The sequence below is a fragment of the Elaeis guineensis genome, chromosome 3 (genome assembly GCF_000442705.2).
Source record: "Elaeis guineensis isolate ETL-2024a chromosome 3, EG11, whole genome shotgun sequence".
Classification (NCBI taxonomy): Eukaryota; Viridiplantae; Streptophyta; class Magnoliopsida; order Arecales; family Arecaceae; genus Elaeis; species Elaeis guineensis.
The window spans coordinates 98,787,209-98,859,253 of record NC_025995.2 but is presented as its reverse complement, the minus strand read 5'-3'; the positions used below and the strand labels follow the sequence as shown (position 1 = coordinate 98,859,253).

General features: G+C 40.1%; 5 protein-coding genes across 5 annotated transcripts; 3 read left to right on the top strand and 2 right to left on the bottom strand.

Annotated features, from left to right (window-relative positions):
- The first annotated feature begins 1,621 nt into the window (after positions 1–1,621).
- LOC105041943 (putative pentatricopeptide repeat-containing protein At3g13770, mitochondrial) lies at positions 1,622–4,421 on the top strand. Its single transcript, XM_073253406.1, has 6 exons — positions 1,622–3,298; positions 3,447–3,569; positions 3,643–3,767; positions 3,959–4,045; positions 4,171–4,262; positions 4,315–4,421. The coding sequence occupies exons 1-6, from the start codon at positions 1,622–1,624 to the stop codon at positions 4,419–4,421; spliced, it is 2,211 nt and encodes a 736-aa protein (XP_073109507.1).
- A 16,687-nt stretch (positions 4,422–21,108) lies between these two features.
- On the top strand, positions 21,109–22,376 carry LOC105041938 (protein PHOSPHATE-INDUCED 1). Its single transcript, XM_010919015.4, has one exon. The coding sequence runs from the start codon at positions 21,126–21,128 to the stop codon at positions 22,203–22,205; it is 1,080 nt and encodes a 359-aa protein (XP_010917317.2). The 5' UTR covers positions 21,109–21,125; the 3' UTR covers positions 22,206–22,376.
- A 9,944-nt stretch (positions 22,377–32,320) lies between these two features.
- LOC105041939 (7-deoxyloganetin glucosyltransferase) lies at positions 32,321–34,111 on the bottom strand. The gene is made up of 2 exons (XM_019849431.2): positions 33,480–34,111; positions 32,321–33,379 (listed from the first exon to the last, which is right to left on the bottom strand). The coding sequence occupies exons 1-2, from the start codon at positions 33,985–33,987 to the stop codon at positions 32,457–32,459; spliced, it is 1,431 nt and encodes a 476-aa protein (XP_019704990.1). The 5' UTR covers positions 33,988–34,111; the 3' UTR covers positions 32,321–32,456.
- Positions 34,112–50,595: 16,484 nt separating this feature from the next.
- LOC140856295 (secreted RxLR effector protein 161-like) lies at positions 50,596–52,568 on the top strand. Its single transcript, XM_073253405.1, has 3 exons — positions 50,596–50,679; positions 50,748–51,114; positions 52,549–52,568. The coding sequence occupies exons 1-3, from the start codon at positions 50,596–50,598 to the stop codon at positions 52,566–52,568; spliced, it is 471 nt and encodes a 156-aa protein (XP_073109506.1).
- Positions 52,569–69,801: 17,233 nt separating this feature from the next.
- LOC105041940 (7-deoxyloganetin glucosyltransferase-like) lies at positions 69,802–71,597 on the bottom strand. Its single transcript, XM_073254131.1, is given in 3 exon segments — positions 69,802–70,373; positions 70,376–70,858; positions 70,962–71,597. Coding segments are annotated over 3 exon segments (1,428 nt in total). The 5' UTR covers positions 71,470–71,597; the 3' UTR covers positions 69,802–69,936.
- Positions 71,598–72,045: the final 448 nt, after the last annotated feature.

Genomic DNA, 72,045 nt, shown 5'->3' with positions numbered 1-72,045 from the left:
GGTGGCTGAACCCATGGGGCAGACTGACCGGGGGACCGTGGTCTGTGGTTGAGTCGCGGTCAGGCTGATGACCCATGACCTGGCCATAATAGCGGGTCAAATCCGGTCAGCATCTGCAGAACACTATTTCTTTCTCCCCTTCCCTGCTTTCCGATTCTTTCTTTTGGCCTAATTTGCCTTGCTCTCCCTTCTTTCCTCTCCTCCCTACTCTCGTGTTGTTATCACCCCCTGGTCTTCTCTGGTCCTGGTCTCCCATTCTCTCTTTGGCCCGAAATGGGTATTGGTCCTTGAAGAATCTCATAATGAGAAACTTTTTGTACACCATATGTAGTACATTAAAATTGACGTGGAGCACATCATCTAATTACATTGAAGCACATAACGCATTAAATGATGGAATAGATATCTAATGCCATTCAATATTTTTTTTATCAAATTTTTAATGATAAAAATATTATTCTTTTCGTAGAACAAAGAAAAAATAGTATTATTACTTTATGACGTCTTGTCTGATTTTTTGTGAATATATATGATATTCTGAATAATATATATAATTTTCTGTATCTTTATGATATCCTGAACAATATATATGATTTCTTAATGTCTTGTACAACTTCCTGTGAATATATATGTCATCTTGAACAATATATATGACTTATTATGAATATATATGACATCCTAAATAATATATATCACTTTCTAATACCTTATATATCTTCTTGTAAATATATTTGATATTTTGAATAAATAAATATAATTTTTCGTGAATATATATGATATCTTGAACAATATATACAGCTTTCTGATGTCTTATATGACTTTTTGTCAATATATATATGACATCTTGAATAATGTATATGGCTTCCTGATGTCTTATATGAGGCATCAGAAAGTCATATATATTGTTCAGAAAGTCATATGTATTCACAAAAACTCATATATATTGTTCAGAAAGTTATATATATTCACATAAAATTATATAAGATGTTAGAAAGTCATATATATTATTTAGGATATCACATATATTCATGGGAAGTTACATATATTGTTTAGGATGTCGTATATATCCACAGAAAGTTATACAAGACATTAAAAAGTCATATATATTGTTTAAGATGTCAAAAAGATATGCAAAATTATATATATTATTTAGAATGTTATATATATTCATAGAAAGTCATATAATGCATCAGAAAATAATAATATCATTTATTCTTTCTTCTATAAAAAAAATATATATATATATATATATTTTTATCACAAAAAAATTGATGAAAAAAAAGTTAAATGTCATTTAATATTTATTTTATTATTAATTATATTATATAATTTTATATGATTAGATAATATATTTTATATCAATTTTGCTGCACCGTATGCAGTGCACAAAAAATTACACAAGTGATAATAGAAAGTGGCCCGGTGCAAGCATGATTGAAACTAGCTCAAAAGCGGGCCTGCAGGCCCAACACATGTTACGTGACACGCTGAGTGGTTACAAAATACAAATGCATGAGCACGTGCATAGCACATGGCATCTTTATACAAAGGGATAACCCGGCTGGCATAAGCGACCGTTAAATGCCCGTTCGCCTTCCTTCCATTTCTTTGGGCGGAATCCATGGTAATGCTATTCCCTATATCCACCGCGATCACAACTCCATCCCCTTGGTCCTCCGCCGCCAATGCCGTTACGCTGTTCCCAGGGGACAGCCGTATTCACCACCTCCCCCGCTCCCACTCCAGCGCCGCTCCCCCGTCCCACCAAATGCCAGACCGAGATCCCCCTGGTTGGGCCGCCCTGATACGGCGGCGCGCCCGCGACGGCCGGCCTGCCGAGGCCCTCGCGCTTTTTCGGGAGATGGTCGTCGACCACCGTCACAAGCCGGACGACCTGTCCATCACCGTCGTCCTCGGCTGCTGCGCCTTGCTAGGCGCCGTCGGGTCCGGGAAGGAGGTGCATGGTTTCATGGTCCGAGACACCGGAGATAAAGCTCGCACCGCCGCCTCCGAGAGCTCGCTTGTTGGGTTCTACGCCAAGTGTGGGCTCCTCTCAAGAGCCCGAGAGGTGTTCGACCATATGCCCGAGAGGGACGTAGTTTCATGGACCATCATGCTGCTGGCCTATGTCGATCAAGAGGAGTGCCAAAGGGATATGTATGCTTTGTTTGTGGAGATGTTATATGGTGGTATCCTGCCGAATGGACATACTTTCACGGTGGTACTGAGTCGGGCTACGCTGGAGCAAGGAGAGCAGCTCCATGCCCACATTGTAAAGGGGAGTTGGGACTCGGATGCATTTGTTGGCAGTTCACTGGTTGATTTATATGCTAAAAATGGAAACTTGGGTGGTGCCCAGTTGGTTTTTCATAGAATCGAGCACAAGGACGTGGTGTGCTATAATAGCTTGATATCGGGTTATGGTAGAGTGGGGTTCGTAGGCGGCTTGATCTCTCTGTTTGAGGAAATACTTTTGGTGGGGTTAGTGCCGAACCAGTCTAGTTTTGTTGCGTTGCTTAGTGGGTGTGCTGATTCTGGATTTATGAGTTCATCTAAGCAATTCCATGCTCAAATTATAGTGAGGGGGTTGGAATCTAGTCAAATGATTCAAGGAATCATTGTTGATATGTATGCAAAGTGTGGAGATCTGGAATTAGCCCGTGTTGCCTTCGATAGAATTGGCATTACAAAGAATGTTGTTGTGTGGAATTCAATGATCAATGGATATGCGAAGCATGGCCACACAGAGGAGGCTCTTCAAGTCTTTAGTTTGATGGAGTTGGCTGGGGTTCACCCAGATTACATTACTTTCATATGCCTTCTATCTGCTTGCAGCCACTCTGGGTTGGTTGATGAGGGTTGGAGATTGTTTTGTTTGATGGGCAAGGTCTATGGAATATCAGCTCAAAACGAACATTATTGCTGCATGGTTGATCTCTTGGGGCGGGCAGGGATGGTACATGAGGCCTATGAGTTTATTTTAAGCAGTAAGTGTGAATTCCGATCTTCAGTATGGGGAGCTCTACTGAGTGCTTGTAGATTCTTGAAGGATGTTAAGATAGGAGAGATTGCTGCACGGAGACTGTTTGAGTTAGAGCCTACATGCTCAGGATCATATGTTGGATTAGCTAGTATCTATGCAGCAATGGGACAGTGGGGTGATGCTGCTGTGGTCAGAGAACTCATGGATGGTAGAGGAATAAAGAAAGATCCTGGCTATAGTTGGATTGAAGTTGATGGCGTGGTGCACAAATTCAGAGCAATGGAGGGGATGGGGGGCTATGACTTTATGAATGAGGTATATATATTATGTAATAGACTAAATTTGTGTATTCATGATTGTTATCACCTTGGTACGTTGTTTGATTGTGAAGACTACTTCTAGAGTACCGAAAAAAAGATCGAGAAGTAATAGTTTGGAGAGTTTGGTTGGATGATGGGATTAGTACCTAGATGGAAGTGTGAGTGCAATGCCTCATATTTTGGTTAACAGTGAGGCCTGCAACCAAGTGATTTGGGAATTAAAGGAGCTACACCAAAAAATGGTCAATGCTTACAAGAATGAACAGGTATTGATGATGGGTACTTTTATCTCAGCGAGTGGTTTGGTCAGATCACTACCTATGTATATGAATCTTGAAGGCAAGATCCCTTGCATATGAAAATAGTAGTTGCATTGGTACATTCTCCTGGGATGAAAGGATGATTTTGTCCAAAGATGAGAATCTTCACAGAAAGATGGGGGATCTTTTGTTCCAAGCTATGAGGTCGAGAACCTATAGAGAAAATCTTTTTTGAAGGACTGATTATTTGAGAAGGTCATCTACAATATTTTCCTTGGATAGCGAGAATTATTGCAAGTCACTCCACCAGGTGAACACAACAATTCAACCAAGTTTCACATGTTCCACTCAATATACCAGTTTAATTCCATTTGATCACAAATGTAAATTCAAAGCATTGGAAATAACACTACATACAGAAGTGAGGGGTCTTTCAGCATCATTCATGCCAGTTACAAAGCAAGAGGTGGCGTCTCTGGAAGGTAACTATGTTGTGTAGTAGTTTCCCGGACGAAAGCGGATTTGGAATATTTCACTGGTTGGAACCAAAATTGAATTCGCAGAGAACTATTCAGTGAAACGTTATAACCGATACGATGGGGTTTAGGAGGAATGAGTTGCTGACTATAGATAACCCTGAGGCACCAAGACAGGTTGGCACCCCTCTCCACATGCGAGAGGTCCAGGATTTGAATCCAGGTGGTTGTATTTTCTGATGAATTCTGTTCTGGAGTGTATTGGTGGTTTGCAGGGTACACCAAGATGGTTGTGATATCCTTCTATGATAATAAGCAGGACAATGAGCTATGTTCTTGTGATAGATACCACCAGTTTTGGTGGACTTCTAAAAAGAGTTGAGTGTGTAACGTGCACTGTTGAGTGTAACTTGAATTTGATGTGATCCACGATACAAATCCAATCCGTTTTGGATTTTAATTGGCCCATTTGGATATTTTAATCTTATTTCATTATTTAAAAATTTTATGGATATATATATATATATATATATATATATATATATATATATATATATATATATATATATATATATATATATATATATATGTATGTATGTATGTATGTATGTACGTACGTACGTACGTACATACGTATGTATACATACATATATGTATGTATATACGTATCTGCACATACATATATATATCTACATATATATATATATATATATACATACATATATACACATACATATATATACATATACACACACACACACACACACACACACACACACACATACATATATACATACATACATATACATACATACATACATACATACATATACATACATACATACACACACACATACATACATACACATACATACGTACGTACGTACATACATACATACATATATATATATATATATATATATATATATATATATACACACACATACATACGTACATACACACACACACATACATATACATACATACATACATACATACACACACACACGCACACACACATACATACATATATATATATATACACATACATATATACATATATATATATACACATACATACATATATATCTCTCTCTCTCTCTCTCTCTCTCTCTCTCTCTATATATATATATATATATATATATATATATATATATATATATACATATGTAGATACGTATATACATATGCATATGTATACATACGTATGTATATATGTATGCATATGTATACATACGTATGTATATATGTACATACGTATGTGCATATGTATATATGTATACATACGTATGTGCATATGTATATATGTATACATACATATGTGCATATGTATATATGTATACACATATGTATATACATATGTGTGTGTGTGTGTATATATATATACACACACACACACACATATGTACATATATATATATGTATATACATATGTACATATATATATATATGTATATACATATATACATGTACATATGTATATACATATGTGTACACATATGTATATACATATGTGTACATATGTGTACACATATGTATACATATGTATACACACACACATATATATATATATATATGTGTGATTGTTTATTATTATTGCAGATTTCATACTAATTAACAGGTAATCTTGCAATAAACTAGTATTAGAGCTTGAGGTTCAGATTGGTTCAAATTTGTTTGATAGTTCTACTTTGGATTTTGATTACCTATTGATTCTATTTTTTTATTCTTTATGATTTTTTCATGATGGTTATGAAATTTGAGATTAAAAAATTCAATGGACAGAATGATTTCAATCATTGATATGTGATGATGTGAGTCTTGTTGATTTAGCAGGGATCGCTAAAGATACTAAAGTGTAGAGATATTTTACCAACGATATTGTTAGAAGAGGATAAGGATGATCTTCTGGAGCGTACATACAATGCGATTTAGTTATCTCCAGTAGATAAGATTCTGCGAGAGATTGCGGATGAGTCATTTATTGCAGCATTGTGGCTAAAGCTAGAGAGCATTTATATGATCAAATCTCTAACAAATCAATTTTATCTGAAGTAACGATTCTACACTCTTCAGATGAAGAAAGATATACCTCTTAAAGATCATCTTGATGAATTCAATTAAATTATTTTAAATTTATTTTTAATATTGATGTGAAAATTAATGATAAGGATCAAATCCTTATTTTGTTTATTCATTAGCTCTTTCGTTTGAGCATGTTGTTGATATTATGCTATATGGTCGGGATACTCTGTTTATAGAAGATGTGAGGGCTTCATTGAACTCGAGAGAGTTAAAAAAAAAAAAGATATCTGAAGCTTAGGATGAAAATCAGATGGATGGTCTGATTGCTAATGGTAGATTAAAAGAAATGAATTTGGATTCAAGTTCAATAAATAATAGTGGCATATCAACATTTAAAGAAAAGAAAGACAAATACAATTACTATAAGAAGGAAAGGCATCGAGAATTTGATTATCCTAAACTCAAAGAAAAAAAGAGAAAGTTCAATAATATTTCTAATACTGTGATTCGGTCAGTATAGCATATGATAGTTCTGATGGTGTCGATGTCTTCTTAATATCTATCAATTTATTTGGAGATGCTTAGATTCTTGATTTAACATGTTCTTATCTTATGTATCCTCATTAGGATTGATTTTTCACTTATCATCCTATCGATGGTAGGATTGTGCTCATGGAGAATAATATATTCTGTAAAGTTATTAATATAGAAATAATTTGGATCAGGATGTATGATGGTATTGTTCTGATCTTGTCTAATGTGCGCTATGTACTAGATTTGAAGAAGAACCTGATTTCTTTGAGTACTCTTAATAAACATGGTTTTAAATATTCTGATGAAGGTGAAATTTTAAAAGTTTCAAAATTATGCTAAAGCTAAATTGTCTCATGGTTTTTACTTGCTTCAGGATAGCATAATTATTGGTATTACATCAGTTTCTTCATCAGATCTAGATTCGAATAATGCTCGTATGTGACATATATATGTTTGGATCATATGAGTGAGGTTGATATGTTTATTTTGACAAATGAGATTTATTGTGTGGTTAGAAAATAAAAAAAAACTTAATTTTTGTGAGCATTGTGCCATGGAAAGTAGTCTAGAGTCAAGTTCAACATAACCATACATAGGACAAGGACACATTGAATTATATCCATTCTGATTTTTGGTGTCCTACACTTGTTAAGTTTAAAGATGATTCTCAGTATTTGTTGACTTTTATTAATGATTTCTTGAGGAGAGTTTGGATACACTTTTTGAAGTATGTGAATGATTTTTTTCTTACTTTTAAGAAGTGCAAAGTACTTATTGAGAAATAGTCTAACAAGAAGATCAAGAGATTGAGAATTGATAACGGCATAGAGTCTTGTAAGTGTTAGTTTAATGAGTTCTGTGAGATAGAAGCCATTATAATACATCATATAGTTAGAAAGATATCACATCAAAATGGTATTGCAGAATGTATGGATATGACTTTTTTGGAGAGAATATTGTTTGTGCATTCTCAATAGGATTTATCTCAGAGTTTTTGGACTCAAGTTGTTAGGATGGCTTGTTATGTGGTAAATAAGTTTGTATCCACTGCTATTGAGTTAAAGAACCCTACTGTGGTATGATTTGGTACAATTATTGATTATTTTGTTTTGAATATATTTGGTTATCCTACTTATGCACATATCACTGATGATAAATTTTGAGAAAGGGATATAGAAATATATCTTCCTTAGTTATTAGTCTGGAATAAAATGTTACAGATTATGGTGTGTTGAGTCAGATTCTCAAAAATTTATAGTCAGTAGAAATGTTACTTTTGATGAAAAAGCTATATTTCATTCGAGAAAGGAGTCGTTGCTATAAATAAAAATCATGATGTTGATAAGCAGATAGAGCTTGAGATTAGACCTTCAGTTCATACATTATAGGATGATACTTCAATTTAGCTAGTTCAAGATGATGCGTCTGAGATATTGATGAGAGAGATGCAAAGTAGAAGTAGCAGTACGTCATAGCCAATAATAGATTGAGGAGGCAGATTAGATTCGATATGGATATGTACATTTGATCTCTTTGGCATTATCTATGACAGAGTCTATTGAGGTTTAAAATCCTATCAGTTATTATGAGGTCATCACTAGCAGTGAGTCTACATAGCGGTCTATTGCTATGAATGAGGAGATCAAGTCTCTTCACAAGAATAAGACATATAAGCTAGTGAAACCACCATAAGGTCAGAAGTTTGTTGGGTGCAAATAAATTTTCAAGCAAAAAGAAAGAATTCTAGAGGTTGAAGTAGCAAAGTTCAAAGCACGTTTGGTGGCAAAGGACTACAGTCAGAAGGAAGGTATAGATTTTAATGAAATTTTCTTATTTATTGTGAATCATAGCTTTATTAACATATTGCTTGCTATTGTTTCATTATTTGAATTAGAGCTTGAGTAGCTTAACGTCAAGATAGCTTTCTTGCATTGTGAGTTTGAGAAATAGATTTACATACAGTAGTCAGAGAGATTGTTGTTCAGGATAAGAAGGATCATATTTGTTTGTTGAGAAAATCATTGTATCATTTAAAATAATCTCTAAGACAGTGGTATAAGCGGTTTGATGCATTTATACTTGGGCATGATTACTCTAAGAGTGACTACGATAGTTGTGTTTATCACAAGAGGCTTTCATATAGTTCTTTTATTTATTTATTATTTTATTTGGAGACATACTCATTGCAGCAAAGAATATTTCTGAAATTAAGTTAAAGGCTTATCTTAGTAGTGAATTTGAGATGAAAGACTTGGGTACAGCAAAAAAAGGATTTTAGATATGGAGGTTCATGCACAGGCAGATTGTTCTTATCATAAAAAAATTATATTATAAAGGTATTTGAGTATTTTGGTATGTAAAATTACAAGTCAATATGTGCTACACTTGCAGCGTACTTTAGACTTTCAATTACTTTATCTCCATAGCCAGATAAGGAGGAATACATATCACGTATTCTATCGCTACAAGAAAACGAACCTTTAGCGACAGTCATGAGCGACGGTAATATTGCTGTCGCTAATAACCATTTTTACCGACCACCAATGACGACCAAAAGATAAGCATCGCAAAAAAAAATATTAACGATGGATTTTTTGATTTTTAGCGACTCTTATAAGTGCCGTTAATAACTAGTAATTTTATTTTTTTATTTGACTGACAAGCTTATTAGCGATGGTATTAGTGACAGCATAAAGCCGTCGCTAATAATAAATTTATTAATGACAGCTAATTTATTTTTTTAGCGATGCTCATAAGCGTCGTTAAAAATATTGAATTTTAATTTTTTTTAATAGAATACTATTAGTGACGGCTTTAGCTGTCGCTAATACCCCTAAACTTCCCATTGATCTCCCCCTGCCTCTCAATTTTTGGCTTCTCCATGGTTTTTAGTGTCCCTGCTCTCGTTTTCCCCCACCCCCCTCTTGCTTATCTGGCTTGGCTCCCCCACCAGCAACTGACCGACCCCCCCACCCTCTTGTTCTCCCCTTATTCCCCCTCCCACCCTCGGTTTTCATCTTCTTCATCAACAATCAACCGAACCCCCCTCCCAATTCCACAGCTTATGCGTGCCATCATCCCTGTCGGCATTCCTACTCCGCTTCTCCGTTGCCACCGTTTACCTACCGGATACCCTGCACCGCATCCCCTCCTAGTTCTTCAGCTCACACCCTCCCTATCCACGTGACGCCGCCTCTCCCTTCACTATCCCCATACTATCAGAGTCTCCACATTGTTGTTCCCTTGTTAGATCCACTCTCCCCATGCTGGTGACACCATTCCCTTGTCGGATCTGTCATCCCTCTTGTCGGATCCATTGCCCCCCTTGTCGGATCTGCCTCCCTCTACCGAATCTATCATCCCCGCATCAGATCGCTGTCTCCATCCCTACACTGTCGTTCCTATACCGTCGGCATCCTTATGCTCGTATACTTGTTCTTTTGATAAGTATTAGCGACGGCAGCGGCGATGGCGGCAGAGCTATCATTAAAAATCTTTTTATTTTAATATATTAATTAATTTTAATTAGATAATTAATTAATTAATTAGGTATTAATATAATTAATTAATTAAATATTTTATTTAACTATAATGAAGATTTTGGATGGCTGATTTTTAATTAATGATTCTTATTAGAATAGATATTGCATTTTTTGAGTCTCTTTTTGCTCTTACTTTGCTCTGCTTTTTATTTTTTTTCCTACTCAGTCATCTATTTTTAAAAATTTTATATTACATAAAATTATAGACCCATCTTTCAATTAATGTATATATTCTATGGCATCCATACATTTATATATTTTTATATAGATAAAAAAATTATGTACATTGGTCAATTGACTGTCCAGTTTGGATAGTTTGAGAATTTGAATTAATTCTATAGATAATTATAGTAATCAAATGATATGTTGAAGGTTCGAAAAAAATTTCAGACAGTATTTTTATTTAGTTCTCCTCATACATCTTCAGCTGTGTGAAAAAAACTAAGAAAAAATACTATCGAAATTTCTTTCGACCCCATTGCGTATCGTTTGATTACTGTAATTGATCAATAGAATTAATATAATTTCTAAATAGAATAAGATCTTCTATACTTATTAGTTGATAATAGAATATATTTATTATGTAAGTTATTTTAAATAATAAAATAATTGATAAGTATTTTACTTTATATTTGTATATGCAGAATTCTAAAATAGTATGTCATAGATCATAGTTGGATGGACCATCGAGTAGTCAATAGGGTAATTTCTGCTGAATATAAAGAGGGTGTCAATTGCTTCTATGATTATATTTTTGAAAATACGACACTCTTAGTTCAAGGATGGGTTTATTGTCCTTGTAAGAGATGTGTCAATAGAAAAATACTTGATAGGAACACAATAATAACCCATTTATATAGGAGTAGATTTATGTCAAATTATAAGTATTGGTACCTACATAGAGAGACGTGGGAGATAATTGCATGCTCATTATGCAAAATTAAGTCTTGAGCCATTCATTATGTACTCGAAGAAGAAGAAGAGCCCCATTTATCAGAATACTTTCAGAAAGATGAAACATCAGGAGTTCATCAGTCTTTCATAGACGCAGAGTTGGAGCTCCAAATTTTCTCTTATGTGATGGCCAACATGAGAAGGTAAATCATCTTGAGTTTATTTTAAAGGACAATCCTATCAAGAAAGAGAAGAAGAGGAAGAAGATGAAGAAGTGGAAGAAGAGAAAGAGTTAGATGAAAAAGCCGAAAGGTACCAAACATCTGAAGAGGCCGATGAGTAGTGCTCCTCACTTGCAAAAAATGGCTGGACCTTTGACTCCCTGTACTTCACTTCTAGTGAAGCACTCCTGTGCCTCTTCTCGTGAAGCTTCTGCTTTAGCTAGGAGACTCTTCTTCGAAGCCCCACCTCTCTTTCTTAGACTTCTCTTCCAAGTCCAAGCACCTCTCAGCGGCAGCCTCCACTTAGGCATCCAAGCTCTTATATTTCATATACGGAACGCCACCTCCGGTTGCTCTCTTTCTCTTGATCTTGGCCTTAACGAATTTCTATTACGAACTCAAAATTGCCGTGACCTTCTGATATCATTTTACTTCTTGCATTGTCTTGAATCATTTTAAATACTTATTTTGTATCATTTAAATCTTGCATTTCACTAATAATTATATAATTAATCCATAAATTTATTTATTTTTATTTTTAAAAATTATAGATTTTATCTTTCAGAGATCGAAGCCATCATAGTCGAAGAGCGAGCTTTCGAGGAGAGAGCTCTCGTACAGCCAGCTCGCATAGTTCTGCACCATACATACTATGCGATAAACTCTAATACTTTAGATATTCTCTTTTATATTATTTTATCCTTTATTATCTAATATAATATTCTTTATGATGTCTTGATACTTTCAGATTCGGACGACGTGGAGTTACCAGTGTCTCCATAGTCACATGGAGTAGCATCCCATTTTTAGAGTCAGCGACATGGTAGAGGACCCACCCTGCTCGTGATACCTCCGACTCGATCGGAGAATAGAAAGCTCGTCCACATTCAGAGTCATTCGTAAGTACTATATCTTCACTGAATATATTTAAAATTTAACCATTTTAGAGTCAATATTTATTGTTAAAAATTAATTTTGTAGCACATTTAAAGAGTCTGGGGTGTCTCGTGTGGTTACTGGGATCATCCGACGATTGATGCTGGGGTCGGTGAACGAGTTCTCCAGTTGGCCATCGGGGGCTCGTGATACAACCTAGGAGATGTTCCTAATAAGTCAAAGATGTTTAATTTTTAAATTCGCGGTAGGTTTGTATTCTATTTATTAATACATGCTTGCTTCTACTTACAGGAGTACTATCGATTTGAGACTTCTCAAGATGAGGAGGCTGGCCATCAGACTTTCGAGGAGGTAGCCACATGTAGGCTTTGGGATGGACTATACAGCCTTAGGCAATCGATCATAAAGCACTCCTATTTCGAGTCACCATCAAACTGAAAGTCTTACACAGATCACTGGATCTGGATGGACATATGAGAGATCTTTTATGATCGATGGAGTACTGAGGAGTACTCTGATAGGCGACAGAGGTCACGGTAGAATCAGACTATCCAGTAAGATCCAATCAAGCACATCGATGGCTCCATTGGCATACATGTTGTGACCGATAGATTGATAAAAATTCTATACTTAAATTAATTTCATATTGAATTGATCATATGTATGTTTTAATTAATTTAATTTTATTATTTATTTATTATAGATATGACAGCTGGATCGTGCATCAGGACAGCTGCAGATATGGGAGGCCATACACCGATCTAGGAGGACTGATGATTACTTAGATCCTAGATCTTGACAGATCATGGTAACAACTTAAAATATTATTTATTAAGTTTTTATATACACTAATATGTATGGATTAATAAATTTTTAAATTGTATAGACAGATTATGTAGAGTATCTCATATCGCAGCACGGTGAAGAATCATCCTCTCAGCCCCTCCTTGACCTCGAGGGATAGCTCAAGGCCACCAGAGGGATGAGTAGGAGCTGGATCATAGGATTCGATCATACCTTCAACTCTCCAGTAGCTCGATATTCTTCGACATCTTCTTCTCAAGCCTCGATGATCCAGACGTGGGGTGATGCACATGTGGAGAAGGTCGTGCAGAGGCTTTGAAGCTAGTGATCTTAGAGTTTTCGAGATGCCATCCATGATACAGTCATTGAGATTCTCTAGGATCTGCATCGCATGATCAGCTGGGCTCGTTATCATAGCCATCACAACAGATAAGTCTATTGATAATTTTCTTTACTTGTTTTAAATTTTTATATTTAGAAGCTTCACATGTTTAGGCTTGAGTCTGAGAAGAAGATTTAGGAGGTAAAAATTCAATCTATCCATCCAATCAATAGGCTAGGGGCGTCTATAGTTTCGTATCATCGAATAAAATGTGTAAGAATAATCTGTTTGAAAATCGAAGTAGTATACCAAAATATATACCTCCGAATTGATATATATACTTTTATATTAAAATTTATTAATAATATTTTATTTTTTTTCATTACAGGATGCTGGAACATTCAGTTCTCATCCACCAGCTGTTGGAGAGGACGTACAGGAGTAGAAGAAGGATGAAGATGATGATGAGGAGGATCTCACATGATTTTTTTTGATATGTATATAATTTTGATGCTTGTAAAGCAGTATAAATTTATAAAATTATAAAATTATATTTTTAATATAATATAATTAATTTTATATTTATGATTATGGTAAATAAATATTATTTTATTTATAATAGATTTTAAAAAATATAATTACTTGTTACTATAATTAAAATAGAATTTAAAAAATTTAATTATGATTTAAAAAAATAAAAGACTATTAGCAAGGCATTAGTGATGCTACTAATGTCGGTAAAGACTATTACTGACAGCATTAGCGTTAGCAATGCCATCGCTAATGAGTTTTTAAAATTTTAATTAAGAAAAAAATTAAAATAAAAAGATATTAGTGATGGCTTTATTGTCACTAATATCATCGCTAATTACACGTATTAGCGATGGACTTATTATCATCACTAATAATGATAATTAGCGACAACCTTATTTCAGATGAACTTTTAGTGATGGGAGATTTGGTTATTAGTGACAGTTAATTACTGTCGCTAATAACCTATTTTTTTGTAGTGCATATAGTCATGGGCATCGGGTCGTGCCTGGCATGGCTCAACCCAGGCCCATCGGGCTAGGGTCCAAACGGGTCGTGCCAAGCATGGCCCATTTAGCTCGAACCCTGGCCTGGCAAGGCCCTAAGCCCGAGGTCTAGCGGGCCGTGTCAGGCACGGCACGCGGCCCGTTAAGCCCGCAGGCCTAATAGGTGACACTTTTTATTTTCTTTTCTTTTTTTAATGTAAAAAAGTAGTCCAAATGGGTCATACCTGGCATGGCCCGTTTGACCCGTTACAGGTCGTGCCAGGCACGGTCTGTTTAGTGCCGTTATGTGCCATGCTAGGCACGGACCGTTTAATACCGTTACGGGCCAGGCACGGCCTATAACGACTAATTCAATATATTTTTTATTTTTTGGATTGGATGATGACTTATTTTTATTTTTTTTACCATTTTAACCCCCCAACAGTTATAAAACGGCTAATTTTAAAGATAATTTGAGAAAATAAAAATATTAAAATTCATATAAATACCTCTCTCCTCTTTAATTTTCACCACACCAAATCAATTCTCCTCTCCTTCTCTACTACTCCTTTCCTTCTAGTAATATTTAGCAAGTGTTCAATATTTAGTAATTAACAATTAGCAATTAGTAAGTCTTCAAGTACTACACAAGAGGAAGATTAGTCCATCTTTTGGAGCCTTGGCGGTTCTTATTGAGGTCCTATGAAGCACAAGAGGAAGCTCACAAATCTTCGCCTACTTCTACTTAATTTTTCTATTTAGTTAATTTTTATTATTTGCGTAACTCATATTTAGATATGGCATCTTTTGATGCGAGTCATTTTGGCATTCCTCTAGTTTTCGAGGGGGAAAAAACTACTGTTCCTATTTTCTTTGAAACCAATACTGAAGGTCAAGTTTCTGCCTCTTCTTTCCATAAGAGAACTGGTATTGTATGGAATAATTTTGAAAAAGTCATAGTAGATGAAGATTTAAAAGTAAAATGTAAAAAAATATGTCAAATTATATGTTGTGCTAGTAGTAGAGAAATTGACCATTGGAAGAGATTTCAAGAGAGCCACATGATGAGTGATGCTCGTCTTCAAAGCATCCTTAATACACAAGAGGATAATCTTGTAGGTAACTTTGCATATAATTATGAAAATAAAAAAAAAATATTGATAAAATAGATACTTAAGGATGAACTTTTAGCTTATGTAAGTCTTTTAATTTTGAAGAGTATGTTCAATTAGCCCTACAACTTATTTATAAAAGAACCAATAGATGTAAATTTAGAAGAGTAGCCATGATTAATTTTTTTAGTAATGAAACAAAATCTAATTAGAACTTTCTCTATCCTAAATTCAAAAGTATCATTAACTTCTGATATTTGGACAGTATCTATTGGTAGTTATTATTTTATTGCTGTTATTGCTTATTATATTGATAATAATTGGCTATTAAATAAATATATTCTTACTTTTTGTGGTTTTGATTTTTTACATTCTGAGCAATAAATTTCTAATGCTATTTATCAAACTGCATGTTCATATGATATTAATAATAAAATTATATTTATTATTTTTGATAATGCATCTAATAATAATTCTGCTATCAGATTATTGAAGGACTCATTACATCTCATTCTAAATAAAAATTTATTACATATTAGATATACATGTCATATTTTAAATCTCTCTGTTCAATCTGATATGGGTATGGTTCAAGATGTTATTGTAAACATTAAAAATATAGTTTTTTTATTCATACTTCAAGAGTTCAAGAATTTAAGCAAATATGTATAGATTATGGTAGATGCTTAAAAAAAATTTAAACTTAATGTAGTTACTCATTGAAACTTAACATATCCCATGATACATGATGCATATCTATATAAAAATTTATTAAATATATATATTAATGATCATGGATTAGGTTTTAAATTGATTGAAAATGATTAAAATAAAGATAAAATTTTGAAAGAATTTTTGGTTAGTTTTTATAATGCCACTAATATTCTTTCTAATGTTTATTATCCAATCTTTTTCTTATTTTTATAACAAGCATATTTTATTAGCTAAAAATTTGTACAACATATATATGATGATATTTTAGAACCTATTATTTATGAAATGAAATCTAAATAGAATGAGTATTGAGACAAGATATGTCTTATGCATAACTTAGCTGCTGTATTTGATCTACATGTTAAATTCAATAGTGTGCTAATTTTATTTGATACATATTGTGAAAATATGAATCAAGATCTTGAACCCACTGAAGCTGAGGTAAACCAACTTCTTTATGATATTTATACTTTATGTGATGAAAAGGTTCATGAATCTAGTGCTTCTCATTCACAAATCTCTGCCTCTTCTTTTAGTACTTCTCGTTTATCATCTATTTTCTCATTCATTGAATATAGGAGATATACACATATTTCTTCAAGTTCATCTACATCTTCATCTTTAAGTAGTAAATTTAAATTTTATTTATAAAATGATCTTCAATTTGTATATGATAAAAATCAAATAGAGAGTCTTGATGTGTTAACCTGAGAAAAAAATATTAAAAATCAATATCTTATGATATCCATCATTGTACATGATATCTTAGTTATGTCGATGTCCATAGTAGTATCGAAATCTACTTTTAGATAGATCGACGTATTCTGGACAAAAAGAAAAGTAGGATGACTAACGAAACAATTGAAATACTGCTCTGTTTTAAAGATTGGTTGGATGCCGAGGCGATGCTTCAAGATAAAGGTAGACATGATACAACATCTGATGACGACGACGATATAAATACTACCGACATATGATGATTAGTAAGATTTTTAATTATTAATTTTTTATATTTATAACTTTTAATTTTTAATTTTTAATTATTGAGATGAGTCACCTCTATTTCTTCTCTCTCTCTTTTTGTATTTTGAAGGTCAGACCTAGTCCGCCTTCCTTCTTTGTACCTTTTTAATTGTTATTAATAAACTGATAGAGGTCCATGCCAAATCTCCTACCATTACAAGATGATTTTTTATTTTTATAAAAAAATTAATATCTATATTTAATTTTGCTTCTTAATCTTTTTTAATTTATAAAAAAAATAATATTTTTTAAATTAAAAAAAGATCGGGCCAACATGCAGGCCGTGTTGTGTCTAGATCGGGCCTGGACCGTGTCGGGCTATGCCAGCCCAAGCCCTTATGGGCTATGCCGGGCCTGGATCGTGGGCTGCAAACCCTCAACCTAGCTCGGCCCCTTTTAATGGGTAGTGTTTGGAACGGTCCGTTACTATAGCAGTCGGGCCGTGCCTGGCACAGCCTGATTCATGTCATGCCCGACATGGCCCGATTCATGTTGAGCCGGACCGTTATCGTTGCCCATGTCTAGTTCTATATAGGGTCGGCAAAATATGACCCAACCTATCAATCCGACATGTGTACGATCTGCCATAATTAGGTTTGGATTTACATTAAATGAATTTGGATCTAAATAGATCGATCCGTTTAACCTGTTTAATATTTGAATCAAATTTGAATTTTAGATATTTGATTTATTTAATCCATTTAATATTCAGATTGGATTGAGTTAGATAACCTATTTTACTTATTTAATTTATTTAATCTATTTAAGATCTATTTAATCTATTTAAAATCTACTTAATCTATTTCTCTTCTATTTAACTCGATCTGTTTAACCTGTCTCTGACCTATTTAATCTGATCTGTTTAACCCATTTAATCCATTTAACCTAATTTGACCAGTTTAATAAATAAGTTAAATCGGTCCGGTTGGATAATCTATTTAATAAATAGATCGGATTCAGATTTAAATTTTTAACCTGTTTAATAAACAAGTCAAGTTTGGGTTAATGATGTTCTGACTTGATTCGCATTAATCTGATCCGTATCTAATTTGATTTGATTCAATTGCCACCCCTAGTTCCATATGCTAGTGCAATTGTGATTATCATATATATCATGGTTTGCACATGTTCAGATATCTCACAAGCCATCTGTGTCGTTAGTAGGTACATAAAGCATTCAGAAAAGATCCATTGATAGGTTGTGAAATGAATCTTATGCTATTTGAGAAGTACTATGGATGCTGATATGATATTTGATTGGGGATCAAATACTTGCAGCAGTGCTGTTGCTATATTGACTCTAATTATGCAGATGATTTGGATAGGAGATTTTGACAAGCTATGTCTTTACTCTCTCAAATTATATCATGAGTTGGAAAGCAACCTTACAGTCAATTATTTTCTTGTCTATTATAGAGGTAAAGTATATGACAGTGGTTGAAGCAGTGAAAGAGGTCATTTGATTGTGAGGTTTAGTTGGTGATCTTAACTTATAGCAAGATATGACTACTATTTATTGTGATAGTCAGTGTGCCATACTTCTGACTAAAAATCAGATATATCATGAAATGACCAAGTATATTGATATTAGATATTACTTCATTCGAGATATATCACAAGTGGTTATTGCATTGAAAAAGATTTCTATGGTAGATAATTTAGTAGACATGATAATCAAGTCACTTGCCACTCTTAAGTTCAAGCATTGCTTGGATTTGGTTGGTGTTTTGAAATATTGAGCGAGGCTCTTAAGGGTATTGTTGGAGGAGATGGAGAGAAGTTTACTGTTTTATATTACAGCTTGATGAAATTTAAGCAAAGATAGAGATTTGTTGAATATGGTTTGAATTTGATATGACCTGTAGTATGAATCTGACAAATTTTGGATTTTAGTTGGTCCATTTGAGTATTTTGATATTTTCTCTTTGTTTGAGGATTTGGTGGCTATATATATATATGTATATATGTATATATATGTACATACGTATATATGTATATATGTATATATATTGTAATCATACCTTTTATTATTTAAGGCTCATGTTTTATTATTTGAGCCGCCATATATTCTTTGTACTCCATATATATATATATATATATATTGTAATCATATCTTTTATTATTTAAGGCTCATGTTTTATTATTTGAGCCGCTATATATTCTTTGTACTCCATATTTTTTGATATAGTGAAATTTCTTCGCATCTTCATCATGAATGTAGGCCAAATGCTGAATCAAATAAATTGTTGTGTCTTATGTTTTCTCCATATGATTATTTATTATTATTTTAAATTTTATATTAGTTAGCAGGTAATCTTACAACATGCATAATAAAAATACTCTCATCTTGTTGCATTGTTGGGAAGTGGTACTTGAAGTAAGTTTTTCATTGAATACATATGTGACACTTAGATTTAATCTTACTATATAATGTCATTCTCAACGTGTAACGAATACCTTTATCTCCAAATTGAGAATTAAACAATAGCAATATGAAAATGTATCAATTTGCCTGACAAACAGTATGCTCAGCCAAATTTTTGTATAGACTACATCTACAATGAATGCTGTACACTAAGCTAATAAAAATAAAGATCAGAGTTGATGGATGGCTGAGAGTTAAGTTGCATTTCATTGATTATCCTATTGATTTCATTGATTACTTCATTGATTACAATCTCAACTCAACTTCTAGCCATCAATCTTTGTTTTTATTAGCTTAGTCTACAGCATTTGTTGCAGACTTAGTCTACGGAGAAATTTTTATATAGACTAAGTCTATAATAAATGTTATAGGTTAAGTTAATAAAAATAAAAATTAAAATTAATGGATGGTTGAAAGTTGAGTTAAGATTGTAATCAATAGGGTAATCAATAAAATTAACGGGATCATCGATAAAATGTAACTCAACTCCTGGAGGTCGGAGGTGCCTTTCCGTAATTTGTGCTTCGAAGCCCTGACTACTTCTTTTCCTACATCCATATTTTGGTGTCTCGTTGCCTCTTTTTCGGTGCCGTCCTCGCCACCTCCTTCGCTGGCGCCGCCCTGTCTTTGTTGCTTGTGTTTCCGCGATCCGGGAGCGTCCCAATACTATTTCTAGTACTGCACTAAATCTGCGAATATATAGGTGAAAATTGCCTGCATGCATCATGACATACTTTCTCTTTACCTGCAATTCGGTGCAGGCCATGCTTAGAGAAAGGATATATGACGCGCCTACACAAACTTGGATTGAAAGGACGTTACCAAATTCAGATAGAAAATCTCATTTGAAAAGTCGCAGTTTCCTTTTGCTGATTTGCTTCCAACAGATCAAGCATGGTGTTTTTTTAATAAAAAAGGTAAAAGACATGACAGGTTAATTATTATAAGTGCTTATTTACCTCAATATGTGTCTCCAAAATCAGCCTCTGTGCGTGTGTCCGTCCGCCTGCCATGAGAAGACAGTTCATGAGTTGAATGACCTGCCATGTCTGACTATGCCCATAGTGAAAAATATAGCAATATAATCTTGTTTGCTACGACAATGCATGTTATCTTTATTAATTTGTACATGGTCAATGTATCTGCCATGTTAATTTCTTGTGATATTGCAGTTGCGCATTGTCTGCTTGTAATCTAAAGGCTGTTTGGATGTACTTTTGAGTGGGAAAAGGGGCTTCCCGGTAGGCAAGGCGTGCATGCAGGGTCATTTTCTCGTGCAAGCCGTATCCAGTCCAGGATCTCTACCCCATGCAGCAGAGCAACCAAGGTTCACGTGCCAGCCATTTTAGAAAGCTACCTCTCCCAGCCAAGGTGCCGCGTCCACGTGCAACCCATATCTTCCCCCGATCAACCACTTTCCTCGCATGCAGCACGACAGCGAAATCCATGAGAACTACCCCATCCCTATGCGTTACACCCAGCCCAAGCAACCACCACCCTCAAGTCATGCTCGCCAGATGTCACCCTTCTTTCCCCCCACTCGGAATCCCGTGATAGATGATTGCGAGAATCCTTCTTTCCTTGTTCATGAACCCAATCCCGGCCAATCTCCCCTATATATCAACAGCATTACCTTCCTCTCTTCTCACCCCAACCCCTATCCCATTCCTCATGGCCTCTCTTCTTTCACCTAGAACAACGCTTCCTCTCATTCTTCTGCTACTTATCAGCTTTGTGAACCTTTGTCATGGGTCCAGAAAACTGACTTCTTTATATCAACCACCCCCTACCATCCTAACATACCATGGAGGGACCTTGCTAGAGGGACACATCCCCATCTCCATCCTATGGTATGGAAAGTTCTCACCAGCCCAAAGGTCCATCATCTCCGACTTCCTCCTCTCCCTCACCCCCACTCACCACCACCTTCCCGCCACCGCCACCCCAGCCCCATCCGTTTCCAAGTGGTGGACCACCGTGGACTCCTACGTCCAAGGGGCTGGGAAGAAACAGACCCATATCTTACTAACCAACCAACTGCTCGACGAAGACTACTCCATGGGCAAGTACCTCAGAAGGCCCCAAATCTCCGAGCTAGCGGGGAGGCTGGGCGTCATGAGGGGCGGCCTCGCGGTGGTGCTCACGGCCGAGGACGTAGCCGTGGAGGGCTTCTGCTCGAGCGCGTGCGGCCTCCATGCGTCCCGCCCCGCCGCCGGCGCGCGCGGGCAGGCGCGGGCCGCGTACATTTGGGTGGGGAACGCGGAGGGACAGTGCCCGGGGCAGTGCGCGTGGCCGTTCCACCGGCCGGTCTACGGGCCGCAGGGGCCGGCGCTGAGGGCGCCCAATGGGGACGTGGGGGTGGACGGGATGGTGATCAACCTGGCGACACTGGTGGCGGGGGCGGTGACGAACCCCTTTGGCGGGGGTTTCTTCCAGGGAGACGCGGCGGCGCCGGTGGAGGTGGCGGGGGCGTGCCCCGGGGTGTATGGGAGGGGGGCGTACCCGGGTTACGCAGGCGAGCTGAGGGTGGACCCGGCCACCGGAGGGAGCTACAATGTGGTGGGGATGAAGGGAAGAAAGTATCTGGTGCCGGCTACGTTGGACCCTGTCAGCCATTCTTGTTTGCCAATGGTTTGATTTGGACGGCTCCATTGGGTGCCTTGCGGCTAGAGGCCTAGTGAGTTTGTATATGTTTGTATAAATTATAGCAGTACTTGTAGAATGCTAAATAAGTTGTCATTTGTATTGGTTTTAATTATGATGGGATGTTGGAGTTACTTTTATTATATGATGAAAGCTGTGGAATCATACGCTTGGCGTGCAAGTGAGGCAACCAAGTTTACTCCTATATCTTTGGCCCAAATCAAACTCTTTGAAGCTAACATGTCAGGAATGATGGGTCTGGCATTGCCATCAACTCATCTTATTGTACATTGGTACCCTAATGTCACCAGAGGATTTGTCTCAGACTTGCACGATTCATGGAATGTTGGGTTTTGATCGAGCGGAAAGGAAGTTAGGTTCAAGCGAAATTGCTTCACTAATTTCTTTGGTCTTATTGCGCAAAAATTATATCTAGTGTTACCAGTGGTGCCGATGAGACCGCATAATTCATGGAATATTGGGTTTGGATTCAAGTCAAGTTCCAGTCTAATTGCTAAACCCATTCATTTCTTCCCATTGTAATGTTTATGGCGATCATTTGAGTTCCGTAAAATTCTTATTTTATGTCAATAGTATTTATGGTACGACGCATGGTCTGTGCAAACACTGTCATGGCCTCAAAATTCTAGAAACTAAGGCTCCATTTTTATCTCTAGTTTTATATTATTCTACTCTTCACATCTTTTTTTGGTAAAAAAACTCTTCATATCTTTATAAATACGTTTAATAGATATGCATCACTGGTTTCACTTTTTGCTTTGCGGGAGAGCAAGAAGACGTACGAATCCGGAAAGAAGACCCAAACTAGCTTATCAAGTTACAGTAGGAAAAATTATTATCTTGTTATTGCCGCCGCTGCTGCTACTGCCACCGCCATTTCCGGTAATAAAGCTATGTTATATGTGAATCACAACTATCCATGCTCCCTCTTTTGTGCATGATAATTTAATGATAGTGTATATCTAAAAACAAAAAAATAAAAGAAAAAAATGAAAAAAAGAATATACTACAAGTTGCATCTTTTACTTTTTGATATTTGACATTAATAAGAGAACTAACATTGTCATAGGGTAAAGATCGGCCACTAACTTACCTCACCAAGGCTTATTGGACAAATAAATGTGTACAGGCACTGAACATGTTGGAAAGATTAGGCATTTTAGAGCTGGTCAGCGGATTGTCCCTAGGTGTAGAACGTGTGCTCCAACCTTCGCTAGCCCACCTAGAGTCAAGGCCCAGATTATTGTTTATTGAGATTGGATTGGAGTCTAATTTGCGCTTCGGTCAAAAAAAAGCAACCTCAAAACAGTCCAACTCACTCGATTGCTAAATGATCTATTCTACGCTTGAAATTATTAAGAGAGAGCGGAAAAAAAAAATCATGAGTACTTCTATAATTACATCTAGATAACTAAAATTTTACCTACATTTCTTTATTATTGCGGTGTTTATTTATTTATTTTTTGTTCTGGAAGAGGCTCATAAGGGTTAACCCTCCTTTAGTACTTCCAATCCCAGTAAAACCCGAACTTGAACCTAAGAGAGAAGGCAGCCTTCCCTCGCCCCCCGCACCCCCACACCCGCCCCCCCCACCACCACCCCCACTAATTTTTTATTCAGCGCCTGTCTAGTTGTCCGTCTGCATTTAGTTGGGCTCAGTAGAAGCCCACTTTGGTTGCTCCGAAGTGGACCTGAAGTGGAAGCGAAGAGAAGCTTGGAGCCCAGGGAGAGCCACGGCCGCGCTTAGTTGTAACTCAAACAAAATAGGCCCATAAAAAGAGAGCGCTGAGTCCGTCCGTAGTTTAGTGAGATAATTAACAAGCAGAGCTTGAACTTGCACAAACATTTATTTACTTGAAATCCCTTTTTTTTTTTTTGGTGGCAGAATGATCACTACATTCGAATAAAGGATATGCTACTAGCATCCGGTCTAATAAGATGAGCAAGATCGGGAGGAAAACTTTCAGCCCAAACTGATTCTAATTGCTTCACGCTAGTGAAATTGGCCGAAAGCTCCGCTACTTGGATGGCTTTACGCAGAACATGCATGCGATATGAGAAGTTGAGCATCGTGAGCAAATAGATTTGACGTTTCGACGTGCCAGATGGTGGGAAGTGTCGAAGCCATCAGCCCATGTCACCACAATCATTGAATCTCCCTCTAAAAGAATTCTGTCATACCAGAAGGTTGTAGTTGGTGATTTTAGCCCATTGCAAGCAGCCATGGACGTAAAAAACAGGAATCAAAGTGGTGAACACAGGAAAGGATGCAGCAAGGTTCCATCTAGGTTATATGTGGACTGACTTGTCTGATATGATTTCAAGGCCCAGCTTGTCACGGGGCAATAAATATGTCATATGATTGAAATATAAACTATATCTGTCACCAAAAAAAATAAAGAATATATGAGCTTACCTCCTTTGCAGGCTGGAGGCCTTGGATTATTGCATTTGATTTATATATGTTTTAGTTTCCAAAACCCATAAAGAAAAATGTTGAACCAAGACCGAGCATGTGCAATGTTATTAGCCCTTTTGTTTTCTAAAATCTTTTGTAAAACCTTGAGGTGAAAATAAAAAAAAAGAACAAGTAGAAGTTTTCTTAAAATGCTATCTTCAACATAAATCTCTCTATGGTATTTCAGAAATAAAAATAAAAAACAGTGACAATACCAAATAGACTCTATTTTTGTAAATCCATTTCATCTTCTTGGCTCATACGTACAGTAGGATATTCTTAAGAGCAATGTTAAGATAAGATGCAGTATGGCTCCAAAATTTATGAGTATATCTCTCCTTTCCATTGCATCTTAAGATTAATATTTGCTAAATTGAATGTTATATACACATTCATATCTCATCAAAATGCTTCATGTTAGATCTTTTTAGAGGGGTACCATGATATTCATGACCCTGCTCAAGAGGCCGGTAGACGGTTCCTAGATACAGTTTTTGGCTGCACTGGTTGGTTTTGCTCAAACCTGGTTCTGGCCAGTCTTTCAAATAGATACTTAGAGCTGCCGTACCAAAAACTAAAAAAAAGATACTTGTAGCTCCACTAACGTGACACGTCTGTTGAATGTACAGTGAATGCCTTGTTTTCCTGCTGTGATCCATTATGGGATGCTTGAAGCTTTATGTAGTATTTCATTTTCACGAGAATTTATTGGTCCCCTTGTTGCTATAGTAGCTGCTGACGCTAAGAGTGTGGTCCTAGCAATTTACACCATTTTAAAATCGATCGAGAATAATGAACCTTGCGACCTTGGTCATAGAATAATCAAGGAGAGCATAATCTAGATACAACAACAACATTCTTGACAATATCACTTCCCATCATGGATTCATTTTTTCTTTCCCCTTCTTTTCGTAAGCTTTCCTTCTCTTTTTATTGTTTAGGGTGCAGTAAGATTCTCGACCAAGCTGCCAGAAAATTTTATCTGATATTATCTAAATCAAATCATGAGAGGAGCAAATTAGATGATAAGGCTGAGACATCCTGTCACCCCGAGCACTTTCAATCATCCAGCCATGTTGGAGAGGTCACGTTAGCCCACCGAGGTTGGAGCGATCTCTGCGGATAAGATGGTGACGCCGTGAAGGTGCGGTCACGGACGTGGGGCATAGCGAGGATGGAGACCCGTGGCTGTAGCTTTGGTTTTCGAGGGCAATGGAGGCCGAGTCACGCCGCCTCTTTGGTACGAAAGATGGAAAATAGATTAAAAAAAGAATGAATGGAAGACCGTCTTTCCATGTGCTTGACTAAACGTGGAAAGGAGGATGAAAATAAATTTTTTTTATTTAATATAAAAAAACAAAGAAAAAAATAAATAATATTTATATGATAATTTTATTAAATTATCTTTTGATAAAAAATATTATTATTATTATCATCATCAATTTATAATATTTATTTATAATAAAAAAAAGATAATATGTAAATTTATAAAATTTATAATTAATTAATTTAATAAATATTTAAATTATATAAATATTTAATTAATTTAATAAATAATTTTATAAATTAACCATATGGATAAATTATTTATATATATATATATTAATTATATAAATAACTAATTAATTTGTAATTTAATTTATACAGTTAATTAATTTTATATAAATAATTAATTAAAATTAGTGAATATAAATAGAAAAGAAGATAATTCAAATTATTTATTTGTAATTATAAAATAATTATATATTTAAATTAAAATAATTATTAATAAAATTTAATAGTATAAGATAAATAATATTGATAAAATTATATACACACACGTACAAACATACATACAAACACGCACACGTACATAACGAATGAAAAGTGAATAAGTATAGAGATTCTCTCAAAAATTAATAAGAGATAATTATATCGATATAAAAATTTATTTTATTTTTATATTTTTTTAATTTGAGATGGTATAAATTGGAGGGCCAAGATAGATTGACAATCTATCTGTTTCATCCATCATTAAGATTTTTTTGGACCAAAAATTGAATGGAGGCAATCGATTGTTCTAACTCTATCCCTCTTTGATGACTCCAACCAAATACAAGAATAGAGTGCAGAATATGGGAGAACCGGACTGGAAAGTAGTCTCATGTGAGGATGATGAGGAGCAGTTTGGAAGATGTTTTGCATGATAGAGCTCGACATTGTATTACATACGGATCTCAGACACTTTGAATTCATCCATCTATACAGATCTTAAAGTAAGCGGTTGAAGGTCCAACGATGAATGACGTGAAGAAGAGTTCTTTTCTTTCATCCGAACGGTACTTCCAGGATTAAAGTCCTGCAAAAAGTCATCTCGATGGAGACCGGCTGGATGTCACTGTGAATTTGATAAGCTAGTTGGGCTTGGACTTATTTAGGCTTTCTACGGTTGATGGGCTACTATAATTTGTCGGCCTGGGGCTAGTCACTATTGCATGGACTAGTTGTGCTTGTTGGTTCTCCTGCATTTATTTTTTCTTTCTATTTTCCTTCTTCTCTAATGTACTTTTTCTTTCTTTTAATGAATTCGGGTAGTCTTCTGAATATCCTTTCATGTTTTTTTTTTTTTTGGTATAGAAAAAAACTAATAAAATATAAGCAGCATTCTAGTACTTATTGTTGAATCTCATTTCTTTCCCCAATCAGACGGCTAAAGGGGTTTAATTTAACCCTCAATCATCTGTTTGGTTGCTATTTTATATTTAGCATTTGAGGCCTAGTCTCCATGTACAATTTTATTTATTAATTTATTTTTTTCACTTTAGCTGTTTTTATTCTACATAATAATAATATATCTATTGCTGTCAATGCAACTGTTACAATCCAAGTAGATGCAACTGTAAACTTTTGGATACATTTTGTTATAGCAATAAATTGTCAAGATAATATGGTGCAATGCATCCTTAATGACTTGGATGCCTGCAAAAATTCTTCATTCTCTAAGCAGATCTAGAGATAGAAATGAGCAGATCAAAAATAATTGGCCTACAAAGCCAAACTCCCTAAATTTAGCACAACAACTTCAGCAACCAATCAAACCAGAGCAGAACTCGCAATTCTGAAATTGGAGGCAACACGTTCGTTATCATAATTACTACTATTTTTATTATCATTATCATCATCATTGCAAAAAAAATATTCATTGCAACGGTGATACCGTGCTAAATCTATAATAAACTAACGAAAATTTTTATATTTCATTGGTTCCGATATATTTCATTGATTCTCGTAAATAATATCTTATATTATTTTTTTATATTTTATTTATTTTTAATTATTGATTGATTTGTTATAACGATGATACGGGATGATACGGTATCACCGTTGCAACGGAAAATTACTGGTCATTACATCAGCTTGTTTATTTGAAAATGATTTGCGTTGCCATGCTAAACGACAATGGGACTGTGGTCCCGCGTCCCTATCGCGGGGGATCGGCATCACCGGTGGCCCTCATCACCGTAGAAATCGTGTCGCGCTCGTCAATGGGGGCGAGCTAAGACCACTGCAACTAATTTTGCGTGGTTGGTTCCTAAGTCGGTCCACTGTTTCTTGACCGCAAGCGCAGACTTTTCCTGTAGCAGCCGCCCTAGATTTGGGTTTGTGGGGTTGGACCCGGCTAGCCGTTGAACACCACATGTCGGGCCAAACCGTCCCTGCTAGCTTTCTTGCCTGTCCTGGTTCACAGCACGTAAGCAGCGACTCCGCATAAAAAAAACAAACTGCCGAAAATGTCGACAAAGGACCTGGATAGATATTGGCTATTAGAAAACAACTTGTAGCGGGCAGCTATTACAAGGCATTAGATGCAAGGACGGCAACAGATCTATATTAATCCGGAAAAGGACCTGGATGGATACTGGCTATTAGAAATCAAGCAAGGCATTATCAGGCAGCTGCCACTTGGAGGTTAGATGCAAGGATGATAATAGTTTTATGCTAGTCGAAACTGTGACATGTTTGATCTCATCAAAATCCTCATTTTCTCCTTCTATTGATCATATTCCCATCAGTTTGAGAGACTTCGCACGGATGCGAAGTGGCCAAGATACAGGAGACAGTAGTATAATATGTGAAGGTCTCATGGTCCAATACGCAATAGTACGCAATGCTTTCGAGTAATACAAAGAAACATGGTTGATTACGCAATAGGAACTTCATGAACCGCGTCTCCAATAACGATGGAATGCAGATTAATTAACCCAGAACTTTGGATTCTTGACTGGGACTCCGTGTCAAGACCGTCAAATTCTCAAGTAATGTTTGATTACGGAATCTTCGGCGCAGTGACGAGAGGTGGGGTGGCCGTTTTGTCATGGTCTCCGCATGTGCCAGGAGAGACCGACAAAAGACCACTTGATAAAATATCTTTGTGTCGCTCGGTTGTTCGTCAAATTAAACAAGAAAAAACCAGTTGATAAAATATCTACATGGACGGGGAGGTTAGCCGTGGAGACCCATCTCTTGTAGTTTGATCTGTTGCCACCCATGCACGACAAGGACCATTGAATATTCTGTTACCGATGTCTTTTTTCTTTTTTTTTTAAAAAAATTTCCCAAAAGATAGAGAGCAGGGCAATGGATTCATTGTCTGGGAATCATGATGTTGACCTTAGCCTCCGCAACATATTGGATCTTTATTATTGCTAGGAGAAATCCAAAATGAGTTGCATCATCCCTTGCATCCCCCACTTGACTTCTTGCTAGCTTCTCGTTGAATCCAATAATTATTTTATCTACAAATTTTGAACATTCATTGTCTCTAGTTGATTATATTGATCAACAAGCAGAATAAGCAAAAAATGACAGCAAAGTTCACGTTGTTTTAACTTTTGTATATATATATATATATATGTATATATCCATCAATGTTGGTGGAGGAGTAGGATTAAATTGACGCGTTCAAGAGTAGCTGGCAGAGGTAGTAAAATTGTATATTTTGGAAACTAATGGCGAAAAAGTCGACGTTGGTGCAAGTAAGTTTGAGAATGGAGCTAGGGGTCCCTGGACTCCAGGAGGGGAAGTGAAGAACATTTTGGTCAAGATGAAATGGTTAATATTGGTTGGATAGTACAACAGCACCTAAGAAGGCGGATCGAGTGCCTTCCGATCAAGTCAGTGTTGCAAGCTAGTGATATAATAAATGATGCAAACATTGGTAGTCCATGGACTACAAGACAATAAAGTTTTAACCGGCCATGCATTTCTGCCGCACTGAAAGTTTGACCCACAAGTAGAGACTTTTGAAGAATGCCAAAAAGCAACCGCACCACTTATTCAAGTACCGTTGCAGAAAATTAACAAAGGTTTCTGCCATTTTACTTGTGACCAGACAATGAGGTCAGACATGCGCATTGAAATTTCAGTACATGTGATCCCGACTTTGCTCCTGTGAATCCATCTGGTACTTGGTGTCGCATTCGAGCGCAAGAGATGCCTCGATTTGATGCCATGCCAATTTGAATCCATCTGGAGCTTGGTGTCTCACTGGAGCATAAAAGATGCCTCGATTTGATGCCATCCATTGACCGACACATGGTGTGTGTTTTAAAATTTGAGACGGCTGGAACAAATTTGTTTAAATAATCAGATGCCGTGAAGATAGTAATAAATTTAGTGCGAAAAGAGAAGATGTACCTTCCCTGGTTCACTGAGTAATGCGCCATTCCATGTCGGTCGCTATCTCGACCATTGATATTAGGGAGCCAGTGGCACTTATACTGTGCACGATCCTCGTCAATTTGCAGAGGCTATCACCATCCCTATCCATCACGGTCGGTCTTTCAACGTAGATGCACTGTTTCTATTCTATTACGATCAATCTCCATCATCGGAGAGGAGCATCTATAAAAAAAATTTATACTAATCAAAATTATATCCGACGAAGATTCTTCAATATTTAAATCAATAAAAAATAATGAACAATAGATAAAAAATTTTGAAAGACAGAATATCAACCCAAAAATATCTTACCAATGCTATTCATATGTGGATTCCGTACATTCCGACATTATGTGATCGTGAAAAGATAAACCGACTATATGTCGGTAATAATAGTATGTTGGTAGTCATGGAGATCCGAATGAGTATCAATCGGTAACTCTGATATATCGATGGTCATCAGTCAGATATTAACTGAGTTGTCATGGTTGTTCATTGATGGCTGAGAATAGTCGATTGTCGGTCGGTCAACTGATTGTTAGTCGACATATTGTGTTTATGAGGTCGATTTAGAGTTGAAATCGGAGGTCGGTTGAATTATCCCAGCATGTCCCATTATTTATGTAAATTGATGCGACCTTATCAAATCGGCAAGTTTTCAAATATATATAATTTATTTTAACAATATCATGATAATATGGCATCATTAGGGTTTAGACATTAGGACCTTTTCTAAAGTCTTAGAATAGTTAGTAACACCAATCAATTGAAGAAGCAATGATTATCGATCGGCTAAGATATAATCTTAAACCTAGAATCTCATCTGTTATAGCTAAGGGTTTATAGCTCGTTACATAAGGTATTGTTCGTTCTAGTCTATAGATCTTATGGTTTTGTCCTTCAAAAGACATCTCATGAGAGAAAGAAGGTTTCATCTCTTATAAATTAAAGTCTTTCTTGACTTATAACCAATGTGAGATTAAAGGTACAGTCTTTCCGTCACTATATTCTCTATAGTGAGCGTCAATATTATAGCCAATGAGGGACTGTAGTAATGGAGGGATGGCATCATTAATCCCATATTGATTATGAGTTAAAGGAGTCTCTAGCTTATAGAAAATGAAACTTTTTCTTCCCTACGAGGCATCTTTTGCAGGCCAAAACTCTGAGGCACATAGGCTAGCGCAAACAATACCCTACATGACAAGCCATGAGCTTTTGGCTGTAATATTGGTGCCCACCATAAAGCTGATATGCTTTTCACGGACTATCATACATCTCCTATCCATACTTAGATTTCTTTTTTTTTTTGGGTACAAGCGAGTGATCAGCTCCTCCTTGACTGGAGAGGCTATGGTGATGAAGGGATGGCATCATTAATCCAACATTGATTGTGAGTAAAGGGAGGCTCTTCTTTATAGGAGATGAAATCTCATGGAGGAAGAATAAAATTGTGAGTAGACAATATTTCATATGACGAGCCATGAGCCTTTGGATATAATACCTTTCTTGGCCCTAGAAAATAAATCATTTCTCTCTAGAAAATTAAATTTGGACAAAATTCTGAAACAAAGGATTTTTTAGAGCCAAGTTAGAATTTTTCACTTGACTCTTATAGAATTTTATTTTCTGTTATTCATGGATGTATTTATATAAATTGGTATAATAAATTCGGCTTATTAAAAAAAAAAAAAAAGGCGTATACTCCCAGCCGAGCATGCGTGAGATTTGTTTATTGGCCATTCCAATCTTCAAAAAGATGTCCCGACCATTGAGAATTAACTGTTGTGATAAACTACATATCAATTAGCACCCATATGATAATTTACTGTCCTCATATATTTTGATCAAGCAATGTTTATCGGTAGAGTTTGCCATCAAAAAAAAAAAAAAAGTTTATCGGTAGAGCTAGTGTCATCCGGGTGTATCATTGCAAGGAACAAGATAATTTTATTGTTCTAAATCCATAGCAGGATCAAAACACATATTACAACCATAAGGAACAAACTGTTCCATAACTCCAAGTTCCATACATCGGACAAATTATCTATATGAACGGATTTTCTTCAGAGCAGTGCCTCCTTGACCAACCTGTCGAAATTCTGGAAAGAGGAACCGCCTGGTTGCGTTGCTCTGAATGCACTCTCCTTCCACTCCACCGCCCTCCTCCTCATCTCCTTTCCCTTCTCCCCTTCCATCATCTCCCTCACCAACCTCTCCACCTCCCCTCTCTTGACGTTGTTATCAATCTCTATTCCGATGCTCCACTCCGTGCAGGCATACCTGCAATTGGTCTGCTGCTCAGCAAAGAATGGCCAACTAATCACCGGCACTCCACCGCATATACTCTCCAGCGTCGAATTCCATCCGCTATGAGTCAAGAACACTCCGATGGACGGGTGCGATAGCACCGCCTCTTGCGGGCACCAGTTCGCCAGCAGACCCCTCTCCTTGGTCTCGTTCAAGAACTCTTGTGGAAGCACGGCTGTGTCTCCTTTCACAAGGTCAGGTCTGATCACCCATAAGAAATCATGCTTGCTGTTAGCCAGCCCCCACGCGAACTCGATTAGCTGCTCGTTCGTCATCACCGTAATGCTTCCATAGTTCACGTACACGACCGACCCGGGCTCTCTCCCTTGGAGCCACTCCAAGCAAGTTGTGTCCTCCTTCCACAGGTTCGAGCTTATCGATGTTAAAGGGCCCGTGGTAATTTGGCGAGAGAGCAAGGATAAAGGGCCTATGGTGTAGATAGGAGGGAGCATCGATGCCATCGCATCCAATACAGGACGTTCGAATTCATCGAAGGTGTTTAATATGATCGCCGACCCCATGGATGATCTCTGGGCCTCACGATTACAGTAATTGAACATGATGTCCTTGGGGTCCAGCGTACGAAGGAAGGTGGGCAAGTCCCTTAGCCGGACATTCTTCATCCCCGGTATCCAATCGATGGGTGTGTCGAGATATCCGTTGGTGAGATCACTGGCATCTGCGCACCAATTAAGAGGAAAGAACAGTAAGTATTGATGAATCGATATTGTGGCGGTATCTGTTGGTTTAACTTAACAAATCAAAAGTTAGCTGGTAACCTTTGAGAGGAACGATGCCTCTTTCCGTGAGATGTTGGTAGTGGAGGTAACCCATGAAGCCACACGCACTAGGGGTCCAGAACAAGACCTCGGGGATTCGGAGCTCCTTCGCAGCATCGAGGGTGAAGCTCATGACCCCATCGGAAACTATGCACGACACCTTGGGTGTCGGAGAGGAAGGACCGTTGAGCTTTGTTATGAGGTCACGGAAAGGGGGAAGGCAATTTTTTGGGATGGAATCGCAAAGGGAGGGGACGTCTTGGGTGGCATCCTCGTCGGAAGGAGGGAGGCCGTCCGGAATGGACTCGAAGCGGAAGTCCGGGAGGCTGTCGAGGGAGGAGATGGCTCCGGACCTGAGGAGGCGTTTGTGGTTGAAGTGGGTGTTGACAAAGGTGATGTAGAAGCCACGGACATGGAGGAGCTTGGCTAGCTTCAGCAGGGGAGTTACGTGGCCTTGGGCTGGGTAGGGGATGCACACTGCATGAGGCTTCTCTGGGATGGAACCCATGTTTCCTCTCTCTGTCTCCCTCTTTCTCTGTGCGTATGCACGCGCCGAAAGGGCTGCCTTTTTTTCTTCTTTGTGGGTGGCCTACTGGGCTTGGTTTGTTTCTGGTAGATGCAAAGAGCTTGGCAACCGAGCTTCATATAGCCATGGAGAGGACCGTCTTTTTCGATGAACACCGTAGGACGGGGCGTCACTTCTTTTGGAGGGTTACCAGCCAGCGATGAAATTCAAATTATTAATCTACAGTTGTCCATGAGAAAATATCAGAAAAATATCATACGATAAGATTTGAGATTTACTTAGAGGATGGAAGGCCGGAACGAAAAATTATTAATTAGACTGATTCTATCATATATATATATATATATATATATATATATATATATATATATATATATATATATATATATATATATATATATATATATATATATATATATATCATCCAATAATAAGCCAACATATTATTAAAATAAATTTAATTTTTTTCTTTCAAAATAGTAAAATTATCAGCCGGCCAATCATAGTTAACAGTGAAATATTTTTTATTTAAAATTTTCAATCAAATTTGGATAACAATGTATATATCTTTTTCTAATAATAGATAATATGCTGATTTATTATTGGATGGTACATGATATACATAATAGAATCATTCTAACTGATAATTTCTTATTAAGAATGGTTTGATGAGATGCTAGGTTGGTTCGCCCAAATTACATTACTTTCATATGCCTCTTATATGCTCACAAACACTCTATTTTTTTTTATTTTTGGTAAAATGAGGAGCAACCTGCTTCATTAATACAAAGTTGGATTAACAATTACAGGACTCTAATTAACTACAGACATAAAATACCGAAAATACATCACTAGAAATCAGCCTTTTAGCAAGGTACAAGATCCTTTGGTGAAAGTCAAAAATCCGTTGGTAAAGAGATTCACCAAGGAATTTTTTAAAAAAATATGTTCCTTTGAATATATGATGTTGGTGAAAATCTCTCTCAGAAATCCCTTAGTAATTATCAAGAGATCGAAAAATATTAGCGAAGGAATTTTTCTTGGTGAGAGTGAAGGTCATTTGCTCAGAACCAACTATTTTTCAAGAGATTTACCAACCAAAATGCACTCGAAAATCTCTCGATAATTGCCAAGGGATACATTGAGAAAATATCCCTCGCTAAAAATTGGCCAGCTGAATGATTTATGAGGAAGTAACCCTTCACCGATCTCCCAGTGATTACCCTCGGCAATCCCTTGGTGATGGTTTAAGGTTTATTAAAAAGTCTCTTGATAAAGTTTTCATCTAGCATTTTATTTTCTTTACAAATCTCTTAGTAAAGCTTCCACTTGAAAGACTATTTTGTAAATATAGTAGCAAGCCTGTATATATCCTAATTCTCAACATATCAGCCATAATTCAATATTCTATAGCACAAAGCAATACAACAATATATTTGAACAGATAAATTTTAGTAAAACATCCACAAAACATAAGTTTAGCATCCATCAAGATTTCAATTCATAAGCAAAAATATCACATCAAAATATTAAATAACTCAACTCCAATTAGTATCCAACATTAAACATAAGATTACACCTAATAAGTTGACAATCAAACATCAATCACATGAAGGATCAGTTAGAGGGGGCTCGGTTCCTTCTTGTGGAGAAGATGACAACTATTCAGATAATGTAAAATCAAGACTAGATATAAGAGATCATAGCATCTCTCCATGTTGAGGGTTCATGAAAACCGCTACAATATGCTCTTATGTCATCTCCATAGCTCCTTGAGCAGCGGAGTACGCGGTGGATATACTTCTTGAAAGACCACCTGATTGAGAAGTAGAACATGATGTAGGAGTCCTCACGAGTATGCTGGATGAATGTGCATGTGGTCCAAATCTATACACCTTGTTCTTAGAAATACCTCATGTGGCTTTCACCCACATAGTAGCATCAAATGAAGGTTTTGAATCAATCTCTGAGCCATATTTTTTTATAAGAGCAGCTTTATATACTTTCTACAATTAAACATTAAAAAGGTTCAGGATTTAAAATAAATAAATAAATAAATATCTTAATTTCATGGATGATATTCATAAAAACAAGATAAACAAAATAACAATAATTTATCTATTATTGTAATACCCTAACTCTATAAATTTGAATATATAAAATCTATTAGATATTTCTCAAAAATTTGGCAGAGTTTATCTTAAAATTTTGACTTTCCAAAATAACAAACACATAACCTGTTAATAATGCAAACCAACCATTTAATTTAATACCTAACCATTCAATACTTATAATTATGGATACACATATATTAATATATATTAACATATAGATATACCTAGATATAAAATTAAGAACCTACACTAACTTTTCTGAATTTTGCATCCACAAACTCTCCTGTCCCTTTCTTCTTGTGGGTGCGATCAAAAAGTATTGCAATAATAGGTTTTACACCATTTTCTTGCATTTGCAATAAGTTATTATATCATAAAAATATGACTGAATATAAACATAAATAACAATAGAGAAATACTTAATAAATTACCATCCTTCTCTTATACGTCACAAAAAGAATGGAATCCCCTGAATGCTTGGTGATCAATACCTCTTTTTGTTTCATTCGATTTTTTCTAGTAGCTTTAGACTTTTGCTGCCACTTATCCTTTAGCTAATATTTTTGACACAACTCATCTCATATATCTTGCTTTATCCAACTTGGATGAACTTTGCCGATCATGTCTGTAAGTGTGGTTGTGGATTTATCTCCTTTAACTCATTAATACATTTCTTTCATGCCTCACTCATCATGCCAATAAGTAGATATTTATTGATACTCATCCAGCATTTTCTAACATTATAATCTTCTGTTAGAGACCATCTGTGCCTTGCCTATAAAGCATATCAAAGACTTACACTATGTTATTATAATAATTTATGCTATGAACTAAGTAAAAATCTAATACATCACTTCAAATCTGCACAACAACTCATCTTTGGTTGTTTGTTCCACCGATCCCCACAAAGACCAAGCTTCTTTAAAACACTACTTTAGCCAAACAATCATCTGATGTGATACCTCAGGCTTGATGAATTTGCACATAAGCCATCAACCAAATTAATTATACAAAATAACCACAAAAATAAATATCAAATAAGAACACATAATTACAAAACTTATTCATTTCCACTATAATAAAAATTTTATCTGCTTCAATGGTTGGCTCAGAGGCTGACTGGTTCAATCCTCTGGTATACATAGAATCAATCGAACCTATACTGTCAGACATATGAGGTGAAGGATTGATAGAGGGCTCCTCTATGGGTAATAAGCCATGCCCCTCAGCAGGTAGAGATGTGTCAAATTACCTATGAGTGGATCGTTGTGGGAATCTCCCACTATCCCCATCATGTTCATCTTGAAGCTGTTGTTAGGATGCATCTCTTCCTCTACCACTCTTTTGACCAAGTCTATATGCTCCACCATGTGTCATTATCCCTGTTCATATACAAAGATTAGATCTAAATATTATATATGATGAATCTAACTTAAGATCATATACATTATTTGTAATAATATAATATAAACCCACAATATAAGCATAGATCAAATAGTTAAAATAAATATTTGATAAATTGTGATCAAAATTATCCAATATATATATATAATTATAAATAATTCAATATGATAATTTATTATACGGTAACTAAATTTAAATATGGATAGCAATATTATACAAATCAATCATTATCGCTATTAGGCTACTCAAACTCATTTTTTTCCTCATCAGACTCATCATCGTCTCCAAATTCTTCTTCTTCCTTATTCTCTACATCCTCTTCAACCTCCTCTTCTTCTTCCTCTTCTTTTTCTACCAATGCTTCTTCTAGTCTTTGTCATAACTTACATATTTTATCATCATCAAACATTTCATATTGAAAGAAATCAACTAGCAAATTGGGTGCATCAAGTTCTTCATTAGCCTAAACTATAGATGGGTTTGCGATATCATCCTCTTGATACACATCAATATCCGGAGATACATTGTCATCACCTCTATCCACTAAAGGGATATTAAAGGAATTCTTAGCTTTAGCTTTACATATTGCCTACCATTCATATGTCTCTTTGCTATTGCACGGATAAAGGATGTAATATACTTGATGCACTTATTGTGCTAATACAAAAGGCTCATTGGTATTCAATCATAATTTGTTATGCACATTTATGGGACCATGATCATGGTGCACTCTTATGCCTCTCTTAGTGTCATACCAATCGCATCTAAATTACACCATCTTGTTTCCAGCACTATAATAAGTTAACTCTAAAATCTCAATTAACATGCCATAATATAATCACATTCAAAGTCATTATAGCAACTTTCTTTTATACACATGCCACTATTTATTGTTTGTTTATTGATACCATATTCAAGTGTGTGGAATTTGAAACCATCGACAAAATATCTTTTGAAAATTGTAACTCCTAGATTTTGGCCTTATGCTATATTCATGATATGCCAATCAAATCGATGCCTCTTACTCTTCACCTATTTTTAAGAAATAATTATCACAATCATTTAACTTAAGGATGATCAACAAACAAAATATTATATAGAGTACGTTATCGGCTAACCAAAATTTTCAATCATCTTGCAAACTCTCGCTCACGCAATTTCTCAACTTTTGCATCGATAATACGAGGTGAACATGCTCTGACATATAACTCGTATCGACTGTACTTATGTTAGTCACACATAATTAATCTAAATAATTTAATATTTGATATATATTATAAATAAAAAAAATGCAACACTTACTCTATAAATGGTCCAAGCTCTTCATAATTAAGTAACACATAAATATGTGTAGCATTATGTTAGATGTGTGTCCTAGAAGTCAATCTTGGCTAATACATACCTTTCTCTAGGATATATTTTGTACTTGATGGGCAGTCTTTATAACCAATCATGTCTTATGTGTCCATGATTTATCCTAGAAAATAACAAAGATGATTTTGTATATTCTTAAGGTATTGAAAATTTGAGATATACATTATTAGTAGTTAATTTTTGAATACTCTCGATCGGAGGATCGTCACGGAAGTCAGTGATCAATCTATTCAAGATCGATGTACGGATCACCTCCCTTTAGAACAGATGAGTTTCGAATCTGCAGTGTAGAGACACTAGGGTGAGAGTGCAGGTGGTTGTTAGAGAATAACTTACACTGAGCGTGACCAACATGAGAAATCACTTAGATATCTACTCATCGTTAATGGTCATTTCGATGCTGTAGTGGTATGACTGGTCTTTTGACTATGACTGGTCTTTTGACTTATGGTGTGTTGGCTATTCACAGTGAGGCTATTTAGTTTGATTGCACGTTTCTTTGGTCCCTAACTATTTGGGTCCTTGCAGTGTATGTTAGCTATTGTAGGTTCAGATTCATTGTTTGGAGTAGGATGCACCTAAATGAAATCTATCGATCTTGATAGAAAAGGAGAAGTCCTATGCGATTCGTAAGACTGAGTTCAAAAAATCTCGGACCAGAGTAAGTATGAATACTGAAAAAGAGTTTTCACGAAATTTACAGATGAATTTGAGTCGAGCCAATCTAGCATATGACTGACGATGGGGTTTGATGAGTTCTCTATGACCTCCGTCAAGTCGGGACTCACGATAGAAGAATTGTATCACACGATAACTGCATATAGGGGTTTACTTTTCTATTCTGCTGGATTACCACTATATGTTGCTAGATGTCACTGGTGGATCATGAGAACTCACTAAGATTATTTTCGGATCAACAATTTTTGTTAAGATGAGTTGGAATCGTTTCAGCCCATCAAAAAAAGTTTCGATGATACTGTGATGGAGATCACGGTATGTCTCACTACCAAACAGAATAGAACCTGAGGGGTCACACACAAAAAGAGCATGACCTAATAATGGCTTAGATCATATTCAAATTATCAATCGAATTGATGTTTGAATTTTAAAAACTACTAATTTATAAACATTACAATTTTGGCAACTACTAATTATTAGCACAGAAACTTAATTGTAAATGTTACAATTTTATTAGGACTGATTAAATTATGAATTAAGTTTTAATTAATTTAAATTAAATTAGATTTAATTTAATTTAATATTAATTAGATTCAATTATTCAAATCAGATTTAGATTTGAAGCTTGATTGGATCAGGCTTGAAGTCTTTTCAAATTCGACTCGATTTGGACTCGATTTGAATCCGATTGAGACCCAATCTGAACTAGATGAACTATGACTCAGAGAGCCTAAATTTTTTGAGACTCTCTCTAGATCTCACACCAAGAAGGAAAGTGGGTGATGGTTTTCTCGTTGCTTCTTTCTTCTTGCATGCGTGAAGGAGATATTGATGCCCCACCTTATCTAAAATTCTTTCTCATCCAGATTTTTTTCTATTTAAATTTGATTCAAAATAGAATAAAACTTATCTTATTTGGCATGTAAGGAATATTTTTTTTGTGCGATAAAAAATTTAAGAAAGAAGGGTGGCGTGCGCTATTTGTGAAGAGTCTTCTTTCCTTGCCGCACAACATTATCTCCATGCCCTTCTATCCATTGATTTTGATTTGAATGGATATGATTAAAAGAGATTAGATCTGTTGGGCATGAGGAAGAGGTTGTACGTGGGATAAGAAGGTTTTTGGTGCAACAAAAAGAAAAGAGAGTGTGAGGTTTTTGGTGTGAGAGAAGTAGCGACTTCTTTAAGACATTACACATCTCCTTTCCAACGCCTCCTGCTCCCTTCTCCCCTTCATCTAACACCTAGATCTGATGGTGATCAGATCTAAGAAGAGAAAAGAGAGAGAAGAAGAGAAGAAGAAAGATTTTTCTTCTCTTTATAGTGATTTGGTTTAGATCCCGTCGGATCTGCACGAAAGAGTTCATACAGCGATCTCCTTCTTCAAGATCTAGAAGAAGAAATCTAGATCCAAGGATGAGGAGTAAAAGTGCTAGCACATCGATGATCTCGATGCTTCGATCAGGCATTTTCGTGTGGATACCAGCAGAGGTTGAGCGCGTGTGTGGCTATGATCAGAATCCGAGACATCCGTAAGATCCATGGTATGGAGATCTAATCTTCATTTTATTTTTTTAATGATTATTTTTTTTTAGATTTTAGATCATGGTTGCATATTCGTATTAAGATCCTTGCTATGATTTTCAGATCTGATTTGATACGTTAATAATTTAAAAATATTTTAATTTATTTATTTTCATTGCGTAGATGTTTAAAAAAATTTTTAAACTTCACGTACGAAATCATAGTGATTTTCTAACACATCATACTCTTCGTTAGTTATTAACCTATAAGATGCAGTTGTTTCTATTGATCGTCCAGGATATGAAAAAATAGAAAGACATCTTGAAGGCCCCACATCTTCACTATCATTATTTCAGGGGACTCGAGTCAATCTTGTTTGCATCTTAGGCTCAAAATAATATGAGCAAAAAGAGTTGACTTTCTCGAAAACATAAGCCTCATAAATTGAACCCTCGACAGAAGATTTATTTTGCACCATACTCTTCAAGTAGAATATGTACCTAAACAATATCAATTTTACTTATATAATATATAAATTTAACAAACTATATACTATGAATAATGAATAGTACCTCTCAAACAAGTATATTCATCTAAATTGAGTTGGTCCTCCAACCTTTGCTTCATAAGCCAAGTGAACCGATAAGTATTCCATGACATCAAAGAAAGCGGGAGTAAAAATTTTCTCCAACTTATACAAGATTTCAACAATATTTTTCTTTAAGATCTCTATATGCTTAACCTGAATGATAATAGAGTATATATCCCGAAAGAAATGGTATTGCTCGTTTATCACATCTTACACTGGAGGTGGTACCATATCCCGAAAAGTAATGGGGAGTAATCTCTCCATAAGTATGTGGCAGTTATGACTCTTTAAACCATAAAACTTACAATCCTCAATATTCATACATCGAGATATATTTAAAATATAACAATTAGAAAGCTTCAATTCCTTCAATCAATTACAAATGTCCCTTTTCTATTTAATGGTCAAACACATAAGAGGCTTGAGGTTTGCAAAGCTTGTCATTATATGATTTCAAGTGCAAATAAGGCCTATTGCAATATTTTTTTGAAATCTTTTCTTGCTTTTACATTGCCTTTGGTTTTGCTCTTAATGTCCATTACTATGTTAAAGACATTCTGAAACACACTTTTTCTATGTGCATGACATCAAGATTATGTCTGATTAGATTTATGTGTCAATAAGGCAACTCTCAAAATATATTTCTTTTCATCCAATTATGTTCAACACCAAATCCAAGTAGCTTTTATTTGACATGCTGCGTGCCAAATGTGATAATTGGAAGCATACACACTCTATTCAATATTTCTTCGTCAAATAATCGAGGGGGCATATCTCTCTCAACTCGATCATAAGAAAAAACATTCCGTTGTCTCCTGTATTGATGATTAAGGGATAAAAACTGACAGTGGCAGTTAAAAAATGATGCCTTGCCTCCACTTTTCAGAGTGAATATCTTAGTGCACTCCATACAATAAAGATATGATAGTCTCTCATATATGCTCCACCGGGACAACATGTCATATGCAGAAAAGTCACCAATTATCCATAGAAGTGTTGCTTACATATGAAGATTCTACTTTCTACTCACATTGTAAGTATTCATCCCCACTATCCATAACTGCTTTAGCTCATCAATTAGAGGCCTTAGGAATACATCAATATTCGTACCTGGACTCTTCGAGCTTGGTATCATCATATTTAAAAAAAAATGTACTACTGCTTGAGGCACATCTATGGAGGTAAATTGTATACAGTAATCAGAATAGGCCAACATGAATAAGGTATTGATGAATATCCAAAAAGATTGAATTCATCAGTACACAATCCCAAACATACATTCCTCGGATCGGATGCAAAGTCAGGATGAGTTCTATCAAAATACCTCCACACCTCACTATCACATGAGTGTGCCATAAAACCATCTACATATCTATTTGAAGCATGCCAAATCATATGTTATGCTGTTGTTGATGACACAAACAACCTTTGAAGGCTATCGATTAGTGGAAGATATCGTAGTACTTTAAAAGAGACATTCTTTACCCTTATACTGTAATTATTTCTCCTAGGTTTTCATTGAGCATGACCACAAACATTGCATTCTATCTTTGCTTCATCTTCCAAATAATATAACATACACATATTAGGACACACATCAATCTTTTAATAGTCAAGGCCAAGCTTCCCTACTATTTGCTTTGTTTCATAGAAATTATCTACAAGCTTCTTATCTTCTAGTAATAAATCCTTGATAATCGACAGAAGACGATCATAATAATTTTTACTTAAATTGAATTCAGATTTATAATTTAAAAATTACGACATCACAGATAGTTTGGTGTGCTTTCAACAACCCTCTCATAACAGCTCATCCGCTGTTCTTAGTAAAGAATAGAATTTCTCAGCATGTAGATTTGGGGGTTCATGCACATCGTAACCCTCCTTGTTGGGGATCTCCATATTCGATTGTAATTTTTGAAATTCTGGACCAAATCCTCCTACTACAACCTTTTGTATGAATTAATATCACTTTCTGAAGATTCTCTGATATGACCATAAGTCTCATCATGTGAAGTCTAGATGGCATAGTACTCATCAAAACCTTTATAGTAAAGATGTAAAACCACTTCATCTCTAATGTAAAATTTTAAGTTATGACACTTTGAACATAGACATCTAATTTTATTTTCATCTATATTTTGAGGTTGCGAAAATACAAATTGAAGGAATCTTTCAACTCTTTTCTTAAATTCGTCAGTGACATATCCATTTCTCAAGTGATTATACATCCAACTACGATCTCCTGATATATTGTATCTTTTTTATCTACATAAAATCAAAGTATAGTCAGCATTTATATACAAATTATAAAATTTATCAAAAAATTGTTCAGTACATCTATTTAGAAATAATAATATAAATGATAACTATGGGTGACAATCGTGTCAGATCAGATCACAAATGGATTGGGCCAAATACGAATTGGGTCAAAAAATATTATAATAAATAAAGTATAAAAAATACTACAAGTATAACAGATAAGATTGAAATAGTAAAATACAAATATCGCTCAACAAATATAATGGACCTTCTCTACCTACCCTAGTCCAAGTGACTCATGCTTCAATAATTTCTTCTAGATCTACAATCAACAAATTAGAAAAAATGATTGGCTAGATCAAAATCTCCAAATGCAATACATATTTATAGATTTTCAAAAATTATTAACAATTAAAATATTCTTTTGTTAAAAGTATTAAGTACTTAGAAAATTATTGAAAAAGAAAATGAAGTATTAATGATTACAAGAATAATTAATTAGTAAAACTTATTATGGTATAGAAAGAGAACCTATCCTAAACTAGTTATACCCTACCCATATCCAAACCCATGTAAAATCTAACTATCCGAACCCATCCCAAACTCGATTATAAAATTAATCAAAAATTCCCAACCCATCCCATCTAAAATTGGTATATCCATCGAGTATCAGAACCCAAAGTGAAAATGGGATGCATCTAAGAACCCATTCTATTTTTTTTCTTTGTTTTCTATCATTTTTCTTTTCTTTTTCTCTTGTTTCTCTTTTGTTTCATCCATTCTTGGGAGATATACTCCATCAGGTGGAAGTCTTTTTCATCTTCAGGAATCTCAATGGGGTGGGAGGTTTAGCTCTCAAAATCAAAAAAGACCAACTCTCACGTTTTGAAAACCTCACAGAACAATGCCCTTTTTTTTCTTTTTCTTTTTCTTTTTTTTTTTCTATCCTCAGAGTCTCAAAGAAGTGGAAGCTTTCCATCCTCAGGAGTCTCAAACCAAATGGAACCAACTCATGCGAGTCGAAAGGGACCAACTCATGCTCTCAAAACCTCATGAGAAATCTAAGAAAACCCTCCACCTTCCTCAGGTGCTCTCCGTCCCCACGGATCTCCAAGGAAAAAGAATGAAATAAAAAAATATCCCATCTCACTCAGTGCTCCTTGGCTCTCAAAACCCAATGGGACCAACTCATGCATGCTTTTCCATCCTCAAGGTGGGAGGCTTGGCTCTCAAAGCCAAAAGGGATCAACTCATGCTCTCAAAATCTCATAGAACCTAGAAAAACCCTCCATCTTCCTCAGGTGCTCTCAAATCCTCATATAACCTAAGAAAATGCTCCATCTTCCTCAGGTGCTCTCTTTCCCCATGGATCTCTGAAGAAAAAAGAATGAAGTAAAAAAAATCCCAAATTGGTGGATTAGTATGGCAATTTTTAGAAGATACTGTGCTTCACTAGTTATGAGTTCTTTCGAACTTCCAAGATTTTTGCTCATCAAATAGTATTCCAAACTAGACTTTATCCACTTGAGATATCCTCTAAAATACTTTCATGCCACTGAGTCGTGAGGGTGCCTTATCTTTTTCTATTTTATTCCTCCTAAAACTATCCTGTTGCTTTCAAAAAGAATGATGCTTGAGAAGAAATTAACGATGACAATCAAATCAGCAGGGCTTACGACCATGCTCAAGTTGAAATAATTTTATATTCTCCATATAATATGGACATGCTAGCTTTTCATGAGTGCTCCAATCTGATAGCATCCCATAAGCAGAAAAATCGCTAGTGGTCCACATTAATACAACCTTCATTATGAAATTCTGCTTCTTTGTTACATCAAAAGTATGTATGTCATTGAATCATAAGAATTTCAGCTTATTAACAAGAGTCCTTAGATATACATCAATGCTTCTATCAGGATATCGTGGTGCAAAAATGACTAATGCAAGAAAGATGTTATGTTCTTTCATACATATCCCAAACGGCAGATTGTATGGAGTAATAAAAATTGATCAATATGAATAAGGTGCCGTTGTATGATTGAATGATGTAAATCTATCGATGATAAACCCAATCTGACATTACGTAATTGCTGAGCAAATAAAGCATGGCAAGTATTAAATTTCTTCCATGTCTCACTGTCCGATGGATGAGTTATCATATTGAAGTGCTTGCAAATTCTTTTTTTGTGCCATCTCATCTGTCCGACAGTACTCTTGGACAAGTAGAGTCTTCTAAGCCTAAGAGTGAGAGGAAGATATCGAAGAATATTATATGATATATCTTTTTGATTCCTACTCTCTTGCCTCGACTAAAAGCGGCTTTTACCGTATATGTCACATGAACTCTTCAGTTGGTCCTCCTTATAAAAAAGTATGTAATCATTATGGCATGCATCTATTCTCTTATTGTTGGGTCTCATGTGGTGCTCCCAAGGCTTAGGAGACCAAAGCTAAGGCCAAGGTCCAAAGTTCATGAGGTGCTCATGGGGTTTCTAGGACTAGTTTGGGTCGTAGGACGAAAGACTATCGATCTTTCGAGTCTTGAGGTTTAAGAGACTTGAGTCTCAAGGCGCTAACTTATTTTGAACTAGATTTAAGTCCTAGATAGATGAGATTTATTCAAATCATGGGTGTACATGGGTTTGGATTAGCACAAATCTCATGTCAAGTTAGCCAAGGAGGTTTTGTGGTTGGATCACATTGATCTTATATAAATACCTTTGTATTTAGGGTTTGTAAGAATAGTTCAATTAATCAAATTATTTTCCCTCTAAACTTTCACTCTCTTCCTTCCTCTCCCTCTCTCTCTGGTCTTCTCAACATCCTAGAACCAAGAAACCTAGGGTTTCTTGACAGCTACCCCAAAAAGGAAAGAAACGAGGTGCTAGAAACCAGCGCCCTCCCTTTGTGCACACCCCTATTTTGAGCGCCCCCTCTTGGCCACCCAAGAAGAGTTTCAGATCCTACTTTTTTTTTTTTTATTTTTGGAGGCTTCATCAAGAGTGCTTCTAGATCTCAAAAGGTGGATTTCAGATCTGATGGAGAAGGGGTTCAAATCGAAGAAGAAAATCCTGCTGACAGGATTTACAAGGCTGCTGAAATCAGAAAGGCTGTTCTTCTTCAACATGTTTCATCTCCTTTCAGTGAGTTTTCTTTATTGATCTTCTGGTGGGAGGTACTCCACACACCTGGAAATATGGCACAATAGTTGGTATCAGAGCCCGTGTTGCATGGAGAGAAAGAGATGCTAGAAAGTGAAGATCTTCAAAGGCTAAAATTTCAGCAAAATCCTTGTCAAGGTATTTCTCAAATCTCTTGGATTTTCTGCTGTGATTTGATTTGGATCTAGCCATGACAAGCAACATGAAGGTCGATTTTAAAAAGTTTGATGGAAAATTTTTTTTTTCTATATGAAAAGTTAGGGTTGAAGATCTCTTGGTTCAGACAGATCTAGATTAGATGTTGGAGGAGAAGCCTGAAGGGATGTCGGATCGTCAATGGATGTCCTTGGAGAAGAAGGCTTGTTCGGTGATTAGATGATGTTTGGCGGATGTGGCTCTCTATTCGGTGTTAGAGGAGAAGACTCCGAAGGGTTTGTGGTCGAAGTTGCACACCATGAATATGAAAAAAAATATGTGCAATAAGCTGATGTTGAAGAAGAGACTGTATAGCCTTCGGATGCAGGAAGGTGAAGATGTCTTGGGTCATATCTAGAGGTTCGACCAGATGTGCAACGAGTTGCTGAATATCAGAGTGAAGATGGAAGAGGAAGATAGATCTCTATTATTGCTATGCTCGCTGCCCCCTTCCTATGATCCATTGGTGACGACGCTGTTGTATGGCAAGGAGACTCTGGAGTATGAAGACATGGTCTTGGTGCTGCACTCCAATGAAGAACAGAAAAAAATGACCAAGGATAGAGCTCCCCAGGAGGGCTTGGCCGTGGGAGAGAGGTCAGGAAGAGGAAAAGAAAGAGGCAAGTCAAGAGGATGATCAAAGTCTCGAAAGAGCAGTAGCAAGAAAGAGGCTCGGTGCTACAAGTACAATGAGATCGGATACTTCAAGTGAGATTGCCCGCAGTGGAAAAGCAAGAAGGGAGCAAGGGAGGATCTAAGGTGCTGAGTACAATGACTGATCAAGAGGTAGAGGATGATCTCTTGGTGGTATCTAATGGTCACAGGCGATATACAAATGTATGGACTCTGGATTCGCTTGTTCGCATCACTACACCCCAAACCGATCTTGGTTCGTGACATGCACCAAGATTGCTGAGGGGATCATGACACTCGGAGATGATCACCCATGCAAGGTTACTGGTATAAGGAGTATTCGAGTGAGGATGTTTGATGGGATGGTGCAGACTCTCATAAATGTGAAGCACGTCCCAGAATTGAAGAAGAATCTGATGTCACTGGGTTATTTGAAAAGCGAAGCGGCTTCAGCTTCAGCAGTCGTGCCAGAAGTGGAGTCTTGAATATCTCTAATGGAGCCATGGTGGTGATGAAAGTTAGAAGGATGGAGAATAATCTCTATAGGTTGGAAGGATCTATGGTGATTGAAGAATCTGATGCAGCAGCTACAGTGCAGGATCAGCAGGGGGCTCATCGGTTGTGGCACTACTACCTAGGCCATATGGGTGATTGTGGGATGAAGGAGCTGAGCAAGCATGGTCTGATTCTAGATCTGGTTGGAGGTATTTCAGAGGTATGTGAGCCATGCCAGATAAAAAAATAGAAGAGAGTATAGTTCACCACTAGTTGAGCCCGTAGTGCAGCCCCACTAGAACTAGTCCGCACTGATGTGTGGGGACCGGCTCTGATTTCAGCTAGAAACGGGGTGAGATACTTCTTGACCTTTATAGATGATTTCTCGAGAAAGGTATGGGTCTACTTCATGAAGGAGAAATCAGAAGTCTTCACCAAATTCAAGATGTAGAAAGCTGAGGTGGAGAAGGAAACAGGTCGGAGCTTGAAGTATCTGTGACCCGACAATGGCGGAGAGTACACCAGCAGGGAGTTTCATATTTTTTGTGAGGAGTGCGGCATCAAAAGGCACTTCACAGAGAGAGAGACTCCTTGGAAAAATGGGATGACCGAGAGGATCAAAAAAATCCTTTTGGAAAAGGCACGGTGCATGAGGCTGCAGGCAGGGCTTCCTAAGGTGTTCTAAGTTGATACAGTGAATGCAGCCTGCTATTTGATAAATCGATCACCTCACACAAGATTAGATGGTGATATTCCAGAGGAAAAATGGTCTGACAGGAGGATTAGGCTGAGCCATCTAAGGGTGATTGGGTGCACGGCATATGTGCACATCGATGCGGTGAGCAGACCAAGTTGGACGTCAGGTCACGGAAGATGGTGTTCTTGGGGTATCCGTGAGGAATTAAGGGATACCGACTATGGGATCCATTGGAGAAGAAGATCATCATCAGTAGAGATGTCACGTTCGATAAAAATTCAGTTCTCCAAAGGTGAGATGGCATGGAGGAGTAGTAAGAGCAGCAGGAGGTCCAACAGGGCAGTACTGGACACTTACATCCTATTATCTTTTGCCTTTTGCAGGTGCATCAGGAGGACTTGGTATTCAGGTGGAGTATTCTTCAGATGTGTCTCCATAGGTGGAGAGAGCTCAGACGGGTGATAGAAGTCAAAAGGTCCAGCAGGAGCAAGCTGGACCTAGGATGGACATCGGGTTGCACTGCACAAGTCCAAAAGGAATGTCAGGCAACCAGAATGATATGGCTTCAAGGAGACGTTGTCATATGCCCTGATGACAGCGAATGGGGACCCCTACACCTATGAGGAGGTCATGGAGTGTCAGGACAGAGAGAGATGGATCCAAGCAATGTCCGAGGAGATACAGTCTCTCCATAAGAACTAAACGTGGCGATTGGTGTAGTTGCCGCAGGGGAAGAAACCCATTGGTTACAAATGGATTTACCAACGCAAGCAGGGGCCTTTGGAGCAGGAAGATATCAAGTACAAGGTGAGGTTAGTGGTCAAAAGATACTCTCAGAAGGAAGGCATCGACTTCAGGGAGGTTTTCTCTCCTGTCGTCAGATATACTTCCATCAGGATGTTGCTGAGCATCGTAACAGCTCAGAACTTGGAGCTGGAGCAGATGGATGTCAAGACGGTGTTCCTCCATAGGCATCTAGAGGAGAGCATCTATATGGAGTGGCCATCGGGGTTCCAAGAGTCAGGAGCAGAAGGGAAGGTCTGTTTGCTGTAAAAATCATTGTACGGGCTGAAAAAATCGTCGAGACAATGGTACAAGCGATTTGATTCCTATGTGAGGAGCATCAGACTTTTCAGGTACGAGTATGACTCTTGTGTTTATGTTCGATCTTTGGAGGATGGGTGTGGGGTGTTTCTACTTTTGTATGTGGATAACATGCTTATAGCATGCAAGAGTAGGAAGGTTGTGCAGGAACTGAAGGCAGCCTTGTCTCGAGAGTTCGAGATAAAAGATTTGGGGCTTGCGAGGAAGATCTTAGGTATGAAAATTTTCAGAGATCGAGCCAAGAAGGTGCTGCATTTATCTCAAGAAGGCTACATCAAGAAGGTCTTGGAGAGGTTCGGGATGAAGGAAGCGAAACCGACGGAGCTACCACTCGTCGGGCACTTTAGACTCTCGAAGACGATGTCGTCACAGACTGAGATGGAGGCTCAAAAAATAGAGAGAGTGCCATATGCCTCTGGTGTGGGAATCTTTATGTACGTCATGGTGTGTTATAGGTCGGATATTGCCCACGTAGTGAGCTAGATCAGCAGGTTCATGATGCAACCTGACAGGAAGCACTGACGAGCACTGAAGGAGATTTCAGGTACTTGGTGGATACTGTTGGAGTCGGCATCTGCTACGGACAGCGAGGAGGTGCTGAAGGACTCTCCAACATGCCCAAGGAGGCTCGGGGGCTGATAGGAGGATTTGTAGATGCTGATTTTGGTGGAGATGTGGACACTCGACGATCGATGACAGATTTTGTATTCAGTCTATTTGGAGGTCCAGTTTCGTGGAGATCATACTTACAGCCTATCACGGTCTTATCGACCACTGAGGCAGAGTATATTGGCATTATGGAGGCAGTGAAGGAGGCCCTATGGCTGAAGGATTTGGTATTGGAAATGGGCTTTGCACAGGAGGCCGTCTGGATGCACTGTGACAGTCAGAGTGCACTGTTACTTGCACAGAACTCTATCTACCATGCGAAGATGAAGCACATCGACATTATATAGCACTAGATCAGAGAACTTATGGAAGAAGGTGAGGTGGAGCTGGTAAAGGTCCACATCAAGGAGAATCCAGTGGGTGCATTGACGAAGGTTCTTCCACGAGATAGCTTTCAAAGATGTGTGACACTGATGTGCTTGATGGACAAGATGGAGTTGGCTGAGGCCTTGGGATATCAAGGTAGAGATTGTTGGGCCTCATGTGGTGCTCCCAAGGCTCAGAGGACCAAGGCTAAGGCCAAGATCTACAGTCCATGAGGTGCTCATGGGGTTTCTAGGACTAGTTTGGGTCCTAGGATGAAAGGCTGTCAGCCTTTTGGGTCTTGAAGTTCAGGAGACTTGAGCCTCAAGGGGCTAATTTGTTTTGGGCTAGATTTGAGTCCTAGATAGATGATATTTGTTTAAATCATAGGTGTACATGGGTTTGGATTAGCACAAATCTCATATCAAGTTAGCCAAGGAAGTTTTGTGGTTGGGTCACATTGACCTTGTATAAATATCTTTGTATTTAGGGTTTGTAAGAATGGTTCAATCAATCAAATCATTTTCTCTCTAAACTTTCTCTCTCTTCCTTTCTCTCCCTCTCTCTCTGGTCTTCTTCACGTCCTAGAACTAAGAAATCTAGGGTTTCTTGATGCCACCCCAAAAAGGAAAGAAAGGAGGCGCGAGAAACCAGCGCCCCCCCTTTGTGCATGCCCCTATTTTGAGCACCCCCTCTTGGCCACCCAAAAGGAGTTTAAAGTCCTATTTTTTTTATTTTTAGAGGTTTTATCAAGAGTACTTTCAGGTTCCAAAAGATAGATTTCAGATTTGATGGAGAAGAGGTTCAAATCGAAGAAGAAAATCCTGCTGACAAAATTTGCAAGGCTGCTGAAATCAGAAAGGCTGTTCTTCTTCAACGTGTTTCATTCCCTTTCAGTGAGTTTTCTTCATTGATCTCCTGATGAGAGGTACTCCATACACTTGAGAATGTGGCACAATACTTATATCCAATGCCTAACTTTTTTACTATTTTATTTGAAGCATAGAAACTTTCAACAAGCTTCTCATCCTTCGATAGCATTTTCTTTGTGATTGCTACCATCCTATCATAATAATTGACTGTCATATTAAACTCGATCTTTAAGTTTAATAACTCTGATACAGCTGATAATTCAGTGTATGTTTTACATCCGAACCACAGTAGTTCATCAGCATCTCTCTGCATGCAATAGAAATCGCCGCTGTCAGCTATTGAATCGTCCTCCATATCTCAGTTAAATTTAGGACCAACAGCATCTATAATCATATCTATCATTTTATTTGTGTCCCTATCCTTCTCATTTTTAATCCTTGTAACTGTTTCCCATGTCTCCCCATATAGGTACCAATGCTTGTAGTTAGGCATAAATCCACTCCTATATAAATGGATAGTCATTGTATCCTTATCAAGTATTTCTCTATTGCCGCATCTTTGATAAGGGCAATGAGTCTACCCATGATGTAAGAGTGTCATATTCTCAAAAGTATAATTACAAAAGTTCTCTACACCCTCTTTGTATTCAGCAGAAATTATCTCATCGACTACTCGATGGTCCATCTAACTATGATCCATGGCACACTACCTAAGAATTCTGCATATACAAATGCAAGACAATAGCTAAATGATTATTTTATCATTTCAAATGGCTTATGTAATAATTGCATCTTACCATCAACTAATAGGTATAGAAGGTCCTATTCCATTCAAAAATTATATTAATTCTATAAGTCAAGTACAGTAATCAAACGATATACAATAAGGGTTGAAAAAATTTTGGTAGCATCTCTTCTTAGTTCTCCCCAACATAGCATAAGATGTGTGAGAAGAATTAAAGAAAAATACTGTTCAAAATTTTTCTCGAATCCTCACCATATCGTTTGATTACTGTAATGACCTATAGAATTAGTTATATTTTTTAAATTATCTATACTGAATAATCAATTGATCAATGTACATAATTCTTTTATCCGTACAAAAATATATAAATATATGGATACCGTAGATTATGTACATTAATTAAAAGATGGATATATGATTATATGCAATGTAATATTTTTAAAATTTAAAATTAGTGGGTTCCAAAATACATAGAATCATTGTAGATGGGATGGTCGGGATGTTCATCTCACGCATGCGGACTTGAAGCATGCCAGATAACTAGGCCGCATGAGCACACCAACATAGTATTTAGGCAGATCCCATCCTGGAGGTTCCAAAGTACCAAGCAGCATTGCAAATACAGTAGAAAATGGGTCGAGCTGGGCTGGGCCACACCCCTTCTTGAGTTCGATCTGAAATTTTTTTTTCTGACTTCAGATCAAGTCCTAGGGCCTAGAATCCAATTGCCGAGCTGCTCCAGTCACCACCAGAGTAGATGAGTGGGTCAAAGTCGGTCCACCACTCGAAACCTCTACCATCGAAGGCAGTAGGGCTACTCTCGCTGGAGAACTTCCTGAAGTGATTTCACCTCTTAAAAATAATATTAATTTAAATAATATTATCAGTAATATTATTAATTTTAATAATATTATTAATAATATTTTTTAAATTAATAATATTATTAATTTAAATATTAATAATAATATTATTTAAATTAATAATATTTAAATTTAAATAATATTTTTTAAAATAATCAAATAAATTTAATTTTAAATATTTAAAATTTAAAAAGATGTGAACAGGGTGTGGCGACAGTGATGGCTCCATCGCCGTCGCTAATACTCACTAGGCAGTATGCAATTCGATGATGGTGTTGGTTCGACGATGCAATGCTCTGATGGCTGGGTACTTCGAAGGTGGGAGGCAGGGGCGTGGGTCCAACGGCATGGTGAGAGAAGAAGGGGAGGTAGGGCATGGCTGATTTGGCATGGGGAAGGGCGATCCGATGGGGTACGGTGGTGGGGAAGAAAGAGGGGAGGTCGGAAAGAAGAGAGAAAGTAGGAGTGGCAGGATGCCGGCTATGGGAGGCGGCCGATAGCATCCGGGAAGAAACGAGACTCAAAAACCATCGATCTAGTGCGGGGATGCCAGATTCGAGGTGAGGACGGTGGTGCAAGATTTGGGGGAGGAGATCGGGGGCTCTGGCGGCGCAGTGGGGGAGAACGGCAGTCAGAGAAAGGGGAACCAATGTGGGAGAAAGGGGAGGTAGCGAGGGATCCTGTGAGCCCGTCGGGGACCCATCGAGGGAGGGTTTTAGGGTTTGTTATTAGCGATGGCTAAATTGCATCGCTAAAGCCATCGCTAACAACCATTTTAAATTATTAGTGATGGAAAGCCATCATTAATAATAAAAAATACCGTCGCTAATAACTTTTTACACTTATTACGACAGATTTGATTTGCATCATAATTAGTTGTCGGTAAATGCACTTATTAGCGACGGCTACTTGCCCTCGCTAATAAGCTATTTTCTTATAGTGTATTTGGAGCGAGAGCACAAGAGCAAGGTAGATAGGGTCATGCATGCTTGCAAGCATGATGCTCATGTCGCAAACTCACAATGCTCATCGGAGCTGCAAAATTCCTCAACCAACACAAGCACAACCTCAAGGTAAAAAACTTTGCTTGATGATCGGGTGATTGTAAAAGTTTTGTTGTTCTTTTATCATCAAATCTTTCCAACAACAATCCAACAGGAATAAAGGCCACCTATTGGTCCTTGGTCACACAATATAAACCAGTCATTGAGGATGCAAAATCCTTCTAAGGCTATGGATGCAATAGATGAATATTTATAAATAGAATTTTGAAATCTCATCCTTTCTAGCTTATTCATGCAATAGTTATGAGAAGCATAAGAACAATCGATTGAACCATTTTTTGAAAATTTTTCAGAATTCAATCAAGATAGAGGTAATTAAAAGAGGATCGAAGATGTAGCATCCTAAGATCCAAACATATTGCCTTCCAAATAGATAGGAAAAGGTGGTAGCAAAGAAAAAAATGGTTTGCCATCTCTAAAATTTGGTTACATAACACATATCTACCAAGATTCTTATTTCCAAGTTTTTTTCCAATTACCTCTCTAATATTTAGTTTTTTCCTCTAACACAACCAAAGAAAATATTTAATATTAAGAGGGATAGAAAGAATCCCAAGAGAAAATGCAAGTTTGTATGTAATGCCCCTAATATTAAAGAATATAGGTATAGAGAAGCTGTGGAAAATTTGTCATTGCTGCTTGACTTCTAAATAATCTGGTTCTCCTTTTGGTTCAGATTGACCATGGTGAGAGCACCTGACAGTTGGACAAATTACGATTGGACCAGCAAAGAGGTAGAAGAAGAGGATCCTCCACTTCATTGTCCTTTGATTAAAGAGTTTAGCCACCATGCCGGACTTTTTTTGACTCGTCGAATATAAGTCAAGAAAGGTAGCTTGAAGTGGGGCATCACAAATGCAACTATCTTTCCAGAATGTGATACTTTGATCATTACCAATTTTGACCTGAACCTTGTTCCAAAATACTGAGAGAGTATAAACTACACCTCTTCAAAGGCTAGGCATCTTTGCCTAATTTCCAACTTATAAAATATTTGACCTTCTTATACAATAAGCAAGCTGAATTTGCCACTTCCATGATCCTGCATCAGAAGTTGGACATCTCCAATCCTATTTAGCAAGAAGAGAGAGATTTAATTGAGTGATGCCTCTACCCCTAGCTTTTCTTCATCCTTTTGCGCACCCAATCTAGCAACTAAAAGAGGGGCACTACATACAGAAATAGGAAGTCCTTCAGCATCGATCATTCGTGCCTGTTACAAAGCAGGATGTGGCGTCTCTAGAAGGCGAGTTCTGCAGCAATTTCCTAGATGAAAGCGGATTTGGAATGTTTCACTAGTTTGAACTAAACTTGAATTGCACAGAGCTATTTAGTGAAACATCATGAGCGGATTTGGGATTTCCTCTTCCTATTTAGCATATTCCCATCACTTTGGGATATATCACACGGATGTGAAAAGCGGCCAAGATCCTTGTAGAAAACGGGAGACAGCTATCGATATAATAACAAAAATTTAAATAATACTAGGTGAAGGTCTCATGGTCCAGCACGAAATGCATTTCCCTTTTTTTTTTTATTTTATAGATTAATTAAGTCAAAAACTTTTCCTTGACCGAGTCTCTAGTTCCTGACTGTCAAATTCTCAAGTAATGCTTGATCACGGAATCTTTGGCACCAAGATGGGATTGTCAAAGGGCTATGCACGTGCGAGGAGACCGGAGATTATATGATTAAATATCTACCAGCACCGGGAGGCTACCAAAACAAGGACTATGCACCTCAGAGACTATCCAATACTATATTTTATGTATCCGATATTATTTCCCGAATGATAGAGCAGGGCAATGGATCTATTATCCTAGAACCATGACTTTGACCTTAGCCTCCATAGGAGACATTCAAAATGAGTTACATTATCTCTTGCATCCCCAGCTTGACTTCTTGTTAGCTCGTCTTTGAATCAATTATGTACCAAGACAAGGACTATGCACCTCAAAGACTATCCGACACTATATTTTACGTATTCGATACTGTTTCCTGAACGATGGAGTAGGGCAATGGATCTATTACCCGAGAACCATGACGTTGACCTTAGCCTCCATAGGAGACATTCAAAATGAGTCACATCATCCCTTGCATCTCCAGCTTGACTTCCTGTTAGCTCCTCTTTGAATCAATTATTTATTTTATTAATAAACTTTGAATATTCATAGTAATATAGTTTATTATAATGATCAACAAGTAGAATAGGTCAAAAATAGCAACTATGTTTACATTTCTTAACTTTCATGCACTGTATATATATACATATTGGCTGGCCACGGCCCTTTTTTTTATTTTTCATAAGACAGATTTAATATACCAATCTACTACAAATATATTTATAAAAATTTAAAAATCAAATATATATAAAAATAAAAAGGAATATCCATCGCAGCAATTCACAATGTACGTAATTCTATTATGATTGACCATGTATGACACTGTACAGTGAGTATCCTTAGCAGCCGTTCTATAAAAATGTCATCCAATAAAAAATGTAGGGTGGTACATGGCTCGATCTTAGAGACACCATTTTATCTTTTCTTATTTTATGTCTTTGTGAAACTGAGCTCCTTTGATGTTGGTCAAGTAGGATTAAATTGACGCATTCAAGGGTAGCTAGCCAGGTGTAGCAAATTGTATAATATTTTGGAAACTAATGATGAAAAATTTGAAGTTGGAGCAAAAAGCTCAGAAATGGAGCTAAAAGTCCCTAGACTCTAGGAGGGGAAGTGACGAATATTTTGGCTCAGTTGGATAGTACAACAGCACTTAAGAAGGTAGATCGAGTACCTTTGGATCAAGTCAGCATTACAAGCTAGTGACGAAATAAATCATGTAAAAACTGGTTGGCCATGGAACATAAGACAATAAAATCTGAAACGGCCAATGCGTTTCTGCCGCACTGAAAATCGGACCACTTGTTACTGGCAAGAAAAATCGGACCACTGTTAGTCACTCGTGAAGAACGCCAAAAAGTACTGAGAACGCGCAACTGCAACCTTTATTTAGGGGCTGGACAATGAGGAATGTATGCACTGAAATTTCAAAACATGTACGTACTACCAACATTGCTCAGGTGAATCCATATGATGCTTCGTTTCACACTGGAGCAAACCATGTTCATGGATTGGATACGATTTATTGCGGTCAACCCCCTCATCGTCTGATCATCGAAAATGAACGCCTGTAAAAAAAAAGTCCACACTGACCGGAGGTGGCTCCGACGGAGACCCTCCGACGGTCAAGTCAGAGCGGTGACTGGGCAACAGTGAAATGAAGACAGAGAGCTCAATCGAGAGAGAATGAGAAAGGGAACAAGTCTATTGTTTCGAAGGGCCCCTAGCACTGTAGTCTTCCCCGATATATATAGTGGAGCGTGGTATGGCACCGTCATTAATGGCGCGGACAAGTGAGGAATTGTCAACTCACCGTAGACTGTCAGAGTCGCCGTGAAAGTGTCACATCACCGTGGGGCTGTCAAATCGCTAGGGTTGACAATGCCCTAGGTGGGATAATGCCCTTAGGCGGTGGTGCCGCATGCTGCTGTCAGGGCTGACAGTCTCTGGCAGCTGTACGGCGATCGGAGGAGTCGACCGACCCTAGGCCGGTAGCCAGCTGTGTGGCGTCGGGTGGAGATTCAGACCCCTCCGACGGTCAGTCGGGCATGTTGCTAGAGTCGGCCATCGGACTTCCTGGTGCAGTCGGTCGGGAGAGTAAAAAAGGTCCGCCCGACCGACATACCCTCAGTCGGTAATTGCATCCGACGATCGATCGGTCGGTCGGTCGGTCGGTCGGTCGGTCGGACGGTCGGTCGGTTGGCCGGTCGGTCGGTCGGACGGTCGGTCGGTCGGTCGGGTATGACCGACCATAAATCGTCGTGAGCGGGGTCGGTCGGTATTCCCCAACAGTTGCCCCCCTCCACTCCTGAGTCGGACGGTGTGCTGGCCGATGCCTCTGTTTGGGCAGCAACGCCGGGCGAAAAGGAGTGGATTCACCGTATGCCAAATTCCGACCGTACTGCGAGTTGATACGATGTCAGGCATCTCATGAATGCCGAGCGATCCGCTGGCGTCAGGTGCTCAGTCGATGTCAGACGTCCCGTCCTGTCGACGTCAGGTGTTACGTCGGTGTCAGACGATCGAGTGCCGGATGATTTGGTGTCAGCGATCGGGTGCCGGATGATTTGGTATCAGCGATCGGGTGCCCGACGCCTTTTGGGGAACGCAAACCGCCGCCCCGCGTCGGTTCTGGGAGCGCGGGGCGCTGTCAGACGTCCCATCGGGAACGCAAATCGCCGCGGGTGATTTAACTCGGAACCGCGGCCCTTTCGCCATGTGTCGGAGGTGGTTGGGCCGGCGTCCTCCGCATTAAATGGAGGCGGTGCGGCCTTCCCGGGATGGGTGCGCCGACCCATCAGGCCGAAGGGAGGGCGCGGATGCCGCCACGCGTCGCCCATCCGGGGGATCTCGGTCGGTGCGGGGGCATCTCGACCGTCGAACGGCCCTATATATATAGGACCACTTGCGCTTGAAGCCCCATCTTGGACGATTTGCTGCAGAGACTCTGCCCAAGTGATTCCTCCGTCGTCGCCAGCGGCTGCTCCTTCTCCCACTCTCGCAAGGGTCCGCCTGGGGTTTGTGATTCTTCCCCTCGACCGTAGTTTCCCTTCAAATCTTCTTTTCTTTCTTCTTCTTCTTCAGCCTCGCCTTTCTCTTGGTTCTGGTGCGATGGTCGGAGACTCATCCCAGGGGGCTCGGTCGGGAAATCCGACCGATGACCCTCGGTCGACTTCGGAAGTTGAGGTTTTCTCGCTTTCGGGGTCGAACATTGATCAGCTCCGGGATCAGTATCGTATCCCGGAGCAGTTCCAACTTTCCGCCCCAGGGGTCGGCGGTCGGGTTAACAACCCTCCGCCGGGCCAGGTGGCGCTGTACATCGAAGATCTTCGCACGGGTCTTCAGCTTCCGATTCCGGAGTTTGTTCGGAATCTGCTGGATTATTACGGACTTTGTCCGGCGTAACTGGCGCCGAACTCTGTCCGACTAATAATCAGCTTCGCCTTGTTGTGTCAGCTTCTGCCGACCAACCCTCGTATCTCTCTCTTCCGGATATTTTTTGTCCTCCGACCCCACCATAAGGCCCGAGGGTGGTGGCTCTTCAACCCCCGGAAGGGTCTTTCCTTCATCACTGGACTTCCATCGTCCATCCACGGGTGGAAGAACCAGTTTTTCTTTGTTTCATCTTCCTCTCCCTGGGGCTTCCCTTCTCGCTAGGGCGTGCCCCGAACCGAGGCGAACGAGAACAGCCAGGTGGAGGCGGACGATCGGGAGGACTTCCACCGACTCAAGGATATGTCGGTCCCGAAGCAGAGGGAGCTTGTTACCGAACAAGCCCTCTATGATGCTGGCCTGAGCTTGGTCCCCCGTCTAGGTATCGCCCGATCCATCGATTGTCTTTTCATTCTGGCCTTCGTTCTTGTTCTTATTTTAATATTTCTGTTGGTATCGCAGGGATACCTCCGAGGATAAGGCCGACCGACGTCGAAATCCGTCAGTACGCGGCGAGGAAGAGGCCGGCATCGGGGCCGGACCTTCGCGTCCGTCGAAGAAACCTTCCACAGTGGCGCCGACCGTTGAGGCATCGGCGACCGACTAGTCGGAGCCGGTGATAGCATTCGCGGCTCCGACGGTGCAATCGGAGGAGAGGCCGGCGGAGGAAGTGGCTGAAGGGAAATCGGCGGCTTCGCCGGCGGGTGTGGCGCCGGATGACGTTCGGGAACCCGAACACCATCCGACGGCATCTGCAGCCGCAACGGGGGGTGCCGCGTCAAACTCGAGCATCCCCTCCTTACCGGATCCGCTGGTTGGGGTGGCCGATCGGGGGAAAGCCCCGATGGACCCCGCGGACGACCCAAGGTCGGGGAGTCGCACTGTGCCGCCCAGCGCTCAGTTCCCCGAAGGAGCGTTGGCGCTGGCCGACCACAACCTGGCCAGGAGGCTGTGCCAGGGGATCCTCCTCCCAGCCGACGTGGAGGTGCTGAGGTCTCGACAAGTGACCGAGATGCTATCTTCATTTTACCCGACCATGATCGGGGTAAGTTCTACTTCGCCTCCCTTTTCTTTAGCATCTTCATTATTTTATCTTTCTGACGTAACGCTCACGTCGGCAGTTGATCTACACCATGTCCGAACTTGAAGTCGGGTACCGAAGGTTCGAGAACATCCGAACGGCTTGGAAGGACTGGGCGGCGGCGGTCGAAGCCGACCGGGCAATGCTGGTCGACCACCTGAAGCAGTCGACCGACCGGGAGGTGAAGTTGGTGGACGAGGTCTCTCGTCTCGGGTCCGAACTCAAGTCGGCCCGAAAAGAAGCCAAACGCAAGGGTCGGACCGTGCACCGTCTGCGGCGCGAGCGTGACGGTGTCGCCGCCGAACTCGAGGACGAACGCGAGCAGCTCTGGGTCAGCCTGGAGAAGCTCTCCAAGGCTGAGGAGGATCTGTCAATCGCCCAGGCCGACGCCGATATATCAAAGGCAGAGGCAGAGTCGGCAAAGGACTCTCTCGGCCGGGTGGAAGCGGAAGTGAGGTCGGCGAAGGCATCGGCGAGCCGGGTGGTGGACGACTTTCGCGGCACCGACCAGTACCGAGAGGAGATGTTGGAGTCCGGCTTCGTGTCGTACCGGGTGGGGTACGAGGATGGTCGGGATGCGGTTCAAGCCCTGTACCCGGAGCTGGATCTCAGCAGCATCGTCCCGCCGGGAGTCGAGGACCAAGCCACGGAAGAAATGGCCGACCCGTCGTCGGGAGGCGTCGCCGTGGCGGGAGAGGTCATCCAGGAATAGATGGCCGTGACTCGTGATTCAGCGCCGACCACCTGCCCATCACCGACCGACGATCCTGTTCCAGCCGTCGATCCAGTGCCGATCGCGGTGGACACGCCGGTCATCCCCGAGCTTCCATCGGTCGAGGAGATTGACTCGGAAGGATAACCGTGGCCTCATTCTCTTTTATCCTTTTTGTTTTTCCCAGAACACTTGTAACCGGGCTTCGGTCCGATTTTGTAAGCTTCTTTTGATCTTTAATGAAGCCAAAGTCATAGACTTAAACTTTTTTTCTTGTGTTGTAGAATGCATCCGAACACGTGAGTCGCCAACACATATAGGTCGGTTAGGTCGTTTGGCAACTTGTGCGGCCACGAAGGTAGGACATGTCCCGACTTTGGCTCGGCCTTCAATGGTCGAGGTCGTAAGTCGGGCGTCCTTCCCCCGACCGCATGTCGGGCGCGTTCGTTGAGTCGGAAGCCGACCGACCGTCGGGTAAAGGTTTGGTAGTCCGGTCTCTTCCGACGCGTTCAGTCGAATGTCGTCCGGCGCATTTAGTCGGGGGAAAACTGATAAGTCGGATCCCGATACCCTTGCATCGGGTACTTATACTGCGCCTCATGATATACAGTGGTAAGCCGAATATCTTTCAGCCGACCGTAGCTCGATCGGTGAGTCATGAATGCGACTGAGGTCGCATCGTGCGATAGACGGTGGCAAGCCGAATATCCTTCGACCGAACGTAGCTCGGTCGGTAAGTCGCGAGGGCAGTCGCGTAGGCATTCCGCCTTTCTTTGGTCGGGGCTCAGTCGGTAAGTTAGCCGATAGTCTGGCCCGAAAGTTCGTCCGTAGAAGGAGTGTCAACTCCCGTCGTCGTGGATGGCCCTTGGGAGCGCCCGATACGTCGTCGGCGGTCGGGCCGTTGGTTCCACACGGATACCAAGTCCGAGTCGGGACGTCAGGACCCAACCTTCTTGGTGAGCGCCGATCGTCAGTCGAAGAGTTAAAACTCCGCAATTTCAAACTGGGTTTGTATTCTGAATGAACAAGTACAAAGTTCATTGGTGATACAACTTCAGGTTGTCGGTGTTTTATGTCCGGAGAACGGGTTTCCCTTCCAGAGTCTCCTGTCGGTAGGCCCTCGGACCATAGGTGTCTGCTACCGTGTAGGGCCCTTCCCAGTTCGGAGCCAGCTTCCCTTGGTCCAGGGGCTTCGAGACCTCTGCCTTTCTCAGGACTAAGTCACCAGGCCTGAAGAGCTTCGGTCTGACTTTGGCGTTGTAATACCAGGCTACCTTCTGTCGGTATGAAGCCATGCGAAGTTGGGCCTCGTTTCGTAATTCGGGGAGGAGGTCTAGGTCGGCCCTCCGACAATCAGAGTTGTCCGGCTCTCGATACCACTCGACCCTGGTAGATGGCAGCCCAATCTCGAGTGGGATCATCGTCTCTGTCCCATAGGCCAAACCGAAAGGCGACTCCCCGATCGAAACACGGGGGGTCGTTCGGTAAGCCCACAGAACGGAGCCCAGCTCGTCGACCCAGAGGCCTTTGGCTTCGTTTAGTCAGATTTTGAGCCCGTGTAGTATGATCCGGTTGGTCACCTCGACTTCACCGTTGGACTGTGGGTGCCCGACCGAAGTCAGTCGGTGCGTGATGTGAAACCTTGAGCAGAAATCTCTGAAATCTTGGTTGTCGAATTACCGTCCATTGTCGGTGATAATGGTATGCGGCAATCCGAACCTGAAGATGATGGATTTTTGGACAAAGTCTTCCATCTTTCGTTCGGTAATCTGCGCCAGGGGCTCGGCCTCCACCCACTTGGTGAAGTAGTCGATGGCGACAACTATGAACTTTGTTTGACCTGATGCTGGAGGGAAATGACCGAGAATGTCGACCCCCCACTGAGCGAAGGGCCATGGAGCGACAATAGGAGCGATTTGGCTGGCCGGTCGGTGCTGGACGTTAGCATACTTCTGGCAAGGTTCGCACCTCCAGACCAACTCAGCCGCGTCCTTCCTCATGGTGGGCCAGTAGTAGCCCTGTCGCAGGACTTTGTAGGCTAGAGACTTGCCCCCCAAGTGATTCCCGCAGATCCCTTCGTGCACTTCTCGGAGAGCATAGTCTGTGTCGGTCGGTCTCAAGCACCTAAGCAAGGGAAGGGAGAATGACCTTTTGTAGAGTCGGCCATCTATGATCACATATTGGGAGGCCGACCATCGGAGCCGCCTGGCCTCCATGGGATCTTCAGGACTGATTTCGTCAGTCAGGAACCGAACAATCGGATCCATCCAGCTTGGTTCATCTGTTAGTTGTAGTATCTCTTCGACCTGATCGATACTCGGTTGCTCGAGGTTTTCCACGAACGTCCGATCCAAAGAGTCGAAAGCCGAAGTCGCCAGTCTAGAGAGTGCGTCGGCCCAGACATTCTCCGACCTAGGGATGTGGAAAATCTCAAAATACCTGAGGCGCGTTACGAGATCCTCTACTTTCTGGAGATATTTGGCCATGGCCGGATCTCGCACCTCGAATTCACCTTTGACCTGCTCCACGATCAGTTGAGAATTGGAGAATGCCCAGAGACTGTCGATCCCAAGTTCCTTTGCCATCCTCAAGCTGACGAGGAGCGCTTCGTACTCGGCTTGGTTATTGGAGGCTTTGAAGTCGAATTGGAGGGCGTACTCGGTGACTACCCCATCCGAGTTGGTGAGCAGGAACCCAGCCCCGCTCCCTTGAGCGTTTGAAGCTCCGTCGATGTGCAGTACCCAGGTGGAGAACGGGTCTGGCTCGGAGACCGCATCTCGTCCCGGGTCCACACCTTCCGACCCTTGGTCGGCTGTCGGGCATTCGGCGATGAAGTCGGCCAGGACCTGGGCCTTCAAGGAAGGTCGCGGTCGGTACTGTATGTCGAACTCGCTGAGCTTCATTGCTCACTTCGCCAGTCATCCTGACGTATCCGGTCGGTGCAATATCGCCCTCAGGGGCTGGTTGGTGAGAACCACTATGGCATGAGCCTGGAAGTATGGGCGGAGTCGTTGTGCGGAGACGGTCAAGGCGAAAATCATCTTTTCCATCTTCAAATATCGAGTTTCAGCACCGCGGAGCACTTTGCTGGTGTAGTAAATAGGCTGATGGGTTCGGCTCTCGTTTTCTCGGACGAGCACCGAACTGACCGCCTCGGAGGAGGTGGCCAAATAGAGATACAAGGTCTCCCCGACCTTCGGCTTCACAAGCAGCGATGGGGAAGCCAAGTATTTCTTCAGATCTTCGAAGGCCCGTTGGCACTCATCCGACCAAAAAAAACCCTTCGCATGCCGCAAAGTTTTGAAAAATGAGAGGCACCTTTCAGCTGATCGAGAAATGAACCGGCTGAGAGCGATGATTTTTTCGTTCAGCTGCTGGACCTCCTTCTTGGTGTTCGGATGACGTATATCGATGATCGCCTTTATTTTCTCAGGGTTGGCCTCGATTCCTTGCTGAGAAATGAGGAATCCGAGAAACTTCTCTGAGGTCACCCCAAAAGCGCACTTAGTCGGATTCAGCTTCATTCGATATTGTCGTAGAGTGCGGAAGGTCTCCTCGAGATTTCGAACATGATCCAGAATCTGGACACTTTTCACCAGCATATCGTCCACGTATACCTCCATATTGCGCCCGATCTGGTCTTTAAAGACCTTATTGACAAGTCGTTGGTAGGTGGCGCCGGCGTTCTTCAGTCCGAAGGGCATCACTCGATAACAGTAGAGGCCCTTGGGGGTCACGAAGTCAGTGTGCTCCTCGTCTTCGGGTGCCATCCAGATCTGGTTGTACCTGGAGAAGGCATCCATGAAGCTGAGCAGTCGAAATCCGGACGTCGCATCCACCAGTTGGTCGATCTTTGGAAGTGAAAAGCTATCTTTTGGACAGACCCGATTCAGGTCGGTGTAGTCGATGCAAATCCTCCACTTCTCGTTGGCTTTCCTGACCATGACGACATTGGCGAGCCAATCGGGATATGTGGCTTCTCTGATGAAGCCCGCCTCAAGCAGCTTGTCCACTTCTTCGTCGATGGCCCTTTGTCTTTCGGAAGCAAAGGACCTTTTCTTCTGCCTCACCGGCCTCATCGTCGGATCGATGTTGAGTCAGTGGGTTATTGTCTCTGGGGGGATGCCCGACATATCTGCTGCCGACCAAGCAAGTATGTCGGCATTGGCCGTTAGCAGCTCCGTCAATCGTCGCCGTTCTGGGTGGGTAGTTGAGACCCGACCCATACCTTTCGGTCGGGGCCTCCCGCAATCGGGATTGACACGAGTTGTTCGGCCGGCGAGCCCCGTTCTTCCTCCTCCCGTTGGTCTAGTTTGTCGATCGTCAGGGAGCCCCTCAACTCGTCATTCTGAGCGGAGATCTGGAAGCATCGGCGAGCGAGTTGTTGGTCTCCGCGCATCTCTCCGACTCCGTTCCTAGTCGAAAATCGAACAAGGAGATGGTACGTCGAGACGATTGCCTTGAGGGCATTAAGTCCGGATCTTCCAAATATGGCGTTGTAGGCCGAAGGCACTTGGACGACCGCGAAAGTCAAATGAACCATGCTTTGTCGTGGTTCGGTGCCGACCGTCACGGGCAGGGTAACTTCACCTTCCGTTGAGACGGCATCCCCGACAAAGCCTATCAAGGGCGTAGAGACCCTCTTGAGTCGGTCGGTAGACAGTCGCATCCGGGAGAAGGTCGAGTAAAACAAAACATTTGTCGAACTTCCATTATCTACAAAAATTTTTTTACATCATAGTTTGCTATTATTGCCGAAACAACAACAGCGTCATCGTGGGGAGTTTGGATGCCCCGAACGTCCTCCTCTGTAAAGGTAATCACGTCGTTCGGGCGTGGCTTCTTCATGGGCTCCCCTTCAGCAGACGTCCCCGGGCCAAGTCGTTTGAAAATCATATTGATGACCCCGGCCATCGGCTGATTGATGGTCGCTTCCTCAGTCGGCTGGGGTCGTCGGTCGGCCACAGTTCGAGTCGGTGGGTTCCTCCAGAATTTACCGAGATACCCTCGGCGGATGAGAGCTTCGATCTCATCCTTAAGCTGGATGCATTGCTCGGTATTGTGGCCGTGGCCCCGGTGGAATCGGCAGTACTTCCGTCGGTCGAGGCCTTTTGCCTTCAGAGGCGGAGGCCGTCGCAGGTATTCTTCCCCCTCGATCTCCATCAAAATCTGCGCACGGAGAGTGGAGAGAGGAGTATAGGAGTCATACCTGGGGCGTGTCGGCCTTGGAGTCTGCCGTCGGGGCTACTTTTAGTTTCGTCGCGGGGGGGAGACCCGACCATCAGTCGGGGGCCTGCTAGATTCGGCGGGGTCCCGACCCTTCCTTCGCTTTTCCTTCGGACCCTTGAACTCGGTTGAGCGCCGGTCGGAGGCTCCTTCGTCCGCGCGCATATACTTGTACGTGCGCTCCAGCAATTCGGCATATGTACGGGGGAGGGTCTTGTCCAGGGAGTAGGTGAATCGGGATGCCCTCAGCCCCCGTTTCATGGCTGAGATAGCCATGTCCTCGTTGAGGTCCCGGACCTCAAGCATGGCCGTATTGAATCGCGCCATGAAGTATCGGAGCGTCTCGTTTTCTCCTTGTTTGAGGGAGAAAAGGCTGTCCGACGTTCGCGACGGCTTCCAGATGGTACTGAAGTGAGCCACGAAAGAGTGCTCGAGCTGCCCGAAGGAGTGGATACTTTCCGATCGAAGATCGGAGTACCAGGCCCTGGCAGCCTTGCGGAGTGTGGCGGGGAAGCCGATGCAAAAGAGAGCGTCGGTTGCCTCCTGAATCGTCATGAGAGCTTTATAGCTCTCCAGGTGGTCGATTGGATCGGTGGAGCCGTCGTATGGCTCCACGTGTGGCATCTTGAACCGACTGGGGATCGGTTCGTCGAGAATGAGTCGGGAAAGAGGTTGGACAGTCTGGAAGTCGACGTCGTTCGAAGACTTTTACCCGTCCACCTGCAACTGCGCAAGCCGACGGTCGATTTCCTCGAACCTGCGTTCGTAGTCGTCCGTCCGCCGGTGCTGGGAGACCTCAGGAGTGGAGTCTCCGAAAGATTTTGAGAGGGAGGCGGACGGCGTTCGCGGTCGCTTCTCCTTCCTCGCTCGCTCCAGCTGGGGGGAGAGAGCTGCTGGGACTGACGGACATCACGTCGCAGCCGCCCCTCCTCCTCTCCATGGGAGCGCTGTGACAGGCGCTCGCGCGGAGACGACAGAGATCGACGCACGCATCGGCGGCTGCTCCTGGAGGGCATCGGACGTGCCGCCAGTTGTTGCTGGAGGCTCTTGACTGCGTCCGTCAGTACGGTCATCTGCCGTACGAATGCTGCGATCTGTGCCTCCGCGGTCACCGCGGGGTGCGGAGAGCTGGGTTCCGCCGCAGAGGGTGGCGGAGAGGCCTCTTCCCGGCGGGAAGAGCACCTCGCCGACCCTGTGACTCTCGATCGTTGGGCTCTTGTCTTTGTCATTAGCATCTACTGCTTGAGAATGCCTGCCTGCCCCCCTTCCTGGCGCGCCAATCTGTTGCGGCCAATCCCCTCGTCGCCTGGTCGCCGGGAACGAGCGCCTGCAAAAAGGAAGTCCACACTGACCGGAGGCGGCTCCGGCGGGGACCCTCCGATGGTCAAGTCAGAGCGGTGACTGGGCAACAGTGAAATGAAGACAGAGAGCTCAATCAAGAGAGAATGAGAAAGGGAGCAAGCCTGTTGTTTCGAAGGGCCCCTAGCACTGTAGTCTTCCCTGATATATATAGTGGAGCGTGGTATGGCGCCGTCATTAATGGCGCGGATAAGTGAGGAATTGTCAACTCACCGTAGACTGTCAGAGTCACCGTGAAAGTGTCACATCACCGTGGAGCTGTCAAATCGCTAGGGTTGACAATGCCCTAGGTGGGATAATGTCCTTAGGCGGCGGTGCCGCGTGCTGCTGTCAGGGTTGACAGTCTCTGGCAGCTGTACGGCGATCGGAGGAGTCGACCGACCCTAGGCCGGTAGCCAGCTGTGTGGCGTCGGGTGGAGATTCAGGCCCCTCCGACGGTCAGTCGGGCATGTTGCTAGAGTCGGCCATCGGATTCCCTGATGCAGTCGGTCGGGAGAGTAAAAAAGGTCCGCCCGACCGACATACTCTCAGTCGGTAATGGCATCCGGCGATCGATCGGTCGGTCGGTCGGTCGGTCGGACGGTCGGTCGGTTGGTCGGTCGGTCGGTCGGGTATGACCGATCATAAACCGTCGTGAGCTGGGTCGGTCGATATTCCCCAACACGATTCATTAGCCGACACATTGTACGTGTTTTAAATTTTGACACGACTGTCACAAATTGGTTTAAATAAGTCCCATGTAGATGTCAGGAGACGGTATTAGATTTACTGCTAAAGAAGGAGAAGTACATTGCAATGTTCACGGGTTCGGATTGTATCTTTTCCGAAATGCCTGGTTTGAGATATTCCAATTCTTTCATCATGTCGATCGTTACATCATGCAATATTTATTTTAAAATTTATAGAGATAGATGAAAAATAATGATAAAAATACTTCCAAAATTATATAAATCATGATTTCATAATCGATGTCATAAAAAAAAATTAATTATTTTTTACCAAAAGATGCGATCCGAACTTAATTTTCACTGGATAATGAGTCATTATATATCAGCCGCTATCTTTCTCATTGATTTTAGGAAGCCAATGATACTTTCATTTTTTATCCCATCCACAATCCCTCTCAATGTTCAGATATTATTACCATCTTTATTCATCACAGCTCGTCTCTCAATGAACAATTCTCATTATTTAATATATATCTATATTTATACTTATCTATCTATTTATATGTAATTTATTTTAATAATATCTCCATAATATGGCATCAAAATAATTTATACATTAGACTCTTCTAAAATTTTAGAATAATTTGTAATACCAAGTAATTGAATTAGCAATAATTATCGATCGACTGAGATATAATCTTAAAATCAGAATCTCGCTGGTGAAACTTTTTTCTGGACCCAAGAAAATAAACTATTTTTCTCTAGAAAAGCAAACATGGAGAAAATTCTGAAAGAAAAAGGGTTTTGCGGAATAGACTTGGGCCAGATTTGACCTTTTTCACTTGACTTGCACGATATCTTTTGTGATTATGCATATATTTTATTTTCTAATTTTCATAGGTGTATGCACATATAGTAAATTGTTATAATAAATCTGATCTATTTTTTTTTTTTAAAAAGTGCATGCTACCAACAGAGCATCCGTCAGAGTTTTTTATTGTCCACATTACGACCACAGGGAACAAACTGTTCCGTTACTCCAAGTTCCATACATCTGGCTACTTATAATCTATACGTACGCATCATCTTCAAAGCAGCGCCTCCTTGACCAACCTGCCGAAATTCTGAAAAGAGGAACCACCTGGTTGCGTCGCTGTGATTGCCCTCTCTTTCCATTCCACCGCCCTCCTCCGCATCTCCTTTCCCTTCTCCCCTTCCATCATCTCCCTCACCAACTTCTCTACCTCCCCTCTCTTTACGTTGCTGTCAATCTCCATTCCGATGCCCCACTCCGTGCAGGCATACCTGCAATTGGTCTGCTGCTCAGCAAAGAATGGCCAGCTTATCACCGGCACTCCGCCGCATATACTCTCTAGCGTCGAATTCCATCCGCTATGAGTCAAGAACACTCCGATGGACGGGTGCGATAGCACCGCCTCCTGCGGGCACCAGTTCGCCAGCAGACCCCTCTCCTTGGTCTCGTTCAAGAACTCTTGTGGAAGCACGACTGTGTCTCCTTTCACAGGTCCGGTCTGATCACCCACAAAAAATCATGCTTGCTGTTAGCCAGCCCCCACGCGAACTCGATCAGCTGCTCGTTTGTCATCACCGTAATGCTTCCATAGTTCACGTACACGACCGACCCGGGCTCTCTCCCTTGGAGCCACTCCAAGCAAGTTGTGTCCTCCTTCCACAAGTTCGAGCTTATCGATGTTAAAGGGCCCGTGGTCATTTGGCGAGAGAGCAAGGACAAAGGGCCTATGGTGTAGATAGGAGGGAGCATCGATGCCATCGCATCCAATACAGGATGTTCGAATTCATCGAAGGTGTTTAATATGTTCGCCGACCCCATGGATGATCTCTGAGCCTCACGATTACAGAAATAGAACATGATGTCCTTGGGGTCCAGTGTACGAAGGAAGGTGGGCAAGTCCCTTAGCCGGACATTCTTCATCTCCGGTATCCAATCGATGGATGTGTCGAGATATCCGTTGGTGAGATCACTGGTATCTGCGCACCAATTAAGAGAAAAAAACAGTAAGTATTGATGAATCGATATTAATGTGGCGGTATCTATTGGTTTAACTTAAGAAATTAAAAGTTAGCTAGTAACCTTTGCGAGGAACGATGCCACTTTCCATGTGATGTTGGTAGTGGAGGTAACCCATGAAGCCACACGCACTAGTGGTCCAGAACAAGACCTCCGGGATTCGGAGCTCCTTCGCAGCATCGAGGGTGAAGCTCATGGATCCATCAGAAACTATGCATGACACCATCGGCGTAGGAGAGGAAGGGTCGTTGAGCTTTGTTATAAGGTCACGGAAGGGGGGAAGGCAATTTTTTGGAATGGAATCGCAAAGGGAGGGGATATCTTGGGTGGCATCCTCGTCGGAAGGAGGGAGGCCGTCCGGAATGAATTCGAAGCGGAAGTTCGGGAGGCTGTCGAGGGAGGAGATGGCTCCGGACCTGAGGAGGCGGTTGTGGTTGAAGTGGGTGTTGACAAAGGTGATGTGGAAGCCGTGGTAATGGAGGAGCTTGGCTAGCTTTAGCATGGGGGTTATGTGGCCTTTGGCTGGGAAGGGGATGCAGACTGCATGGGGCTTCTCTGGAATGGAACCCATATTTCCTCTCTCTCTCTCACTCTCTCTCTCTCGCTCGCTCCCCCCATCTGTCTCTTTGTGCCCGTGCGCTCGCCTAAAGGGCCATTTTTTTCTTTATTTTGGTTCAAGGAAGCAAGAGGCTTGGGTTCTCTTTGGTAGATGTGAAGGCCTTGGTTAGCGAGCTTTATATGGCCGTTGGAGAAGTGCCTTCTTGGTTAAAAAAATGCCGTAAGAAAAAGCATCACGCCTTTTGGTGGTCACCAGCAACTACCAGCGAAAAAAAAAAAAAAAAATTATAACCAGATCGATCATGAAAAAAATTATGTTCAAATCATCAACATCTATCATATATATATATATACATATATTAAAATATTTTAAAAAAATAATTATATAATATTTATTTAAATTATTTAAATATTTTTAAAATTTATCTATTTTTTTAATATTATGCATACATGATCATCTATTTTTTGATGAATATTTTTAAAATATATTTGACTATAATTTTTTTCACAGCCGTTCCGATTATAGGAATTTTATCCGATGTAATTCAAATTATTGATCAAAATCTATCAGAAAAATATCATAAGGGCA

What these genes read in the sequence shown, in the direction of transcription:
- LOC105041943 (XM_073253406.1), top strand. Translation starts at nt 1,622, where the DNA reads ATGGTAATGCTATTCCCTATATCCACCGCGATCACAACTCCATCCCCT. An exon ending in CTTTTGTTCCAAGCTATGAG is followed by an intron (nt 3,768 to 3,958) that starts GTCGAGAACCTA and finishes GTAAATTCAAAG; the next exon opens with CATTGGAAATAACACTACAT. An exon ending in GGTCCAGGATTTGAATCCAG is followed by an intron (nt 4,263 to 4,314) that starts GTGGTTGTATTT and finishes GGTGGTTTGCAG; the next exon opens with GGTACACCAAGATGGTTGTG.
- LOC105041938 (XM_010919015.4), top strand. Translation starts at nt 21,126, where the DNA reads ATGATTGCGAGAATCCTTCTTTCCTTGTTCATGAACCCAATCCCGGCC.
- LOC105041939 (XM_019849431.2), bottom strand. Translation starts at nt 33,987, where the DNA reads ATGGGTTCCATCCCAGAGAAGCCTCATGCAGTGTGCATCCCCTACCCA. An exon ending in AGGCATCGTTCCTCTCAAAG is followed by an intron (nt 33,380 to 33,479) that starts GTTACCAGCTAA and finishes ATTGGTGCGCAG; the next exon opens with ATGCCAGTGATCTCACCAAC.
- LOC140856295 (XM_073253405.1), top strand. Translation starts at nt 50,596, where the DNA reads ATGTCGTCACAGACTGAGATGGAGGCTCAAAAAATAGAGAGAGTGCCA. An exon ending in GAATCTTTATGTACGTCATG is followed by an intron (nt 50,680 to 50,747) that starts GTGTGTTATAGG and finishes GCAACCTGACAG; the next exon opens with GAAGCACTGACGAGCACTGA. An exon ending in GGAGGCCGTCTGGATGCACT is followed by an intron (nt 51,115 to 52,548) that starts GTGACAGTCAGA and finishes CTCCCCATATAG; the next exon opens with GTACCAATGCTTGTAGTTAG.